Raw genomic sequence first — 69784 nt, forward strand, 5'->3', positions numbered from 1 at the left:
GCGATGCGTAGGCGACAGGTCTCCATTCATCGCTCCACTTTTGCAGAAGCACTGCTCCCAACCCAAAGGAAGACGCGTCAGCTGACACCTTCGTCTCCTTGTTCGGGTCATATAGCGCCAGCACAGGCGTGGAAGAGAGCTCCTCTTTCAGTCTATTGAAAGCTTGGACTTGGTCAGCTCCCCAGACCCAACAGTTCTTCTTCGAGAGCAGGTCCCTGAGCGCTTTATCCTTCTCTGCCAGCTGCGGCAAAAACCTTCCCAGCTGGTTCACCATGCCTAGGAAGCTGCGCAACTCACTGACATTAGATGGCTCAGCCATCTCTCTGACAGCTGACGTTTTGGCTGGATCGGACTTCACTCCCTTGTCTGAGATGATGTGGCCCAGGAATTTCACTTCTTGAACTGAGATTTCACACTTCTCAAGGTTGAGTGTCATTCCAGCATCCACCATCTTTTTTAGAACGGCATGAAGTCGAGAATCATGCTCTTCCTGTGTGGTCCCCCATACAAGCATATCGTCCATGTGACACACTACTCCTTCCAGGCCTTCTGTGACTTGTGTGGCCATTCGGTTTTGGAAATGCTCCGGCGCAGAAGTAATTCCGAATGGCAGTCGGTTGAAGTAGAACCTCCCGAAGGGCGTGATGAAGGTAGTCAATTTTGCTGACTCCTCAGCCAACGGAATCTGCCAGAACCCCATGTTGGCGTCGAGCTTGCTGAAGATCTTAGCGCCTGCTAGTGAGCCCAGCGTCTGCTCAACTGACGGAAGGATGTACTTTTCTCGCCTCACCGACTCATTAAGCTTGGTTAGGTCGACACATATGCGTGGATCAGCATTCTTTTTAGGCACCACCACCATGCCCGAGCACCAATCTGTGGGCTCCTCCACTCTACTGATGACCCCGATCCTCTCCATGCGCTCCAGCTCCTTTTTGACTTTGGGCATTAAAGGAAGAAGGATCCTTCGTGGAGTCTTCAGCGAATATGGCACTGCATCGTCCTTCAGCTTGATGGTGTAAGGCTGCTCAACCACCCCCAGACCGTCGAATAGCTTCGGATAGCAGTCTTTCAGGGTCTGAATGCTAATGCTGTCCAGACGAGCTACTAGGCCCAACTTCACACTGGCTGACCTACCGAGCAGGGCTATGTGCAGGCTCCTGACCACAAACACTTCCTCGACAGTCTCTCTTCCTCGCCTCCGCAGCAGGATGTTCGTGGCCCCCAGCACATCAAGTGGAAAGCCGCCTGGACCCAGCAGGGGTTTAGGTGCTTTGTGTAGGGAGGGTTTGTTGCTGGTGTACACTGCATCGAACACATATTTCGGAATCACAGTCACATCCGCGCCAGTGTCAATTTTGAACCGGACTTTTTTATTTTTCAGTTTGAGATTAACAGTCCATGGGTCATTTCCTGCTGCCACAGAACCTAGAAACAGGCTTTCATCCTCTGAGTTCTCCTGAACCTCATTGACTGATTTGGCTGATAGGCACACTCGTTTAAAATGTCCTTTTTTTCCACAGCCGTGACATATGACATCATTAGCAGGACATTGGCTAGGATGGTGCGATTGACTTTTTCCACATTTGCGGCACCGCTTGATTTTCTCAGCTGTAGCGTTACTGCCCATCTCTTTCTGAGCCTTTGGCTTCTTGTGCAGTTGCTTGCCTCTGAATGTAACTCTGTCAACTTTAGCAGACGCATCACCTCGCAGACTTGTTTGCTGACGTTTTATTTCCTCACTCTGCCTTGCCATGCTGATTGCTTTGTCCAACGTTAGGTCTTTATCCATCTGCATACGTTCAGACAATTTGGAATCAACTAGTCCTACCACTAGTCTGTCCATGTCCATAATCAGTTCGTTATGCAGAGCACCATACTCACAGTGTTCTGACAATGTGTACAAAGCAGTCAAAAAGGAATCCACACTTTCGGTTTCCCCTTGCTTCCTCATATTAAAGCGTGCTCTTTCGTATATCACGTTCTTTGAAACAATGAAGAAGGCATGGAAAGCATTCCTTACTGCGTCATACTGCCTCTCACGAGCGTAAGACAGGTTCAGTCCTTTCAAAATGTCGTCCGCCTCGTCGCCCATACAGTATATTAGCGTGTTCACTTGATTTTCCTGGGAAGATGAGTGAAGGTTGCTGGCCTGCCGAAACCTCTCGAACCTCCTAATCCATCTCTCCCAGTCCTGGGGTTTGCTGAAGTCGAACTGCTCCGGCGGTTGAATGCTGAACGTCGCACCACCACAGCTGCCTCATGTATCCCCGACGAAGAAGCACGTTGGCCGCTTCGCGAACACGGCTCGTCTTGTTCTCCGTCCATCACGTCCACCGTTTCCAATAAACTCAGGACTTCAGGAACTTACTCTGGACACTCGCCTGTAGCCACTTCTGACACCATGTTGTGTTTTTAATCCTGCAAATAAGGATGCCACTACAGCGAGGTCCGATACTGTCGGCTTTATTGACATACGCTCAACCCCACTGAACTGCGTAGCGCCCGCCCATTGTCCCAGCTCAGGCCAATGGACCATACCACAACATAAAGGGGGTGTCTGGATTAAACCATCACCACCCGGTACATACACACAGATCACACCACAATGGGGACATGCTTTGAAGATTATGGAACTGACGAACCGGGAAGGGACCTGCTCTGCCGAAGTCGTCTTCATGCAGCGCCTTTTCTGATTTCCTTATATTTCAGCACTTCATTGAACTACTTGTTGGCCTGTTTGCTATTTCTGTTCTTTCTTTTCTGTTCCCAATTCCCCGAATTAAGTGATGGCGATTCACTTGGAAGTGGCTGTACTGAATTTACACCAACTGACTGGTACAAGATCGAAGGCTCATCTTCGGATATGCTGCCATGGATATTACGGCCCTGGATCCTGGATGAAGACCCACTCCACTGAAGTCATCTTCCTGCAGTGCTTCATTCAATTGACTCTTATATTATCTCATCTATTATTGCATAGCATCATTGTATGTGTCAAATGTTGCCCAGTTGGCATCCATTGCAGCCTGGTCATCCTGGAAGGGGGATTCCCCCATCTGTGGTCCCTTCTCAAGGTTTCTCACTTTTCCCCTAATGAGGTTTTGTGAGTTTTTCCCTTGCCCTCCTGGGGGTTAAGATCAGGGATGTCGATTGTGGCTATGTAAAGCCTTTTGAGACTGTCTGTGATTAAGGGCTATACAAATAAAATTGACTTGACTTGACTTGACCAGAGGAAATACAAAGGTTTCACTATAGGGTGTAAACCATTGGTCAGCCTCAAAAACCCAAAGGCCAGATTAGAGTTTGCCACGAAACATCTGAAAGAGACTGTACAGCTCACAACATCTTATGAACAGATGAGACAAAGATCAACTCATACCAGAATGATGAAAAGAGTAAAAGTATGGAGAAGGGAAGGAAGTGCTCAAGCTCCAAAGCATATCATTGCATCAGTAAAGCATGGTGGTGGAAATGTCACGACGTGGACATGTATGGCCAGTTGAAATGGATCTCTTGTACTTGTTGATGATGTGACTGTCGACAAAAGCAGCAGAATGAATTATGAAGTGTTTCGGGCAAAATTATCAGCTCATTTTCATGCAAATACTTCACAAGTCATTGGACGGCGCTTCACAATCTCAATGCTGATGAACAATGACCTGAAGCATACTGGCAACCAAAATGTTTTTAAAGGCAAAGAAATGGAATGTTCTGCAACGGCTAAGACAATCACCTGACCCGAATCTGATTGCACATGCATTTCACTTGAAGACAAAACAGAGGCTTGTCAGGAGAGGCCTGGCATGCCACACCAGAGATGAAAGCCAGCGTCTTGTGATGTCAATGGGTGTGCGACTGTCTTTGATTGCAAAGGATTTTCAAAGTATTGAAAAGTGATATCTAATTTATTTAGAGGTGGGCGGTCAAGGCCTTCTCAATGGCCTAAAGTAATCAAGAAATCCTGATCATATTCTTCACATTGATGTCATATTATATCCTAGTGTTGAATTTTTAGGTTAGAGTTTTTATACAATCAGAATTCAGCCAGCTCGAGTTGCCAGGCAGATTTCATAATACCAGTAGCGCGCACTATTCGTTCGATGCCTTCAGATACAATTGTGCGGGCGTCTGTTCTGTGTGAGTAAGGGGGCTTTTACAGGTGATAAGTTACGATAGCCAATCAGATCGCAAGTTGATGACCGTGAGGCCTTCTCGCTGGCCTTTTGTTGAAGGTGATTTACACGTTTTGTGATTGGATATTCACTTGCGAGGGAGCAGCGCTATGCGGAATCAATACACCAGAAAGTCGTAATTGGGGACCGTTCTAAAATCTAAAATATATTCTTGCTGTCTTAAACCACAATGGCCAAAGGAGGGAAAAGTGTGGATTTAATTGCAGATAGACATGCAAGGCCATTTTCAAGACGGACCTTTCAAGAGAAGCTAGGTCGTCCAACACTCACTCAGTAGTGCGTAAGTGTGACTGCGGTCAGGCCAGCCTCCATACGCAAAAACAAAGTCAAGTCAGCCATCACGGTTATTTTTAATACTGTGCATCACGGCACATTACGGTAATGCGCAGACTGTGAGCGCTGTTGGCCACCTTCAAAATAGAAGCGAACTAATTAATGCATGCACATCAGTAGTTTGGACCTAAAATAACTTCTCAGCTGACAGACAACGATGAGTTCACCCAAGGGGAATGCAAACTGTCTCAGATTTGCCCTAAGTAACGTTCTGAATTGAGATAATAGGAAGATAAATTAGTGATAACTGTGCATCAATGACTGACATTACACCCAATTTAAAAAAATAATCATTAAAAATTCTGTATTATTTATACCGCAACCAGACCAGTGCTGGGGCACACTCGGCCACCCCAGGTATCCAACCAGAGTACATTCATTAAAATCTCATGAGGCATTTCAAAATAAAAGGCCAAAGGAATCTCAACTTTTGACCCTACGACCGGATTTTTAAAAAATCATTAAAAATTTGTTTTTTGTTATCCCACAACCAGACTACTGCAGTGCTAGCAGTTAGTCTGGAGCACTGTATTATATTCTTATATGTGTTGTTTTATACATCCAACCAACATTCTCTGAACTGGTTATTCCCCTCACTAGTGTGGCAGGGGTGTTGGAGCCTATCCCAGCTGCTTTTGGGTAGGAGGCAGGTCGGGTAAACCATGAACTTGTCATGATCCGTGTTTTGTCATGCCACGTGTCTTTGTGTTTTGTTTGTTTATGTTCTCAGCTGGCCCGTGGGCGTGCCTCCCGGCATTCTCGCCATGCCATGTTTTCACGGCCGGAGAGACACGCCCACCGGCCACACAGCTGTGTCACGTTAGCCATGATTATTCAGTGTATTTAAGCCTCCGACGCTGACCCCTCAGCGTCGGATTATTCCTTCCTCATTGCTCTCGCTACGTGCCACGTCTGTGTTGATTCCTCGTTTCCTTGATTCTCGTGTTATGACCTTTGTTACGCCAATTGACTACGTCTCGTGCCCTGTACTTGTCGGATTCCTTTGCTCGTTCCCAATTGACTCCCCTTGCTCTTCTGCGGCAAGCGATTTCCGTTCTTGTTCTTTTCCCTTGCGTTGCAAGCGTTTTTTGTTATCGTTAATGTTTTCCTCCTGGAGTGGACTTTCCCTCCAGCGCTTTATGTTGGACTTTGTCGGCTCCGCGCCCGTTTGTATTGTAAGTACCATTGTGCTAATAAACATTCTGTTAAGCACTGCATCTCCTGTGTCCGCGGTTAAAGGGTCCCTTCCACACTGCTTTTCCAGCCACGGGTGGAAAAGCAGCCCCTTACAGAACTGGTTGCCAGCCAATCACAGGGCACAAATAGGCAACCAACATTTGACACCCACATTCACTCCCAGAAGTAGTTCATTTTACTTTATTTTGACAGTCCATCATTTGTCATCCCATAGCAGCCTGGGTACCTGTTCATTATTCGTCAAGTCCATCATTTTTTCAAGCCAAACCAATCTTAAAAAGTCAGTTGGTCAGTCATGCATCAGGTAGTTGGTCAAGTGGTTCATTAAAAGTCTGGTGGTCCGTCAGTCTGTCCGTTTCACATATACCATCCAGTCTGGATGGTCCATTTTTCAATAACAAGCTAAATTAATGTACTTTTATAACCAGGAAATTTATATTAGCTTGTGTTTTCAATTTCATCAATTTGTTTTGGAGAAATCAATACAAAACTACGGAGTTTAAAAACGTCACCTGTTTATGAGCAATATGTCCACGACCCCACCACAAGCCAGCCCCTCCCTTATTTACTTTTTTTCACCAAGACCACTCGGGTCTGCGCCTCCACGACTCATCCAACAATGACCCATCCAGTGCTGCCACTCTCGGCTGTGAAGTCAGTCTCCTCTCTAGAACTTTGGTGCTCTGAATTTTTCAGTCCATTTTCCTGAGATGGGCATTTCGTCCAGGACGGACGGACGCCCATTTTGGGGATGGAGGACGAGCAGTTCCTAAAAAAGGAAGGAGTAAGGGTGCAAGTGTTTTTTTTTTTGTCCATCACTTTAATAGTCCCAAACCGGGTCATGGATCAAGTACCGTGTGTAGTGGAATGGTGTTGCGTCTACTGGTCCTTACAGCTAAGAGTTCAACTGAGCTTGTGCGAGCGCGCACAAGAGGGAGAGCAATAGCAATTGTGCAAAAACACAAAAAAGCGATATGCCCCTGGCTGTGTGGAAAAAGCAATTAAGAGGCAAAATAAACACATTTTAAATTGTGTTTAATTTGAGCTAAGTGATCAAATGCACTTAAAACAGCTAATAATATAGATGATACCCCATTTAATAATATGGAGACCCGCAGCTATTAGCCTGATGCAGCTAATATAGGTATAAATCTGTTCTTTTGCTATATTTAGCTATTGTGGCTTTTAAACCGGACCGGCAAAATAGCTTTACGTGCCCATCTCGGATTATAACATACTTTGTGATGTTGGGCAATGTAATGTCTGTTTACAAGTAATTATCAACGCTTAAACATGGAATTTTATCATACAGGTAATACTGACGTTGTGTCATGATTACAGCATCATTACGGACAACTGCAGTATGCATTTACTGCCACAAAGTCAGTGTGCATTGCGATATGTACATCATGGCTGAGTTTAAATTTTGGGGGGGTTGGAGGGCACCTGTGGGTGAAATACAAAGATGGAAGCGCTTTAAAAGGACGATGACGGACGGGGACAGAAGATGATTATTTTATGAATAAGGAAGGAGGGACGATCAACCGAAGGCTGGGGCGGCATGGCTCAGTGGTAGAGTAGTTATGTGACCATGTTTAAGTGTCCTCGAGCAAGATGCTGAAGCCCCAGTTGCTCCTGATGCTGTGTCATCAGTAGGCACATGAGGTGACAGTTGAAGTACTTTGAGTACTGAAAGTACAAAAGCGCTATACAAGTGACAGCCCATTTACCATTTGGATGTGGTGAAACCGCTCCTCCGCAGGAGAGTGCGCGAGTGCACCCGGTTGTTGAGACTCGGTGAGGCGTCTGATGGGGAAGGTGGCAGACTGCTGAGGTGACGGTTAAATCAGGAAGATGCTGCCCAGTCCAACTGATTGATGCAGACTGTGACACGCCGCTTACCACTTTGCGACTTCATCAAGGGCACACATTCTACCTTCTACAAATGAACAAACTAGTCATGTGGTAAGGTTTGAAAACCGTTATGAAGCGACCAGATCTACTTTTCCTCACCAGATGAAGTTATCTATCTACCTGTCTGTCTTTCTGTGTCTCTGCAGCATGGTGCATACGTAGTTAGTACGTCTCCTGCATTTTTCTTGGCCTATGGATTTGAATTATGGATGCTCAGGCTTCCTCCTGCATTCCAAAACCATGCATAATAAATAGCCATAAGACGGAAAAAATTTGAAATATATAAAAATAAATGTATTATCATACTGATGTTTTGTATTAATTTCTTTCAACATATCTGGTATTGGAGCGATCCAAAATTAATTAAATGCATTCATGTTACATTACTTCAGTGCTTCTCAATTATTTTCTGTTACGCCCCCCCAGCAAGAACAAAACAATTTGCTGCCCCATCCCACTACCCACTCTCTGCCGCAACTATAAATAATAGCATTTTCATTGTAAAACAAACCTACACCGTAGAGTTAATACTCGATGCGCACAATGGGCAATGAGAGTGCCACTGCCAACTACTGGAGTGGATGTGCAATTACACTTTATTGTAGTACAGCGTTAAAAAAGCATGTTCCCCAGGGTTTCACGCACCCCCCCTGAGCATCGCACTGTGCCCCCCCAGGGGGGGACCGCTGCAGCACTTTTATTTCATTTATGACATTTTTAACAGGTAACTAGTAAGTGTATTATGTATCCAGTCAGATGCTCGCCCAACACATGCGCACAACAAATTTCGGGCCATGCAAAATTGTTACATCGATTTGAGGTGGTGGGTACTATCTGACTTTTCATTTTAGGGCACCCAAAGGAGAAGCACCGGCCAATTATGCTCATCACCAGCAGTCGTTTTTAAAACTCGTTAGTTTTGTACAGATTTCGCCAAAACAATTTGATAAAATAGAAAATGCATCATAGAACCATTATCTAAGCCCCTTTTCCTCACAAGGATCATGGGTGTGCTGGAGCCTATCCCAGCCATCTTCGGGCAGTAGGCGGGGTACACCCTGGACAGTTTGCCAGCCAATCGCAGGGCACACTAAGACCAACAAGCACTCGCTCTCGCAATCACACCTAGCGATACTTTAGAGCAGGCGTGGGCAAGGTATGGCCTGGGGGCCACATGCGGAACGTTAAATGTTTTAATCCGGCCCGCCGAACTTGAAAAAATAAAAATAAATCAATAAACCTTGTTAATGTTTCATTTTCTAAATACTGCGGTGTGTCAAAGACATATAATTTGTTGTAATGCTTTTGTTCACTTTCATTTAAAATTAAATGTATTTTTCTTCTCAGATGAGGTGAGGTTACCAAAACACTCCATCCATCTGCTCCATATCCGGCCCCTCTGTCAAATTGAACCCATTGTGGCCCGTCTGTCAAAAAGTTCGCCCGCCCCTGCTTTAGAGTGTTACATTAACCAATCGATGCATGTCTTTGGAATGTGTGAGGAAACCAGAGTACAGGGAAAAAAAACAGAATCAAACCCTGCACCTCTGAACTGTGAGGCGGACGTGCTAACTAGTCGCCCAGGTAATATAATTTTCTTGAAAAAGGCATACATAAATTGAGCTTGTTATTCAAAAATGGACCATCCCGGCAGGATGATCCCTTTAAGTAACGCTACGCTGAATTGAATAATGACGTCATTCGCATACACTGAGGCCTGTGTGTCATGTCAACGGTCACGTGATATTCTTGAAGCTGACCCAGGCTCAGAATTGGTGGCTTTACTTGGTACGCCCACTCTTGCTCGAGATATGCTCTGAAGCCTCAGCACATCTCTTCATCTCACTCGGAAAAAGACAACCAGCCCGTAGATATGGCGCAAGTGGCGTATACACACACTGAGCAGGATGAAACCTACTGGCTCTCAAAAATCCACGGCTAACTTTGGGAGCTAACGGCTACGCTAGCGAGTGAGCTAGTTGTTATTCTCAATGCAAATGGACTGTTTTGCGAATGAGGACGTTTCGACTTCAATCCAAACAGACGTCATTAATTCATGCACAAAATAGACCAGCTCTAGCTGTCAACAGTGTTGAGGACTAAACCTTCCGAGGCTTCCGTGGCCGCCGGCTGATGCAGCGATGCGGCACCACTGGTTGTTCCTCGGCGCTTGCGGCTGGGTACTGCTCATCCTCGTTTTTGTAACTAAATTCATTAACCACAAAGCTGTCGATGGTGGGTTCACCTCTCAGTGACGGGTAAGATGTTCTCTTTTGCTTAAAAGCACCCTCGTTGATTTTTTTTGTTTGTTTACAGAATATGAAGCGCGATTTGGTGGTCAGAGCTCGACTATGACGGAATACGCGGCAGGGAAACTTCCGCATTCCACTGCAGGAAAACCAGTGACACAGCAACCAAATCAGGTAATCGGCAAACCATGGCAACTATTATTACCGTGTAAACAACTCGACTGCAACCTTGCAAAGACACACTTCGAACCTATCTGCGGTGTGATGGGCTGTTGCGCAATAGATCCACATCACTCAAACTAAATCGCTATTGATTGATCAACACCAGCCTTTCTTCACCCAAAAATATAAACTATGATTGTGGGTGAGTTCTGCTACATTGATTCGGGTAAATGAGCTTTCTTCACACCAGTTTGTTGGCCAAACAAGACTTGAGGCCAACTCAAAATGATTGACGAATAAATATACACAGCAAGTGTTTTTACTTCCTTGCTCTTTGCGACTTTTTCTCATTCAATTCACTTATATCTTCATACTACATTGGTACACTATAGGCCAGACCTGGGCATTGCACGGCCCGCGGGCCACATCCGGCCCGCCGGGTGGCACTGACTGGCCCGTATGACAGACCTGGGCATTGTATGGCCCGGGCCACATACCTTTGGTTGACTCTGACCGCGAGTGTAAGGTTAATTGGAAATTTCAAAATAAACATACTTTTTAATTTCACCTCATTCATGGGCTAAAGCTGCACTGCTTTTATTCTGAAATTGTTTTTTTTTATTCCCGCACAATGTGCGTCGCACATAATGACGTAATGCGTATATCAAGACATGCGCGCGATTGAATCACAACAAGACGACGTTCGCCCTCAAAAATGTCCGCTCAGGCTAAAAAAAGAAAGGTAGATGCCAAATGTAGAATTTTCAACAAAAATTGGACAGCGAAGTATTTATTTACTGAAGTTAGAGGTAAAGCTGTGTGTTTAGTTTGCGGGGAGCAGATCGCTGTGTTGAAGGACTACAATTTGAGTCGGCATTACCAGACGAAACATGCAGAGAAATATAAAAACCTAACTGATGCTGAAAGAGCGCAGACATCGGAAGCTTTGCTAGCTAAGCTGCAAACGCAGCAAGGCTTCATGCATCCAGGGATGCAGCAACCAAGACCAGCTTTGTGATATCCCACAAAATAGCCAAAAACAGCAAGCCATTCTCAGAGGGGGAGTTCGTGAAAGAGTGCTTGGTAGACTCGGCAGCACTAATATGCCTTGAAAAAAAAGCGGCATTTGAGCAAGTCCCGCTGTCCAGGCGAACCGTGGCGAGAAGGGTCGAGGACATTGCGGGGAATCTGGAGCTACAGCTGCAACGTGAAGTGCCAAGTTTTGATTTTTTCTCCTTGGCTCTGGACGAGAGTTGTGATGTCCGCGACACAGCCCAGCTACTCGTATTTGTCCGCGGGATAACGCCGGACTTCAGGATTACGGAGGAGCTGGCAGCAATGCGGTCGTTAAAAGGGACGACGACAGGGAGCGATCTCTTCACAGAGGTAAATGCTTGTATGGACACGTTGGGACTGAAATGGGACACACTGGCAGGTGTCACCACGGACGGTTGTCCAAATCTTACCGGGAAAAATGTCGGACTTTTAAAACGCATGCAGGATAAAGTGACTGAAATGGACCCTGATCAGAAATGAGTATTTTTACATTGTATTTTACACCAACATGTGTTGTGCAAATCAGTGCTAAAAATTAACCATGTTATCGATGCTGTTACTAAAATAGTTAACTTCATCAGGGCGCGGGCACTGAATCACAGACAGTTTGTCCCACTTCTGGAAGAGCATGAGAGTGAGCACAGTGACATTGGCTACCACACTTCTGTGAGATGGCTCAGCCTGGGCAAAGTGTTAAAAAGAGTCTGGGATCTGAAAGCAGAAATCCAGGAGTTTTGTGAGACAAAAGGCAAGGCCATCCCAGAGTTTGCAGATGGGGTCTGGATGGCAGATTTTGCATTTGCTGTTGATGTGACTGCACTGATGAATGAACTGAACACCAAGCTGCAAGGCAAGGGCCTTTTCGTACATGAAATGCACAGCTTGGTGAAGGCTTTCATGAGAAAGATACAGTTTCTTTCAAGACAACTGGAGAGCGACACTCTCACTCACATGCAAACCCTGAAAGAAGTCACACCATCAGCTGATAACCTCTGCAGGTACTCATCCATGTTAGGAGCATTGCATGGTGAGTTTGCAAGGCGATTTGAGGATCTAAGAACAATGGAGGATGAAATCCACATGATTTCCTCTCCCTTTACCTTCAGTGTGGATGATGCACCCAGTGATGTTCAGCTGGAACTCATTGACCTGCAGTCTGATGGAGTACTGGCAGAGCACTATAGTATAGGCTGTGGGTATTTGGTATTGGTGTCTGGATGTGTTTATGTGGATTCCCTAAATAAAGAGGCCAATAAACATGAGCAAACTACAGAGGTTAAAGACCAAGTGTGAAGTAAATTTGACCAACCATATTTTGAGTAATAAATATATTTTAAGAATACTATTTTAAGAATACTCATGTTAGATTTTTTTTTTTCACGCAAATGTCCTCGATTCATAGTTAAGACCCATAGCAATGCACTAACAAAAATGCTTTTGTCTGGCAATCTCCGGTTTTCTTTGGGAAACACCTCATTTACAGAACGAGTTGCCAGTCGCCATTGTACTGCATTGTTGCTTCTCCAGTGAACTGCTCAACTACCATTGTTGTTGCGAAATGGCTCAGTGCTACGTGGCAATGCCTTGTTAGCATTCTGGAAAGCATCTGTTTGAGTGGCCAAAACAAAAAAATAGGGCACATAAATGGATTAATTTTGTTTTGCCAAAGAGAGGGAATTTTAAGACAGTGTCTACGAGTGTTATTTGCCACAAGCACTTTGAAGATGTGTTTTCTCAACCGTTTTGCTTGTTATAAAGTGTTTGCGAAAAGGTTGGCGTGAGTAAAAAAATGTGACATCATGGTTTAAATGGTCTATATGTCAAGCTAATTACCGGACAGCAAAACTAGAATAGAATAGAATAGAAATCCCTTTATTGTCATTGTACTCAAGTGTGCAACGAGATTAGAGGGCTCCCCTCTCCAGTGCAATACAACAATAATACAGACAAATATATAAATTAGATAAATAAATAAGACAGTGCAATGGAATTCAGTACTGAATAGGGCACATAGAAACACATCACAATGCTGTTTTGCAAGGTTAGGGTGGTCTCGTGTGTGTGTGAGAGTTCAGTATGGAGATGGCTCTCGGAAAGAAACTGTTTCTCAGTCTATTGGTCCTTGATTTGATGCATCTGTAGCGCCTGCCAGAGGGCAACAGGTCGAACAGGTGTGAGTTTGGGTGGGTATTGTCTTTGACGATGTTGAGAGCCCTTCTGAGGCACCGGGCGGTGTAGATGTCCGACAGCGAGGGGAGAGGGCAGCCAATAATCCTTTGCGCTGTTTTGACTGTCCTCTGGAGCCTCACTCTGTCCGCCTCAGTGCAGCCGCTGTACCAGGTGGAGACACAGTACGTCAACAGGCTCTCGATGGACGAGTGGTTGAAGGCTAGCAGCAGCTTCCTGTCCAGGTTGAATTTCCTGAGGACTCTCAGGAAGTGCAGACGTTGGCGGACCTTCTTTACCACTGCTGTGGTGTTGTGACTCCAAGAAAGGTCATCGGAGATCTGTACTCCCAGGAACTTGAACGTGTGGACCCTCTCCACACACACGCCTTCGATGCAGAGGGGGGGCGGCAGCGTCTTGTTCCTCCTGAAGTCGACGACAATCTCCTTTGTTTTAGCAGAGTTAAGGTGCAGTCTGTTGTCCTTGCACCAAGTTGTCAGTCTCTTTACCTCCTCTCTGTAGGCTGTCTCGTCACCTTCCGAGATCAGACCGACCACTGTCGTGTCGTCAGCAAACTTGACGATGGTTTTGTTGCCGTGGGCCGGGCTGCAGTCGTAGGTGTAGAGGGCGTACAGGAGAGGGCTCAGCACGCATCCTTGGAGGGAACCGGTGCTCAGCATGAGGGTGGAGGACGTGTAGGGGCCGAGCAACACAGTCTGGGGTCTGTTGGTCAGAAAGTCCTTAATCCAGATGCGTGTGAGGGCAGGGAGGCCGAGAGTGTCCAGTTTGGCGACGAGGATGTCTGGGATGATCGTGTTGAATGCCGAGCTGTAGTCCAGAAAGAGCATCCTTGCATAGCTCCGCTGTTGTTCCAGGTGGCCCAGTACAACATGCAGAGCAGTGTCGATGGCGTCCTCAGTGGATCTGTTAGCCCGGTATGCAAACTGGTAGGGGTCCAGAGTGGGAGGAAGGCAGTCCCTGATGTGCTGGAGAACTAGCCTCTCGAAGCACTTCATGATGACTGGTATGAGAGCAACAGGACGGTAGTCATTCAGGTGGACGGCTGGTGACTTTTTGGGGACAGGAATAATGGTGGAAGTTTTCAAGCAGGAGGGGATGACTGCCTGAGCCAGGGAGCGGTTGAAGATCCTGCAGAAAACATGTGACAGTTGGTGGGCACATGCTCTGAGGACCTTGCCTGGTATTCCGTCGGGTCCAGTAGCTTTCCTGGGGTTGACCGCCAGGAGCGCGCGCCTCACATCGTGTTCCTCTACGATGAGTGGGGGGGAGTTGGAGCTTGAAGTGCGGGGGTGTGACGGTTGGGGCGAGTCAAAGCGAGCGAAGAAGCAGTTAAGCTCCTCTGCCAGCGATGCACTCGGGTCTACAGAGGTCGTGCTGCTGCCACGGAAGTTGGTGATGCTCCGTAGACCCTGCCACACCTCCCGTGGTCTGTTACTGGCAAGGTGGGCCTCCAGCCCTTGTAGGTTGCCTTGGCTAGCTTGATGCCTTTGCTCAGGTCAGCACGAGCCACCCTGTACTGGGCTTTGTCGCCTGACCTGAAGGCAGCGTCACGGGCCTTGAGGAGAGCGCGAACCCTGCTGGACATCCAGGGCTTCGCATTTGGGAAGGTCCGTATAGTCTTTTGTTGGGACACAGTTTCCATGCAGAACTTGATGTAGTCCAGTACACAATGCGTGTAGACATCAAGGTCCTGATGATCAAAGAGGTCCCAGTTTGTGTCATGAAAGCAGTCCTGTAATTCACTCATGGCGTCGTCACGCCAGGTTTTCACAGTCTTTGTGGTAGGCCTGAATCTGCGCCTGAGAGGGGTGTACGCAGGTGCGAGCTGCAAGGACAGGTGGTCTGACTGGCCGAGGGGGGCGAGTGGGAGGGCTCTGTATGCGTGCTTGATGTTCGAGTACACATGGTCGAGAGTGTTGTCTCCCCTCGTCGGGCACTTGACATGCTGGTGAAACTCTGGGAGTACAGTCTTTAAATTGGCCTTATTAAAGTCTCCCGCTACAATGTGGACGCCATCAGGGTGCGCCCGCTGATGTTTATTGATGACGCACGCGAGTAGCGAGAGCGCCGTGCTAGTGCTAGCATCGGGAGGGATGTAAACAGCTGTGACAATCACTACCGTTAGCTCCCTCGGGAGAAAATAAGGCCGGCATTTAACGGACATGAACTCGATGTCGGGGGAAGAGTGCTTCTCGACGATCGTGCTATCGCCGCACCAGTTCTCATGCACGTAAACACAGAGCCCCCCGCCCCTCCTCTTACCGGTGTCCCTCGTCCGATCCGCGCGATGTAGCGAGCGCCCGGCCAGCTGGATGCTAGCGTCGGGGACGTCTGCGTGCAGCCAGGTTTCCGTGACGACGATCACACTGCTATCGCGCACATAGCGGTTTCCCAGGATTTGTAATCCCAGGTCGTCGATTTTGTGGACCACGGATCTGGCGTTGGTGAGGTGCAGACTCTGTAGTGGTTGCCTATGGGGCTGCCGTCGCAGCCGTTGCAAGACACCGGACCTGCAGCCTCGCTTCTGCTTCCTCTCTCTGCGTCGCCTGCGCCGCCTCCCGGTCCCGATGACCAGCCACGGTGAGCCGGGCAGCCTCGCCAGTTCGTTCGGAATTTTGCGATCATAGCAAAATTCCTCTGTGATGGTTATTTCGCATCGATATCCAATGTTCACGATGTCCTGGCGGGTATATCGATGTTGTGCCTCAGTTGATGCCAATAAGAGCAAGCAAACACTAATAAAAAGTAATAAGGAGCACTGTGAGGGGGAGCTGTTAGCCGCTGCGTCCATGCGCGCCGCCATCTTGGATAAAAAATAAAAAAAAATGATGCAACGTGATCAGCCCGACAGAAATATTTTCTTTTAAATCACTGTCACTATTTGAATCGAAAAAGAAATTCCACATTGTGTTAAATATTAAGCGGCATGTCTCATGGCAAAACAACACATTTATTCAGCCTCTCGTCTATTTTTGGCAGTGTTGATAGTAAACGCATTACAAAACTTGGGATTATACAATTAATGTACATGAAACTACGGCTGGTGCACTACCAAGACATTCTTGCTATCAGCATTAAAATTCCTATGAACAAGAGCAAAGCAAATGACCAAACGTGTCACCCTAATGTCCTGGAGTGGCACACATCGAGCAAAATGTCATTTCATTGAAAACTTGTCCCAGCAGAGATCGGTCAGTGTATCAAATGATAAACGTCAACACTCCAGCTGTTGAAATGGTCCAAATCATAGCTTTCTCCATTGACCACCATTCAAACTTGGTGGCGGAAGAAATGAATGTACCTGTAATGCTTTGTGCGACCAGGAGAGCTGCAAGTGGTCTGTTGCCTTACTGTGAGTGCGCATGCGTGTCTGTGTGTGGGTGTGTGCGCGTGTGTGTGCGCGTGTGTGAGAGAAGTTGAGGGCTCAGTCCTCAGCCACCCCTACGATGTCACAGTGGGACTCCATTGTTGAAATGCGACTTCAACTGCTCTTCGCTGTATGCAAGAACAGCAGCCTCAGGAATTTGACTCACATCCCCATCAGCAAGTTTGTCCTGGATCGCATCTTTGTCTGTGACAAGCACAACATCTTATTCTGCCAGACCCCCAAAGTGGGAAACACGCAGTGGAAGAAGGTTCTAATTACCCTCAATGGTATGTCAGGCATGCTTTGATTCACTGCGGCCGTCAACTCAACTGCTGATTTCTCTTGTTATTGCCGTCGTTGACAGGAGCCTTTTCAGGTGTGGAGGAGATCCCAGAGAACCTCGTCCATGACCATGAGAAGAACGGCCTACCTCGTCTCTCATCACTGACGCCACAGGAAATCACACACAGGTGAGTGATAGGGATGACCCTGCCCGCCCACAAGTATACGGAGAAGGGTGCATTTTCCCTTGTGGAGGCAGCGCTTCATTACCGAATGGACTAAACACAGCAACATGTGAAAAATAAGCATTTTAGTTAAAAATAAGCATTTTCAGTGCACAGGTAAAATGGCATAACAGTTTCCGCTGTCAGTAAGTCAAACTTCTGGGATGCCATTGGACTGAAAAGGAATCTGTGTATGTATATGTATATATATATATATATATGTGTATATATATATATATATAGATATATATATAGATATATATATATATATATACACACACACACAAACATGCTCAGTGTGATGATTGGTAAAGTAAAAATAATATGAAACATCTGTCATTCAGTTTGTGGGACTGCAAGGTACTCAACCTTTTATTTTTTATTTATTTGGTTGTGTGTGTAGTGTGCGGTACCTGCTTGTGACGTGGTCCCGTTTTGTCTGTTCTCAATGCTGTTTGGCTGACTCAAACCGACTAGGCGGGCCAGCGCAGACACGGGCATTCCTGATGATGTCCTCGGTCCAGTCTGTGCGTGTAATAGCCCACAGCCAGAGGCTCCTCTGATGTCATTAAAAAAGCAAATTTCCTTTTGGAATTAAACATTTTCACCCCTTTCCTCTTCGATTTGCACAGCCTTATAGACAACAGTTAAACATGTTGAAATTTTCTGACTCAAAAACTAGCGCTACGCAAAAAAAAAAAAAAAAAAACTGAACTTCTCAGACAAGCAACATGTCTAACCATTCTTTTACACCAAATATGCGAGCGCAGGTTTTGATGGACACGGGTCTATAGTGACCTATTTCTCAAAATTAGACACAAGGTGACTGATAACCAATAGCATTTACAACGGATAAGGATTGTCGTTGTGTTTTTCTTCCGCATGCATGTTCTTTAATATGGCGCCAGAACCCAAGCATTGTGGGTAAAATGACGTTCTTGTGGATGTTATGCTTAACTCAATTCTATTTTTTTTTCAATACACAAGCTATTGTGTTTTTCATCCTGAAGAATATTTACTTGATGACTTGTGTTCTTCTCAACAGGTTAAAGAGTTACTTTAAGTTTTTCATTGTGAGAGATCCATTCGAGCGTCTGATCTCTGCCTTCAATGACAAGTTCATCAAGAACCCCCGTTTTGAGCCTTGGTACCGGCACGACATCGCTCCCGTCATCATCCGCAAGTACCGTCGAAGCCATCGTGACAGTCAACTTGCGGCGTCCGGCCTGCACTTTGAGGATTTTGTCCGTTACCTCGGAGACGTCGAGGGCCGCCGCCGCCTGGATCGTCAGTTTGGCGAGCACATCATTCACTGGATGACATATGCAGAGTTGTGTGCACCGTGCGACATCCACTATGATGTCATAGGCCACCACGAGACGCTGGAGCGGGATGCTGCCCACATACTGAGGCGAGCAGGCATCGAGCGGTTGGTGTCCTACCCGGCCATCCCTCCTGGCATCACACACTACAACAAGACCAAGATTGAGCGCTACTTCTCAGGAATTAGTAAACGGGACATCAGGCGCCTGTACACGCGCTACCAAGGGGACTTCCACTTATTTGGATACCAAACGCCTGACTTTCTACTGAACTGACATGAATTCTGTTGACTGCATCACACAGCTGATGTGGATTGTATCTAACAAGTGCCGTGTCACTTATTGATCACAACAGTCAAGCTACTGCAATTGATTGTTGTTTAATAGCACTGACAAACTAGTTTCTGTACACTGTATGGATCGTAAGGTCTGAGCATACAGCATCTATCAAAATGAAGTTTTCTACATTTTTTGTACGCTTGAGAAGATTTGGTTGAATGGTAATAAAGAGAAGAGGCAAAAAGCCTAATAATTACTGACGTCCTGATGCATCCAGACGAGCAACTATGTCGCGCTACATGATGGAGTCACTGTTCTAGTGTTCTGGATGGCAAAAGCTCACTTACGCCATTCTTTTTAGACGCTAGTCATAAGGACCTGGCCAAGCATTTCAGAATAAATAGAAGTGTAACATAACATGCAGTGTAAAAATGAAGGTCGGAAACGTCCTTAAGCTCGAACAATAAAATGCAAACACAACCAATTTTTATAGTGCTTCTCCTCATTAGGATTGTAAATGAGCTGGGGTATATCCCAGCTAATTTGGCCAAGAAGTGAGGAACATCGTGGGACTGCTGTCAGCCAATTGCAGGAGGTCTGAGCCAAGATTCAAACCCAGAACCTCAACCTGTAAGGCAAGCGTGCTCACAACTACCACTGCTGCCTGCTACGAATACATTTGCTAACAATTTCTACTGCACAGCTACCTTAGCTGCAAGTTAATGCTAAAGGCATGAACCACAGATATTTTCAGGAAAATTGTCATGTGACTTTAGTCATCCTGTTGAACGGGTTTTCCCTGCTCTTTCTCATTGTCAACCTGTAGCGTTGCTTTAGATAGTATTTGAATTGAAGACAACAGAAGGTAAGTTGCTAGTATGCTCTAGCTTTGTTGTTTTATCTGTTCACTGGGCCATGTCCAGCTTGGCTGAAGTTCATCTTAAATCTCACACATACCAGTATGCAGATAAAAAAAAAAAGTTTTGATCATACTGTTTGTGGTGTCCTCCGACAGTTCAACACAACACACCACACACAAAGATTCGGTTGCATCACCAATCTGCAATGGGAATAGTCGACCACAACAGAAATCTCACGTGGTTTGTGATTTAACCAAAACGAAGCAAAGGCCTCAATTGAGAAACAGGATGCAACATGGGAGAGGATGTATTTTTTTTGTTGGAATGCAAGTAAATAAATCTTTGCATGTCAAGTAATTTGACATCTTAGGAAAGCGTTTTAAACCGTTTTCAATTGTTTTTGCAGCAGCAGCAGTAAATTTGGAACATAATGGATACTTTTTTATTTTTTGTTGTGATTTTGTTAAAAAGCTTAATCAAATCATAGTATCATAGTACTTTTTGTAGCTTTTAGTCATGTTAAAATGCAAATTTCTCACTAAAATCAGCCCAATTCACTCATCTAGAAGTATTCCTGCGCTTCAAGTACAAGACCCTCTCAATCCAGGAAAACTACTGAGTCCTTGCTTTTCTACGTCACAAAATGTGGAGCCACTCCCGTACCTACCCTACAGACGAAACAAACCCACGTATCTCAGAGCAGCCAGTGGGACGTCCAACAAGCCATTCTGGTGGGTGGCCAAGATGATGGCTTGAAGAGGCAGATTGTTGAGCTTAACTCAAAGCCTCGCAGTCTCATCAGGTTCCTCTCTTGTCCACACTAGGAGGCACTAAAGAAAGTGGCAAGGAACATTTGTTATGTTGTTATTATGGCCTGGTCTTCATGACAAGTATGCAAGTAATCTAGACATCCATCCATCCATTATCTGTGCTGCTTCTCCTCACTAGGGCCGCGGGGGGGCGCTGGAGCCTATCCCAGCGATCTTCGGGCAGTAGGCGGGGTACACCCTGAACTGGTTGCCAGCCAATTGCAGGGCACACAGAGACAAACAACCATCCGCGCTCACACTCATACCTACGGGCAATTTAGAGTGTTCAAATCGACCTGCCATCCATGTTTTTGGAATGTGGGAGGAAACCGGAGTACCCGGAGGAAACCCACACAGGCACGGGGAGAATATGCAAACTCCACACAGGCCGCTGTTTTACTGAATGTGATCCAGCTGGTTAGTTTGTCTGCCAAGCTATAGAATTGAACAATCAAGTGTACGTAATAACCCACGTGTATGGTTATCCATCCATCCATCCATCATCTGTACCGCTTCTCCTCACTAGGGTCGCGGGGGGCGCTGGAGCCTATCCCAGCTATCTTCGGGCAGTAGGCAGGGGACACCCTGAACTGGTTGCCAGTTGCCAATTGCAGGTGTATGGTTTTAACAAAAGAAAACTGAAAAAATGATCATCGTATTAGGTTAATCGAGGATTTACTGTTTTATCGGTTAACTACATTTTCAAATGCTGTTATTAATAGGAGGTGATTTTAATGTTATATTAGTTAACATGGATAAATGGCCTCCTGGTTCATTGTGGTATATTTTGTTGTTGAAGTGTGGGTCTGGCTCAGCTTCCCTTGGACAGGTCGCAGAGCATGGCAGAATCGGTGATGGAAAAACTTCTCTGACACAGCCATTTTGGTTAGAAAGAGATTTTATTCTCGTCACATGCTGATGTCAAAAGAAGTCTCCCCACAAAGAAAAAGGGGAAAGGTGTCCCCTCTCTCCGGCCTTCCCTTCTTATAGGGAATGGCCACACAAGACATGAATATCTAATTTTACCTTTTTGCATATGCATTTTCATTGTACTAGTCTTCGATTTTGCCCCCATTTGCCCGATTTTGGTGAGAGCAGATGTGGTTGCTCTTTGAAGTGGCCTTCTGGTGCCATCCTGACTGCTACTATCACCTCGAGTGCTCGACACCTAGATACTGGTTAAGCATTTTGTCCCCCTGGACAGTTTCTCATTTACATTGGAATTTCAACACAAAGACTGGTCGCTTCTTCAGTCTCCAACTCCCTCATAGTTATTTAAGAGAATTACTAAAATGTTCATAATAGTGGATATAAAAATACACTCGATCATCAAATAGGTCAAACACTGAATCAACATCATTTATGGATAAATTTGACCGTGACTTTATATAGAGAGTAAAATATCCCAAGAATAGAACAAATACGCGGAGTAATAAAACAGGGCCAAGCCAATCATTAATTCACTTTGGGCTGACTTGAAGATGATTTCAAAGTGTTAAAAAACTATAATTAGGTGGACATACACCCACATAACATAAGGTCATATACATTAAGATAAATTTGTCCACCTCTAAACTTGGTGCTGTTCATTCAATGTATAGGAAATTTACCGTAAATGCTCGTTACCATCAAATGAGGTTGTAAAAAAATGGGATTACAAATATAATTCATAAATACATAGAAATTAATTTTGTTCTAGCTGTGAACATTTGAAATCTGAACTTGGTATTTCAGCATATTTATAAAGTGTTGCAGAATTGCGTTGTTTTCAAGAATTACCTGCTTGTCTTCAAAAACCATCAATACTACAATAAAAAAACTTTCTACTTTGTCAACTAAAATTAAATGAATTACACAATCAAAAAGCTAAAGGCTAACTTTTCAAAGTAGTTAAAAGACGGTCTGTAAGTTGTGATGTGTCAGTGTAGTAAGAGCTATATATGGCTCAATGAAACTTTCAACAAAAGTTTTAAATGAAAGTGTGACCTTCCCCCCAAAAAATTTTATTTATAGGCTACATATAAAAAATGAAATCTTTATTATTATTTATTTATTATTTTTTGGGGGGGTGCATGTTATGTGTCTGGATAACCCCCAGAAAATAGGCAGTTGCACCCCTGTTCTTAACTATTGTTACCCTGGGGACCACAGCTTCCCATTGTTGCAAAGTCGCCACACATTTTAGATAAGGTGAGATGAAAAAAAAACCCATTTGTTTTCTTAAAAAATAGCCTTGGGAAGTACATATACAACATGTAACATTTTTTAATGTAGTTTTAAATGAGCAGCAAGTAGCATGCCCTCCAAACAAGGATGAGACTTTACTGATGCTGTTCCAAAAACTATGATTATGGTTAGTTCCACAGCATATTACATGAGGCTGAGCTACACAGTATTTACTGTACAGAGTAGCTGGATCACTTCTGATTAATATTTTCTGATGCTTAAACAGTATAATTTTATGTTCTATGTGCCTCAGTATTATTCTGAAAAAGAAATTCTAAATACAAGTACATGTTATTTTTTTATTAGCTGTCAACAACACGCCCGCTGAGAATCACAAATTTGTTTTTTTTCATTAAAATTCTTTGAGGCTTCATGGTAACAATTTGTTTAATGCACCTTTTTGCCTATACCAGAAAACAAAAGCATGCGGTTCCATTGGCGCATCTTCTTGACTTGTTGGTGGCTGCTGCTCATCTTCGCAGTGGGTGACAGGCTCCTTAGACTCAAGGATGAAGCAGGTGAGCTTTTATTTGAAATGTATTCCAATTGAAAAGTGCCAACTGTCTGCTCTCCTTGTTTGTTTCGTTTTCTCAGAAATTGAGTTTGTGATCCCAGAACATTCATTTAACCAGGTTGGTTTGAGCTATTCAGTCCAGTGGATTTAGAGAGTGAGCAAACCACTGTTAAAATGTTTTTTTTTCTGATGTAAAAAAAACAAACAAGTTAAGTCATTAAAATGTATTTCAAAATTTCAGTCTTTTTGGGTAAGGATTACGAGCACTGGACACATTTGACAGGTTCAGCATAGCTTTTTTTTCAAGCAAGAGGTGCTTGAACATTAAGTACAGTATACAAAAACGGATCCAACCAGCCTTTTGTACAGTCCTGATGTCTTATTTACAACCTACATACAGATTTATTTCTTTTTCAATTGAATTGTACAGGTTCACGTCTTAATGAACAGGCACAAAGATCACAATTAATCTGGAGAAAGTATATTTTGTCAGCGGTAGGTTCACCTTCTCAGGCCCACTGTAGTTACAATGAGAGTACTTTACAAAGGATGTGGCACATGAATCCTGAAATGAGAGGCAATTGCTGTTTTTGTTGATGTTTGAGTCCCCAGGGGCAAATTGGGGGATGGTGGTTGAGCAAAGGCATCAGTTGCTCTCCTCTGTATGCAAGAGCAAGAAACTTTGGGGTGACACACACGTCTCCAAGTTGGCTTTGGACAACATCTTTGTCTCGGACCGGCACAATATATTGTTCTGCCAAACAGCTGATTGGGGTGACAATGAGTGGAAGAAACTCCTCCTCGTTCTAAGTGGTAAGTAATATGCGTCACATTGTGGGCAGTCAGTGTAACAGTTAATTGTGTCATTATTGAGAGAAGGAAGATAGTATTACGCGTCAATATCAGTTATTGTGCCGATCTTTCACTGGAAAAGGTTGCAATGGCCAAGTCCCCAAAGGGCATGGTTTTTAAAATTCATTTTTATGAGACTCATTATAATCCTCATGGGGGAAATTCAACTCTCAGACTGCTGTATTATTTGTGTTGCACGCTACACAGAGAGCCACACCTGAGCTTGCAAAGAGAGAGAGAAACTTAAAGCAGTGCAAAGACAGTGCCAGATCTTCTCGGTAGAGGGCCTGATCGGTGGTGCGACGTCGAGAGGTTCCAACTTCGTTCCAACTTCCGTATTTACACGACCATAAGGCGCACTTTAAAACCCCCAATTCTTCCACAAAGCAGGCGAGGCGCCCTGTATCACGACGCGCCATTTGTGTTGACTGAGATCGCGTGACGACTAAGATCCATCGATCGATACGCAATGGGTCTGATGTATGGGCTGATATTTGTGCCACTAGAAACTGAATCTGAATAAACATCATCGATTTGAATGTGAATCGCTTAACTTGAATATTTGAATTGAAAACTGAATATTTGAATTGAAAAATGAATTATTGAAATTAAATCTGAAAAAAAATTGTTTAATCTGAATCTGAATTTTTCCATTTACGATTTATGTAATTCAATAATTCAGTTTTCGATTCAATAATTCAGCTTTCAATTCAAATATTCTAGTTAAGCAATTCAAATCGATATTCAGATTCAGTTTTGAGTGGCACAAATATCAGTCCACGAGGGTGCATCTAGGAAGAGGAATGGATTCCAGATACATAGATCTCGCCGGCCAATCAATCCCTTCGTTTTGAAGGCAGTAAACTACGTCATGAGTATTGCCAGCCGCCATCCACAACCATGTGTTACTTTGATTGTGCTTTTGCAGGACGGAAAGAGACCTCTGGAGGGCGCCAAGCGTCTGACACTTGCAAGGCTGGTTGCTGATTTGTTCACCCCAAATTTCTCTGGCATAAATATCAGCCCATAAAACAGCACCTTCGTTTTTAAGGCGTAAAGTTTTTCATTAGTATTGCCAGCCGCCATTGCACGGAATATAAACTATGCCAGAGAAATTGTGTATCTGTATCTATGTATCTGTATCTAGAGGCACCCCCGTGGCCTGATATTTGTGCCCCTAAAAACTGAATCTAAATTATCAATAGTAATGTGAATTCCTTAACTTGAATGTTTGAATTGAAAATGGAATTATTGAATTGAAAACTGAATTATTGAATTGCAACCAATTCAGGGTGTACCCCACCTACTGCCTGAAGACAGCTGGGATAGGCTCCAGCACGCTCCGCGACCCTAGTGAGGAGAAGCGTTACAAATAATGGATGGATGCATGGATGGATTATTGAATTACATAAATTGCAGATGGAAAAATTCAGATTCATATTATACAATTATGCAATTTATGTAATTCAATAATTCAGTTTTGAATTCAATAATCCGTTTGTTGATTATAATATTCAGCTTTAAATTCAAATTTTCAAGTTGAGCAATTCACATACAATTGAGTGATGTTCAGATTCAGTTTCCCGTGGCACGAATATCAACCCATGCTAATGTCTCAGTAAGCATTTCACAGTGCATCATAACACACCCTACTGGAAGTAAGTAGTGTGACATAATTTTGTGCAGACTGTGACAACTGAATTCTATGAATACCTCATTTGGTGATGGTTTCACACAATCAGAACAGACCAGGATGGGCGTGCGGGAGAAAGCTGGACAAAAGGGCAGCTGTCCACGATCCCGTAGTCTGTTTTATCATTAATGTTATTGCAAGCAAGAAACATCACACATTTAGACAACAGACTGGAGGAAAAAAACTGCCCAAAGCACACCACTCACATCGCTCCCTAACCAGCCATCTGATTGGCTGAGGCTGATAGGCTCCCAGAATGCCTCAGTACTCTTTGTGTTATTTTTATTTCTTTTTGGGATATGAATGGCATGAGATGCATGTTTTGTGTGAAATGTATTTCTTTGTTTCATTGTTCGCTTGTATGTTGTTCAGTGATAGTTTTTGTTTTGATTTAAAACCGTGACTCTAAGGAGTGTGGTGACTAGTGAAAACGACTCCCCTTACATTAATGACTTCAACATGAAAATAAATAAATAAAAACTCGTCAGGAGTATTGGTCAAGCACACTTCTACAAGGTCATAGTGGCCGGGATTGAACCCCTAATCTCTGAGTTGGTAAACAATCGCTCTACCACTGACCAATGCCACACTAGATGTTTCATTTGACTTATCATTTCTGTACTGTGGGGACATGGTTTCCAGTCTACTGCAATAATGCCTATGTTTATTAACCACCTATGTTTTAGATTTAGATTCATGACCAATATCAGTGCTCAGTTTTGTCAAGATGGCTCTGCACCTCTCAATCATATTTTTACTTCACGTGCTGTTGTTGGCAGGAGCCTTTTCCAGTGTAGAGGAGATCCCAGAAAATCTAGTTGATGACCACGAGAAGAACGGCCTGCCCCGCCTCTCATCACTGACATCACAGGAAATTACACACAGGTCAATCATAGTAAACTTTCCCATAAGGACCATAATATATTTGGTTTTGCGTTGTGCACACATGAATCAGAGTGCACACGTCCAAAGTCCACAAAGGTCAGATTACCTAATGTCTCAAAAATATTATCCTGCGAGAGAAACCTTGTGATGTGGAGTAAGTGAATCTGCTCGGAACAAAATCTTGTAAATAAAGTTTATATAATTCAAGATTTACGGCGGTAACATGAAACGAAACAAGAGCCGTTTAGGATGCTCTCTGAAGATTATACTGACTGTTGCCACACACAAATAATCGAGCAATTGGTTGTGTTGAATGTTTGTATAGAAAAATAAAGCAAGCATTTGTTGCAACCAGATCAGCTAACGGTTAGCCTAGTTTATTCTTTTTGTATTGCTACTACTACTTTTTGTAAGTTGTATTTTCCAGACTCACAGTACTACGTGTGTATTAATATATTTTGACCGTCATGCGTGGTGTCATTCACTTCAGAACTTTTAAGTTAAGATGTTATAGTGGTGATACATGTGGAGAACTGTTGAGTTGTTTTAAACACTGCAATCATAGATGTGTGTTGTGTTGAACAGATTAAAAAAATACTTCAAATTTTTCATCGTGAGGGATCCATTTGAGCGGCTCATTTCTACATTTGAAGACAAGTTCCTGTTTACCAAACCTTCTGAGCCTTGGTACAAGTTCACCATCGGACCTGCCATCATCCACAAATACCGCAACAGCTTTAACTACATGACTGATACTGGTTTACTCTTTGAGGAATTTGTTCGTTACCTGGTGGATGAGAACGGCCGGAAGGCCATGGACTGGCAGTTTGGCCAGCACATCATCCACTGGGCGACCTACGTGGAATTATGCGCGCCGTGCAATATCCACTACGATGTCATAGGCCACCTCGAGACACTGGAGCAAGATGCCGCCCACATTCTGAAGAGAGCAGGCATTGAGCAGCTTGAGTTCCACCCAGCCATCTCCCCTGACATTGCCCGCTACAACAAGACAAAGATGGAGCGTTACTTCTCTGGAATCAGCAAGACTGACATCAGACGCCTATATGCACGCTACCAGGGGGACTTTCGCTTATTTGGATACCCAACAACTGGCTTTCTACTCAACTGACATGCTAAGAAGAGGACAGATTACGCAAATTTTACTTTTTACTTGTTTGTCGACAAATATTTGTCTGAAGTCAAGCAATAAGCCAAGTATATCTTCAGTTCATTGCCTAAACTGTGGCGATAATTGACAGAAGTGCCTCTGCCCATAACATGACGTTGCCATAATGTGACTTTACCGATTACTTGATTTTAAAAGTAAATTAGTTACTGATTACTCACTTTTAAAAGTAATTAAGATAGTGCTCAAGTTACTTTTTATGTTATTATTATGTATTCAGCAATTGGCCTCAACATAAAAATTAGTGATGGGCAGATGAGGCCTCAGGGTGTTTGTCCATTACAGAAATGTAATACACGTGTATCGACACATTATACAAACTGTATTGACATTGCATTGCTGCTGTATATCTAAAATCATTGCAGGTACACAAAATGTAAAAAAGAAAAAACTTGCATGCTGTAAACTTAAAAATAGCCTGTGAAATAATATTTACATTTTATTCAATTGCAATTTTTTTACTTAAAATGTGATGTCATCTTTGTATCATTTCATTTGCTCCATTTGTTAACTGTGCCCCAACTGCTGCCCAAAGACAGCTGAGATAGACTCCAGGACGCCCACGTGGATGGATAGATAAATAGGCTACTTGTTTTGTTTTTTAGAGAGAAATAAGTCAAAGTGACAGTGTTTTGGTTTTTCAAAGTCCATTCATTAAAAAAAATAAAAAATCCAATTTCAATACTATGCAAAAAAATGTTCTATCACATCAATTTACACTTTTTATACAAGCCCAATTCCAATGAAGTTGGAATGTGGTAAACATAGAAACAGAAAACATCCATCCATTATCTGTACCGCTTCTCCTCACACGGGTCACGGGGGGTGCTGGAGCCCATCCCAGCTATCTTCAGGCAGTAAGCGGGGTACACCCTTAAATGGTTGCTAGCCAATTGCAGGGCACACATAGACAAACAACCATCCGCGCTCACACTCATACAGAGGGGCAATTTAGTGTGTCCAATCAACATGCCATGCATGTTTTGGGAATGTGGGAGGAAACCGGAGTACCTGGAGAAAATAATATTCCCTTTATTAGTCCCACAATGGGGAAATTCGAGATTCGAACCCAGGCCTCCTGGGGGGACTGGGTCCTGAACGCGGCGCCTTAGACCACTCGGCCATCCTGGCAACCAACGCAGGCACAAACTTCACATAGGAAGAACCCACGACCTTTACACTGTGAGGCCATCGTGCTAACCAGTCGGTCACCGTGCCGCTAAACAGAATAAAATCATTTGCAAATCATGTTAATTAAATACACCACAAACAAGATAGTTGATGTCCAAACTGATAAACTATATTGTTTTGAGTAAATAATCATTAACTTAGAATCATAAGGTTGCAAAGAGACAGGTGGCAAAAAAGACAGAGAAAGTTGAATACTCATCAATCACCTGTTTGAAAAATACCACAGGTGAACAGGCAGGTATAAAAGGAGCTTCCTGAATCCCTCAGTCATTCACAAGCAAAAATGGCGCAAGGCTCACCTCTTTGTGAATAACTGTGTGAGAGAATTGTTGAACACTTTGAGGACGATATTGCAAGGTGCAAATGCAAGCAATTTAGAGAATTCATCATCTGCAGTCCATGATCTCATCAAACGATTCACAGAATGTGGAGAAATCACAGCATGTAGGTGACGAGGCATTGAAATCCAACATTGTATGCCCATGACCTATGATCCCTCAGACAGCAGAAAAATTGACATCAATGTGTGAAGGATCTCACCAAATGGATCAGGAACACCATAGAACACCAGTGCCAGTAAATGCAGTTCAATGGTACATCCATAAGCGCAACTTAAAACTTTACTTTGCAAAGTAAAAGCCAAAGCCATTTATCAACAAAGCCTAGAAAGGCCGCCGGTTTCTCGGAGCCCGAGCTCTCTCTCTCTGGACACACACACACGTGTCTCAAATCGACCCTTTTACAAGCTATTGATGTTCCAGATAAATGGCTAACTGTATAGATCGATCCGATATATATATATATATAAAGGATTGTATTACAATTAGTGGCATTGTAATCGTTTACAGGACAGAATATCAATTATTAAATTTAGCAGGTTCAAGTTTACTGAATATGTTAAACATTGATTAAACAAGCATTTAGAATCAGAATGCCCTTTTTATTGTCATTGTACTCAGTGTCCAACGATATTAGAGAGCTCCCCGCTCCAGTGCAATACAATAATTTAATGACATATATATAAAACAGATTAAAGATTTAATAATTAAATAGAAAATTATTTATCAAATGAAACTATTAGTATCAGGCACAGTAATGACTGGGATTGCAGTGATGGTGTTTACTGATTATATTATTCTCATATGCTAAATTTATATTACTTGGTTTAAATGTGAGAACTATGTTGAAATTTTCAGTCATAGACCACAAACTTGCAACACTTGCATTCACATTCCCAGCAATCATATTCATAAATTACAAACCGATTACAAACCTAACAGCACTTCTTGCACACAAATCAACCTTTCAGGCGATAACCAACCAGGAGAGGACCTTCCCTTCGACGTAGCAATATTTAGTCTAGCCGACAGAGTACAGATTTAAGAGCAAATGAAAACCCAGGTCATGTAGTGTGAATGAAAACTCCTTTTATTAAGGTTTAATCCACTCGCACATTTAGTTTTCATCAACATTGACTGTCTGCAGACCTGTAGGAGAGATGAAACGTGCAGTGATTAAACGAACCGTTAAGCCGAACTGCGGGTGAATAAGTGAATTGCTTGCACACCTTTGCATGTTGTGACAGGAACATACGTAACCAAGGTGTACAGTTTGTTGGGGGAATCCTCATCTTCATTACGTTTCCTGGACAATCGAACACGTATTCTGTACGGAACATTCCTGTACAAACAAATGACAGTTGTCAATTATATTCTGCTAGAAGTACCTGCGGCCAGTAGGTTCTCTGATGTAAAGGATTCCCATAAAGCATTTTACATGATATAAAAATAATCACATTTTATAACAAGAAAGCAGACAACTACACTCACATATCAAGTAAGCAACTGCTCTGCCTCCCTTGTCAACAAGTTACTTTTTTACTCATTTAATTATACTTTATGGAAAGAATTGGCAGCTGGCTGAACACTGAAAAATATATTACCTGACACCCTTGCTCCACACTGCTTTGTTGAGGCGAGTGTCAATGCGGACATCAGGCGTACCCATCTCCTTCATTGCAAACTTGCGTATTTCTTTGATGGCACGGGGAGCCCTCTTTTTGAAACCCCTGGGAGGGAAAAAAAAAAACACCATTACTCGTCGGCCTGAAAAAAAGCCCCACAGAAAAGAGTCGAGCATTATTTTTCCCGTAAACATTCTTGTATTTATGCCAACATTAATTGATCCACTTACACCCCATGGATACGTTTGTGGACATTGATGGTGTACTCTCTGGTCACCACCTCGTTGATGGCCGATCGTCCTTTCTTCTTCTCACCTTTCTTGGTTGGGGCCATCTATGATTAATTACATCAATATTCAAAGTCAAGTTGACACGTTTGCTGAGCATTTGTATCCATATTTAGAGGCGTCAAGGAATGCTTGCTTAAAGATCCCAAAGACCACTGCGAGGTAAAAGTACGTGCAGTGATTACGTCAGAAACAAAAATAAACGTTTATGGTCAGTAAACATACAACGCCCGGCCAACTGCCCGCTACGCAAGAGGATTCGGTCAATCCACAGCTACTATAAATCGCTTTAAATACACTTTTAACATCATAATTTCGCTACCAAATCCATATCCGTAAAGTAGGACACTACTTGTGTACATATTTATAGTCAACGTATCTACATTCTTGTGTTTTGGACTCAGGATGGCAATAGATTATTGAAATGTAATTCACGGAAAAAAACACTCACATTAGCAGTTTGCTGAAGCGGAAGTTGGAAGGACGGAATAGAAGGCGAGCATTGTGGGTAAAGGAAACGGGTCCGTTTTCACAAGATGTTCGTAGGGAAACAAGCAGACGCGAAGTTCTGCAAGAATGAAAAAACGATCAGAACACTATGCGTCGTTTTATTTTTACGGTTGGCAACGTGCGTAGTAAGAGCAGTGTTGCATCAACGATGCACCTTTTTTTCGTGAAAAAAATAATCACTTTATTTGGTAATCTAATTATTTGCAACTATGGTAAAAATGAACAACAAAGATGCATAAAAAATAATAAAATAAAATCCAGTTCAGACCGGTATGTATGGAGGACTCAAAGTGCCACAATAAATAAATACACCATGAAATGATTAATAAAAATTGTCATTAAATGTTTCATTTATTTATTAAATGTGTAATTGAATACATAAATGGTATTACTTAAAATATCAATGATATGTAAAGAAAATCTATATAATTCTTTCTGTATTTAAATACTCATTTCTGTATTTAATTATTTCATGGTACATCGTTGCAGTGTTTCAATAATTAATTTTATCTGTCAAACTCGCAAACTGTACACAAAATAAAAAATAAAAGAAGCAATGAGTTACATTAAAACCAGCAGTATCAGACAGTTTTAAAGACGTTTCGAGCAATACAAGAGTCATTTTTCAGTGAGAAATGTTAAGGTTATGACTAGTTAGAAACAGTGAAAACACTCTCAACTGGTTGCCAACCAAACAACACAGAATAATAACCAGCCACGCTAACTAATCAAACCTAGGGGCACAATCAACCTACATTGCGTGTTTTTGTAATGTGGGAGGCAACCCGGAGTACCAAAGAAAACCAACGCAGGCACAGGGAGAACATGCAAACTCCACACAGGTAGGCCCGAGCCAGAACAGAACCCTGCACCTCTGCACTGTGAGGCGGAGGTGCTAATCAGTCTTGTTTAGTTATGTTGTGTTATTTTAATTGCAATTTAAGTTTAAAATATCTTTGAACTATACAGTCAGTAAATTATGTGAACGTGTCAATGTGAAAATCAGAGTGAAAGTGTCATGATCATGTACTGATGTTGCATGTGTACTTGTCTTTGAGGGTCGAAGTTCTTGGCCTGTTCAAGAAAATAAGAATAATAAGAAACGCTCACCAGTAAAATGTCAAATTTTATCTTGTTGCCATTCTGAAAATAAATTAAATAAATCCACCAGTAAGTCCCACGTGCATTGGTGTAAATTTGGAAATAACCATGTATATATAACAAAAAAAGTATAGTTCAAAGGTCAGGAACAGAGCACAAAACCAAACCACAGCGTTCAATGAGAATTTTTCACCAACAATTTTAGCGGATTAGTTTTTTTTTGTTTTTTTTTAGTGGTGTTTGCATTATTCAAATGGTAGCACTCACCTTTAATTAGATTGTTGACTGCTGGTCTAGAGCAAGTGTGCCCAGGTCTGGTCCTTTAGGCCTCCCTTAATGCCTCCCTACTGCAACAGACCTGATTCAACTCATCAGGATTCAGGAACGTTATCAGGATTTTGCAAACCCTGCTGAAGAACTGATCATTTGAATCAAGTGTTAGAATAGGGCTACACCCAAAACAGCCTGGATAGGGGCTCTGAGGACCAGACTTGGGTACCCTTGGTCTCAAGCCTTCAAACTCCGAGGTCTGTTGGTGTGTTCAAATGTGTTTCTTCTCTGGAAAATGGTCTTACATATCTCACCTGGATCATTTGCAAGTATTGCGCAATGTATAAAAATATGACACTGACAAAAAAAACTCAGAACAGCCTTTTTTTTTTTTTTTTTTACATTTCTTGTAACGTTTCCAAGTCAATGACATGTATTCAATGACACAGAACATGCACATAATGCAAAACATTTCAAATGTAAATAATTCAAAATTTTTTCATCATAGCTTTATTTCCTACTAAAAAGTTATGTCTGTGATGAAATGGAACAGGGACAAGTCAAGGCTTCCAAGCCATTATGTTCATATGTTTTCTGACTAATAGTCACCTTGTGCATCTCATGACACACAAACCACTGGCTGTCCCACAGTGACCTTGCTGATGCTGTCCGCCGGGGCATCTTCAGGAGCTGGATCTGACCCACCATCAGATCTTTCTGGGACAGAAGTCTGACCAGTCACAGTTCTCCTAAAAAGACGCATGCTCATTTGTAGCAGCTCACTGTCCACTACAGGATTCATGGGATACTGTTTGGTGAGACCCTAAAGGAGAGGAAGAAGATTACAAGACACGAGCCTCAAAAACCAAAATCTATTCCAATACAGCTGAGATAACAAATGTCTTAAATGAATGGTCCTTTTAATGATTGCAATAAGTTTACCTTGTCATTTTTCAAGAGCTGCCTCCGGATTCCGAAGTCCCTGCGGGCACACAAAGCCTTGCAGCAGGGCCCCAGGTTGCTGAGTAAACTTGCCCTCTCCACCCGTCTGTTCACGGCCGCCATGTTCAAGGCCCCGAGGTCATGTTCAAACAGTTTGTCGGCATCTGGAAAAGATGCATATATTTACTATTATTGTTTATCTTACAGACTCCACATGCTAAGATGAAAAAAAATATCTGGCATAAAACAGTTATCAGTGTACTTTGTATGGTGTGCTCCAACAATTTCAACAAGGGTGTACGACACAATTTCACTATAAACAATCAGTATTTTTCCATTTTTCTTTTCTCCCGGAAATGTTCAAAACTCAGCATCTTTTTCCTATAAACTCCCATAGATTTTTATTTTTAAAAAAGGGGGGGCAGGATTAAATGGTTGGATTTTTTCTTATTCCGCATATACTTCACCTCAAAAATAAATCTGTGTTATTGATCGATATATACTGTGCATATTGTACATGAATTTTTTGTTGAGACGAGACGGGACGAAATTGTTCATGTGCGTCGTCAGACGCTCAAAATATACGACATCCCTTCCTATTGTACCATGATTTATATTACACCATATGTAAAGCGCTTTGTTACAGCTCCAGCTGTTGTGAAATGCGCTATATAAATAAAGTTGTATTGTATTGTATCAAACGGGATATAACAGAAACAAAGAGAAAGGAACAGCAACAACTGCGGAGGGACTGACATTGGTCTAGAGACTTTTTTTTCCAGAAAAATCCAGAAAAAGAAAAAAAAGAAAAAAGCTGTATATATATGTGTCTGTCTGTCTGTCTTCATCCGTTTCAGGGGTTCATCAGACTTTGTGGGCTCATCTCATGTCTGTTATGACAATGTTCGAAGCTCCTCTATCCTCAAGACATTGATCGCGACCCAGAAGTTGTACCCGCGCCGCTATATTCAGGAGCGTCGCAATTGTCTTAAACACGTATCGAGGTGCGAGGACGGCACATCGAGGAGCTCCCACCGGCTATCCTAAAGATCTAGTGTTAAGGAATTTCAATAAATGCCAAATGAAATCAAAGTAATTAAACAGAACACAACAAAAACAGCATGGAAAAATCAGTTCTATTTCATATTTTGACAGAGAATATTTTTTCCACAGTGAGATCCTGGTAAGCGATTAATTTCAAGAAAAACAATGCAGGGCTCCACATTGTAAAGTGTACAAAGCCAGTCAGAAAGTAATATTTCAAATTTATCTGAGGGGATCGAGGTGTTTGAAGAGTTGGAGGAAGAGGACGTTGGTGGCATGATGTATGTTGGACCATACCAAGACCCGTCAAAATTGGAATAATGATAAGATATACGGTTATTACCCTCCAGTTATTGTTTGAAATTCAATGCTGTGCTACAGCACGGCAGTGCTGTAAATTCCGCACGATTTTGGTCCATTTATTCTGCTAGCATTGATCTATCGATCTATGTTCCTACCCTCACATATGGTCATGAGCTATGGGTCGTGACCGAAAGAACAAGATCGCAGATACAAGCAAAAATACTAATCCATCCTCAAAAATGAACACCACATTTCAAAAAGCAATGTTCAGATGCAAACTCTCACCTTTGGGGTTGTCCAGCTCTACCTTGCACACTTCTCTGACCTTCTCCAGGAGCGCAGTCCCAGCAAGTCGCTTCGAGACACCCGCCCTGAGGAGAACTGCACCTGGTGTGAAGCGCAGGAGAGCTGCACCAGCCGCTCGGGGCTCTGGCTTCTGTTTGGGCATCAGACTGGACCAGTCCACATCAATGACATCCAGAGGGCCTGACGACACACCATGGAGAAGGGACAACACTCATGAGAACTCTGACATCCTGACAAATCATATAATAAAGTCAAAGTATTGCATGTCCGGTACCTGTAATTTTCTCCTCATCCTGCTGGTCCTCTTTTTTCTGACTGTCAGCGAGAATTTCATCAAGCTCATCATCACTGATTGGCTCATACTCCTCTCCAACAGATGCCACTGACTGGCTGTCATCTTCTTTCCCCTCATCCTCTCCTGAAGCAAAGCATGCACGCACCAACACACACACACTTCAATAACACAGCAATTAAGCTTTTGATACAAACACTGGATGCAAACGTCAGCAGTCTATAGAAAAGATTTAAATAGGAAAATCGGTATTGACTAAACCAATCAGAATCGGATCATTAGATTCTAAAATATTCTGTCCTTGAATCATATCACACCCATTTGTATTGAAATATGTAATGAATTGTCTTATGAGGCGCACATCAGATATGAATTGGATACCTCCGTTTGATGTTGCTGCTCATCTGTTCTTTCTTTGAATCTTGAATAGTTTGGGTTTTGGGAAGCTTTAACATGTTACATATTAGTAAACATAGCAAAAGCTACAGGCATGTCTGTAGCTCTGGACTAGCTTGTTGCACTGTTGCTCCAAACTTTTTTCCTTGTTGCACCATCACTTAAGTTAGGCGCACCAAAATTCTTAACTGCATCACATTCAACACCGCTTTTTACACTATGACTGGGAAATGATTAACAATCTGGTCAAGTTGACTTCAATGACTTCATTTGAGGAGCAACTTTCTACTTTTGTGTTGCATTTTTGCAAATTTGATGGGCTATTCCTTAAAGAAGAAAAAGACAGAATATACGAAGCCTACTCCAATTTTGATCGCATTATGAAAGACGTGAATGTGTCCATGGCGGACTATATCATCGAGTTTGAACAGTGCTATTCACGAATGCGGAAATACAACATGGAACTACCCGATGCTGTTTTAGCGTTTAAGCTGCTGGACACAGCGTGCTTGGAGATGACAGACCGGCAGCTGGCTTTAACAGCATGCAGCGACTTAACATTTGCTAATATGAAGTCGGCGCTGAAGAGGATATTTGGCGCAAATGCGAGTGTTGCGGCGGATGCCATCAGCCAGGAAATTGTGTATGCTACGGAGCAGCAACGGAAAAAGGGCAAAGCCTGGCAAAAGAGCACTCGGCAGAAAACTCCACAGAATGGTACTAATCCCCTTGACAAGTTTGGACGGCGATCCAAATGTGCAGTGTGCCAAAGCACGTATCACTGGGCTAAAGACTGCCCACACAGAAGTGAGAGTGTCGCAATAACTGAGGATCGTCAAACGGAAGTTGAAGAGTGTAATGTTACACTGCTAACCAAGGAATCACCTACAGATGCAGAAATATTCATGACAATGTTTTGGCTCAGCTATAATAGATACTGCTTGTACCAGAACAGTATGTGGACAAAAGTGGCTTGAGCACTACAGCTCGGTATTGGGAAAGAAAAGTGCAAATACTATGAAAGAGACTGAAAAACAAAGTCACAGATCATTTAAGTTTGGAGACGGAAAAGTGGTCTACTCTGTGAAAAGTGTGAAGATACCTGCTAAAATTGGGCACACAAAGTGTAATATACAAACTGAAGTTGTACCTGTTGACATCCCCCTGCTTTTGAGTAAGTCATCACTAAAAAGAGCAAGAACAGTTTTGGACATGGAGCGTGACAACGTAGTGATGTTCGACCAACCTGTCAAACTGGATTTTTCTACCTCTGGACATTACTGTGTAAGCATTGTGGACACTGATGAAAAATGTAATGCCAACATGGAGCATGTGCCAGCTACTGAGGAAGAAATACTGACAATAACAGATGAAATGACAACCGATGAGAAGATGAAAGTTTTAGAGAAACTTCACAAACAATTTGGACATACCTCTGCTGACAAGCTACAAAGACTTTTGAGCAGCTCTGGGAACAAGGATTCTGGATGTGCCAACCTCCTACTGAATGTAGTAAGTCGATGTGAAGTATGTCAAAAATATAGTAGGGTTAAACCAAAACCAGCTGTTGGCTTACCGCTTGCGTCAACGTATAATGAAACAGTTGCTGTAGATTTGCACGAGCTGGAACCGGGAGTACGGTACCTACATATTATTGACCAGTTCACTCGTTTTAGTGCAGGGAGTGTTCTGACTACAAAGAAGTCTTCTGAGATCGTCAAACATTTTCTTCATGATTGGATAAGTGTTCATGGCCCCCCTAAAAAGCTGTTCAGTGACAATGGTGGGGAGTTTAATAATGAAGAAGTGAGAGCCATGGCTGAGAATTTTAACATGGAAGTAAAAACAACAGCCGCCTATAGTCCTTGGAGTAATGGGCTATTAGAAAGACACAATCAAACCCTTACTGAAATTATAATGAAAGTGAAGACAAGCACTGGATGCAACTGGAGCACTGCTATGGCTTGGGCTTTGATGGCAAAGAACTGCATGGCCAGTGTCCATGGCTACAGCCCACATCAGCTGGTGTTCGGACAGAATCCCAACCTACCTTCTGTGTTGATTGACAAAGCACGAGCTCTAGAAGGCACCACAAAAAGTGAATGGGTCGCGAAGCATATTTCAGCTCTGCATGCAGCAAGAAAGGCTTTTACTGAAGCAGAATCTTCTTCGTAGAGCACTAAAGAAACAGCTGCGTCACACAGATGAGAAGTATGAACTAGGTGACAAGGTTTACTACAAACGCGTCGACTGTCCAGAATGGAAAGGGCCAGGAGTGGTCATTGGACAGGATGGTGCAGTTGTTTTTGTTCGACATGGAGGCACCTGTGTTAGAGTTCATCAACTCAGACTGAAAAAGGTTGCTCAGGAATATGATGATGATGTTTCTCAGATTACTTGTGAGAAACAGACCAATAGTTGGAAGGCGAGCCACATGTCGAGTACATGGAGAATGACCCATTGCCTGCTCTTGTGAACACAAGGGCTGAAGGACAAGAGCATGAGAGAAATATCCAGTTAAAGACTGGTCAGATTGTAACATTCAAAAACCCGGAAACCAGCATTCAACAAACAGCAAAGGTTTTGGGACGTGCAGGAAAAGCGACTGGAAAATATAAAAATTGGTACAATTTTGAGCTGCTTGGGCCTGCGGGAGTGGCTGGAATCAACAAATCATCAGATGTTTCAAAATTAGAGGATTTTCAAATCCAGGTGGATCAAGATGTGACGGACTATAGAGGCGAGGACATATTTGTGACAAATGATATCTTATTTGACAAAGCCAAAACAAGCGAAATAGAGAATTGGCGAAAAAATGATGTGTTTGAGGAAGTTGAGGACAATGGACAAAAATATATATCCACACGATGGGTATGCACTCTGAAAGAGACAGTGACTGGATTAGTACCAAAAGCAAGGCTTGTTGCAAGAGGTTTTGAGGAGCTGCAAGTTGCTGAGTTACAAAAACACTCGCCAACCTGTGCCTCAGAGTCGCTGAGGCTTCTTGTAGCTGTGATTTGTCAAAGACAGTGGACACTTCATTCGATGGACATAAAGTCAGCCTTCCTACAAGGCATGGAACTGTCTCGCGTCATTTTTGTCAAACCTCCTCCTGAAGCCAACTGCGGAGGGGCGCTTTGCAAATTGAAAAACTGTGTGTATGGTTTAGCACAGACCTGGGCATTGCACGGCCCGCGGGCCAGATCCGGCCCGCCGGGTGGCACTGACTGGCCCGTATGACAGACCTGGGCATTGTATGGCCCGGGCCACATACCTTTGGTTGACTCTGACCGTGAGTGTAAGGTTAATTGGAAATTTCAAAATAAACATACTTTTTAATTTCACCTCATTCATGGGCTAAAGCTGCACTGCTTTTATTCTGAAATTGTTTTTTTTTTTTATTCCCGCACAATGTGCGTCGCACATAATGACGTAATGCGTATATCAAGACATGCGCGCGATTGAATCACAACAAGACGACGTTCGCCCTCAAAAATGTCCGCTCAGGCTAAAAAAAGAAAGGTAGATGCCGAATGTAGAATTTTCAACAAAAATTGGACAGCGAAGTACTTATTTACTGAAGTTAGAGGTAAAGCTGTGTGTTTAGTTTGCGGGGAGCAGATCGCCGTGTTGAAGGACTACAATTTGAGTCAGCATTACCAGACGAAACATGCAGAGAAATATAAAAACCTAACTGATGCTGAAAGAGCGCAGACATCGGAAGCTTTGCTAGCTAAGCTGCAAACGCAGCAAGGCTTCATGCATCCAGGGATGCAGCAACCAAGACCAGCTTTGTGATATCCCACAAAATAGCCAAAAACAGCAAGCCATTCTCAGAGGGGGAGTTCGTGAAAGAGTGCTTGGTAGACTCGGCAGCACTAATATGCCCTGAAAAAAAAGCGGCATTTGAGCAAGTCCCGCTGTCAAGGCGAACCGTGACGAGAAGGGTCGAGGACATTGCGGGGAATCTGGAGCTACAGCTGCAACGTGAAGTGCCAAGTTTTGATTTTTTCTCCTTGGCTCTGGACGAGAGTTGTGATGTCCGCGACACAGCCCAGTTACTCGTATTTGTCCGCGGGATAACTTCAGGATTACGGAGGAGCTGGCAGCAATGCGGTCGTTAAAAGGGACGACGACAGGGAGCGATCTCTTCACTGAGGTAAATGCTTGTATGGACACGTTGGGACTGAAATGGGACAGACTGGCAGGTGTCACCACGGACGGTTGTCCAAATCTTACCAGAAAAATGTCGGACTTTTAAAACGCATGCAGGATAAAGTGACAGTCAATATGTTGTATCTTGCTTAATGTTTGGTGCAAAAAGACAATATTGTGATGTCTTTAAAATGCTCAGAACCTTTACACAACTATCCAACAGTATATGGAACTCAAAATGTGTTTTGAAGTGAATGTGACAGAATATGTTTACTAATATGAGACACAAATAGTAACAAATGTTAATATTTTGTCTACCATTGTGTTGAGAAATTTGAATGAATAAATTTTTGTAAGGCAACCTCATTTTTTCAGTTTATTTGGTATTTAGTTTCATTGCTTAACTTTAATATATACTCTTGCCAGCTTGTCAAAACAGTGCTATTTACTGCTTTTTAAAAAAGAAATACAATTAATATTATGCAGAATTAAGTTCAGCCTTTTGGCCCGGCCCTCCACAATATTTTATGTTTCTTATGTGGCCCCATGGAAAAAATAATTGCCCACCCCTGGTTTAGCAGATGCCTCTCTGTATTGGTGTAACAGAGTGAAGGACATAATGATTGATGCAGGAGGTACAGTATCCAAAGTTGACCCTGCAGTTTTCTACTGGCTGGACAATGAGAAAAACGACACGGGTGTGCTTGCATGTCACGTTGATGATTTCATTTGGGGTGGTTCTCAATTGTTTGAAATGACTGTCATGGCACATCTCAAAGTCAAGTTTAGTGTTGGTCGTGAAGCTCATGATAATTTTTCATTTGTGGGTGTAGATTTTGTTACTTCTGACAAAGGGATAAAGATACACCAGGCTACATATATTGACCATTTACAGCCAATACATCTTACTCCATCGCGTGTAGATGAGCATACTTCACCTGTCACTGAAGAGGAAAGAGATCAGTTAAGATAAAAAATAGGGCAACTTTTGTGGGTTGCAAGACAGAGCAGACCTGATGCCATGTTTGATGCCAGTAATCTGGCTTCAAATCTCAAATGTGCTACCATACAGACAATTATTGAAGCAAACAAAGTTGTATCTAAACTCAAGACCAAGTCAGTTGAGTTGAAATTTCAACCCCTTGGGAAAGATGATAGTCTACAGTTTGTTGCATTCACTGATGCATCTTTTGCAAATCTATCTGATGGGGGTACTCAAGGTGGGCACTTTGTTGTTTTGATGGGTAAAAATGGACAGTTTTCTCCCATTTGCTGGCAGTCAAAGAAAATTAAGAGAATTGTCAGAAGTAACTAGCAGGTGAGACACTAGCTATGTCTGAGGGAATTGGCAGTGCCATTTTTCTGTCAACTTTATTTTCTGAACTGTATGCTGGTAGTCCTGATCGACCTGTGCCAATAATCTGTGTTACCGATAATCACTCACTTATGGATGCTTTGAAATCTACTAAGCTTGTTGCTGAAAAAAGATTGCGTTTGGAAATCAGTTCTATTAAGGAGCTGATCCAAGCCAAAAGGGTTAAACAGGTGCTATGGTTAGACACTAAAGATCAACTGGCAGACTGTCTAACTAAAAGGGGAGCATCTCCAGACTTGTTGCTCAAGGCTCTCCATGAAGGGTATTGGAGAATTAAATAATCTAGCCAACATACTGTTTAAACAGTTAGTTAAAAAAGGGAAAATACACATTCTCATTATTTTGTAATTGAATGTAATGTTTAATGTTTTGCTGTTAAATTGAGCAATTGTATGTTTTTTTTTTTAAGAGACTGAGATTGTTGTCTTATTTTTGTGTTATAACCTTCACATGCCACACAGCTAGGGGGCAGTGTTACTTGGGGAAGATGGCGAGGGCACGGTTGGGGAAAGAAAGAGGTGTCTTTGCTGTGGAGGTGGTGGTGGCGTTGCAAATAAAGTACTTCGACAAGTTGTCAACATTTGGAGTTGTCATTCAGGCTAACAGTGGCTTCGATTATCGTATTCGGGTTATCTCCACAGTCCAGTAATTTGCCTGCTATTTTGCCGCGCTGAATATGCAAAAATGAATATAACTTGAATATGCTTCTATTTAAAGGCTTCTGCTCAAAGCACTTGGATCCCCCAAGTACTTAATTACGGTGTTAAACGCGTTAGCTGTATCAACAGGTTCGCTTCGCATCTAGCATGGCTTGTAGCTGACAAGAAGGCAATATGATTCTGATCTTAGACAAGTACAATCAACAGATGCACACATTCCTCATCACTTCTTTCGGGCCACTATTAGAGGTTGGCTGTATTGCGTAGCGCTTGGTCCCAGAGCACCGCTATGATTTTGTTACATAATGTGTGACAAAACCAACTGTGCTTGTGCTGCATCACATGGTAAGGGGAGCAACTCTACTCGAGAGAGACTGTTGAATAAGTAGCCTCTCACCCACAACCTTTTTTTTTAGTTGCACACTATGAAATTTGGGCGCGCAGAGTGCACCAACTGATAACACACTGAATCAAATCGTAATTCATCGAATCAAACAGTGTTGAATCGTTTCATACGCAATGTAGCGTAACGAATTGAAAGATGCACACCCCTGAAATGTGTGTATATTTTTACCATCAACGCTGTCCATCTTCTCCATCTCGGACTGCTCACCCACAGTATGGTGGCTGTTGCTTGGTTTCTCAGCTTCTGGTGGGCTGAAGGCTTCTCTTGGCAGGAGGGGCTCATAGTCACCTCTGTCTTGTCGGATCTGATCTCCTCGCCCTGCAGCTCTGGAGTCACAGTGGGGGGGCAAGTCCAGCATCATCAATCTCTCCCTCTCTCTATCGTTGCCTCTTTCACCCCTGCTGTCTCTGTCTCGTTCTCTCTCTCGCTCCCTTTCCCGCTCATGCTGCTGGATGAGTCCCTCGGGCAGTAAGCGCTCTCTGTCCCGAACGTCCCGCTCCCTCAGAAGAGGTTCACGAGCGGGACGCATGGGTGGAGGTGGCTCGCGTCCCCTGCCAGGCCAGTCCCTGGACTCGGGGTCCCAGTCTCGCTGTTGTTGAAGAGGTTGTTGCAGAAGCAGGCCTGGTTGTGGTTGACGGAGATCCTTTCGGTCCCGCTCCCGATCAAATTGCTCCCTGTCACGCTCCCGTTCTCGACTGTCATAGGACCCAGCGCGGGATTGGGACCTGCCCTGCCTCTCAGAATCAGGGGAGCTACGCCTGGAGCTGTGGCTGCGGGAGTCCTGGCGGTCTACAAGGTAAGCACAATCAGTGTTTGGGTGGTACATGCAACCTGCAGTCTCATGTTCAAAGTTTATGTGATTACTGACCTGAAGAGGTACTGCGGCTTGGCTCGCCTCTCCTCAACTGGTCTATTCGTGATTTCCTCTCTGTTCCTGGCGGGTCACTGACGGCAAGCCTCTCTCTTTCTCTCTCCCTTTCCCGGTCAAGTGTGCCTGTGCCCTGGAGCCGGCCCCTGCGGGCACGTGTTCCCTGGAGGTCATCTCGGTGAGCTGAATCGTTGGAGGGCGACCGCGGACGCCTGGATGATGTGCGACTTTGGTTACTTCCCATGCTGTTGCTGCGCGTCTGCTCCGGGGGAGGCTTGCGGAGAAGGGGCTGGGACATCAGGGGCTGTGGAGTCAAAGTCTGCAACAGCATTGGAGGATCCTGCAGAAGCAGAGGGGCGATCGGAGGAGGGTTGCACCGGTCTCTGTCACGGCCCAACCTGGGGCCGCCACCTCTTCGAAGAGGCTCAGGTGGAGCACGCTCAGCAGAAGCGGAATCCACTTGTCCTCCTCGATCCGAGACCTCTTCATCTGACCAGTCGCTGAAGTTGTCCATTTTGGACAGTTGGGCAGGCTCAGCATTGCCAGCAGAGCCACGATGACCTGGCCTCATGGAGGGAGGCGGTGTCCGAGGACCTCTCTTCCTCTTGTTATGGGGCTGAAGCAGTGAAGAATCCTCCTCGGATGCCTCAGAATCTCCTGCGCGTTTCCGCTTTCGCTCTAGCACTTTCCTCTTTGCTCCCTTCCTTGGTGATAGCAGAGATGGCGGACCATCTGTCAAAACAGCAGCCGGCGGGTCAGGGTTGAAACGGTCTCCAGTTAGACCTTTTGCACCACATGCGTCTTCCTCTTTACGTCCTTTCTTCATGCCCTTCCTCAATGATTTGGCTTTCTTTTTGCTTTCCTCTTGGGGCTGTGACGCAGCAACATCTCGGTCTTCGTTGTCAGCAACCAGAACCAAAGGAACAGGAGGCGGTGTGGAGTCTCGCAGGTCTCTGCCTCGGCTTCGAGATTCAGAGTGCGTATCTGACAGCTGATCAGCACGTCGATCACCCCCCCTGCTTCGGGGCTCCTGGTCCTCGTGGCGGCTGCGTGCATCCCTCTTATCACCAGCTCCTCTGCGCTCCTCATCCTTCCAGTGGCTGGACTTGTCATCAGATATTACTGCCCTTGATGGTGAACGCAACAGGGGCTCCAGGGGGCGCACCACCTGGCTGTGCAAGCGATGCTTATCTGCACCTGCACATGAACATGTCACAAAAACTCAAGATTTACGAAATGGCAATATATTCCCTAGATGTTAAATCCTTATTCCCAAAAAGGATGTGTCCTCGCTAAAAGAATTTCCTACTGTCACTTGGAGGTGGACACACAGGGCTGGGGAGGAGGGGCTGTGGGTGGAGCTTGGCCAGCCCCCGGCCAATTGGACGCTCACTTTTCTCATCTGTACTGTTGTAGCCATCACTGTCTGCGGGACTGTGGTCACGTGTCCCTCGCTTGGGGGAAGGTCGTGGGCTGGGGCTGGTTTCCAACCTGGGTCGCTTGCGGCTGGAGGGCACCAAAAGGGAAGTTAGGGAAAAAAATACATTTCAGCAAAACAACCTAACCATCCACAACAAAAACGATTGAGCACAAATAAATGTAAAGCTACAAAATTTTAAATTAAAACATGGGATATCAACAAAGAAATATGTTACACAGAGTAAAAAAATAAAATAAATGAAATTACGGTAATTTCCCCCAATTAATCCCCACGGTTCAAAGCATGTAGTGTGGAAAATACAGTAACTTCAACCTCTTCATGCAGTACATGCCTTGTTTTGCGGTCGTCCCTTGTCTCGCGAATGGTACGGTCGTCCCGGGTATCCTCCCTCCTCTCCCGCCTTTCCTCCCGTCCCCGCTCTCGCTCCTCCCACTCTCGCTGCCTCTCTCGCTCCCGCTGCTCTCGTTCCCGTTCACGCTCCTTTCGCTCTCTTTCCCGCTCTCGTTCCTCCCGCTCTCTTTCTCGCTCCCGCTCCCGTTCTCGCTCTCTCTCTCGCTCCCTGGTGCGCTCCCTCTCAGCCTCCCGCTCCTTTTCTCGCTCCTTTTCCCTCTCCCGCTCCCTATCTTTCTCCCGTTCCCTCTCTCGCTCCCTCTCTCTCTCCCGCTCTCTGTTCCGGTCGTCTCGTCTTTCTTCTCCTCGGTCTGTCCTGCGCTCCTCCCTGCGTTCGTCCCTCTCGGACTCCTCTGATCTTCTCTGTCTGTTTGGGGAAGATGCCCTTTGATCTAGGAAAAGAAAAGTTATACTTTAGCCAGACAAAAATGGTTTCCCTCCTTTTTCAAAAGCAAAGGTTTCATGCAGATCTACACAAATAAAAATCTGACGCCAATCTGAAGCATGTGACCAAGGTGGTTCTGTTGTATTGCCAACGGCACTATGATGCCTTTATTTCCCTTCTTTTTTTTCGCTTTCTTTGAGTAATTTTAGTGAGTTATATAGTATATAGTTTTATTTCTGTACTTTTGTTTTTTAAATGTCTTGTGTTTTTTTAGAAATGCTTTTTAAGTGTGTATTTATCATATGTAGAATTGAGTGGTGGACTAATAGAAAGCAATGGCCTAAGTTCGAAGCGGTGCACTTTGAAGCGGGTGAACGATGGTGCCTCAGAGTCCACGCTGCAATCCTACCATCAATTTCTTCAGCCGAGGTGCAAGCAAAATGTAAACACAAACAACATCTTGTAGTCCCTCAAGTGACGAAGTAACTGCGCCGCATTTATTACACACAGTGTATTCCTGATGTTGAAGAATTTTTTTTTTTGCCAAGATGGCGGCGCGCATAGACGCAGCGGCTAATGGCTCTCCCTCCCAGTGCTCTTTATTGCTGAACTACGTTTGCAAAATTTGCCTTTGGGACTATGTAGCAGAAAGATGAGAGCGATGTCACTCATGTAATATAATTAGCAATTACTAGACCTATAATTACAGAAAAAGTATGTACATTGATGTCATAAAACACATATGTTTTGCATATTATTAAGACTAATATTAGGTGTTTTAAATTAGTGATCAATGAAACACTGTCTTGTTTAAACTTCTTAAAGCGTTTGCATTAAAAAGAAACTCTCTGTCACAGAGCAGCATCCCATTCCTGCTATAAATCAACTATAAGATCATATATTTTCCTTTGAATCCCACTCCTATGTAATTGAGAACATCTCATTATACTGGGCTGTGACTTGCAAAGCGCTTCTACCTTCGGTACTCAAAGCGCTTCAAACTATTATACATGCAATCAGTTGCCACTCGGGGTTCAGTATCTTGCTAAAGGATAGTTCGACATGGTCACAAAGGCCGGGTATCAAACTCACAACCTCTATTTATGATAATATATTCGTATTGATTAAAAAACAGTTTAGAAAGTTACTATGTTTTTCCCCAAACAATACCCCAAATATGGAGCTCCACACAATTCCTAACTCCCACCTCTCTCGCGATTATCCCTGCGGTCTCTTTCACTGTGGCCGCCTCTCCTGTCATAAGAAGAGTCTCGGGCCTGGTCGCCTCTTCTGTCTCGATCGGAAATTCTTTCTGTGGCATTGCGTTCTGCGCTCCGTTCGCGTGCACCACTGCTTCGAGACTCCCAGTTGTCATGACTGCTATCCAGCTGGCTCCCTCTGGAGTTCCTGTTCGAGCCTGATGGAGGAAGACATTTGACACTGTCCATGACACACAAGTCTGTTTTATCGACTGACATAATCATGTCTTGCCTTTGTCAGAGAACTCACGTCCCCTCCCACGACTGTTCTGCTCTGTTCTGGTCTCTGTCCGTCCTTCTCTTCCTCCTTCATCACGCCCATGAGCTCTTCCATAACTCCTGTCCTCCTGGGCCATTTCCTCCTTTCTGAGGTTGTCCATCCTGTCCCTTTCTTTTTCTTTTTCACGCTCTCTCTCCCTCTCTCTCTCTTTATCCCGTTCACGATCTCGTCGTTCCAATGACTCTCGACTGGAGCGGGTTTCTGTCCTGCTTTCTCGAGTTTCCTTCACATCTCGGCGGTCACGAGGCTCTCTTGTCATTTCGCGTCCTCTATCTCGGCCATCCCGTCGCTCTCGAACATCCCTGGCCTCTCTGTCGTCGCGGTTGTCCCTGGACAAGGTCTGCTCTGAGTCGAAATCCCAGTCGTCGCGGTTACTGTCCTTATCTCCCTTCTTGCGGCTTTCTGTTGGAAAGACAAAAAAAAAAAAAGATTACTTGAACATTTTCTTTGCCATAGGAACGAATTCCATCTTCCATTGAAACACCACAATAGTAGGATTCAGTAATTATGTAAAACACAGTAAGGTTCCACAACTGTCAAAAGCTGCAAAGGGTCACTTATTAAAAGCACACTATGGTAGACCAGACATACAAAAAAAGAAGTTCCATGACTGTTAAGCGGAGATGCCAGAGCTTGGTGACGGGAACGTTAGGTGGACACCTACTACTCAAGGTAATAACTCCACTTTTGTGTTTTTTTTAGGTAAACTGGCACTGAACAAGCTGAAGCCTCGTCACAGTATATTCCATCACTGTTTTACGCAACCCCAGCGTCTAATTTGTCGTGACCGGTCAACCTTGCATGTTAAAGCTTCTGCTTGTGCAATAAACGTATCACTTTGATGTGATCAAATGTGATTGTGAAGTTAATTGTTGAGTAATCTATCCTAAAAAGATTTGTTAGTAACAGACATCTCTTATCATTTTTGTCAGACTGTTCAAGAAACACAAAATGTGAACGTGATCTAAATTAAAAAGTTAGGCTGTGTCCTACGCACGCGGTAGGGAGAACACAATCAATGCAATGTATCCCAAATTGGATACAAAAAAAATTGTCTCCTTCTGCTGGGGTAGTATCTGCAATGAAACTGCTACACACACACACTTGCATACACACGCACTGAAGCGTACCCACACAAGCCTCCACACTGTAGCCTGATGATTGTAATCTCTATTTCTGTGAAACAGAATGGGGACAACAAAACACAATATATGTGTACCATCTCTGCGCTCATGTCTGCGATCTTGAGTATGTGGACTCCTCTCTCTATCACCACGGCTTCTCTCACGGCCTCTCGAGTGGTGCAGAGCAGGGCTCGATTTATCCGATCGACGATGGGGGGATGAGGCATTTTGAGATGTGGCAGGAGAACGGGAGCGCTGGGACCTTGGCGGAGAAGAGGCCGCAATGGTGGAGCTGCGGTGGTAGGTAGGTGAAGATGAGCGGCGGCGGCGAGGAGAGGGAGAATGCCGCTGGGGAGATGAGTCCGAGCGGGAAGAAGGCGAGTGACGGTGGGGTGGTGTGGGAGTACGCTGATGGCGTGGAGGTGTTGGAGACCTACAAACACAGTAACAAGTTACTTCATCAAAGACAGTGTGTTTTCGTCAACGATGACAAAAATATTTCGTTAATGCCTCTTTTTTTCATGACGACAAGACGATGAGCTAAACAATGTTATTTGATGACGAAAACATGACGTGACGTACGTGAAATTTACGTTGATTGTTAGCGTGTGGTCCGTCAGACGCTCAAAATTTATAACATCCCTTCCTATTGTACATGTAATCTGTCTTTCAAAACATTGCTATGAAGTGCAACCTATCTTTCGTTTGGGCCCGCTCACCACCGGGACAGCACGCAGGGCACATGCGCCGTGCACGCACAGTCACACATACTAGTGTCGCACAAACGCGTCTGCGGCCGTTTGTTTAGGCTCGCGCACACTGACACCCGTTCCTTTGACGGACCATGGCGACAGTGACACTCGCAAGGCTACTTCGCTCTGATAACCACAAGATGGTGCAAGTAAACAAGACACATGTTTGATACAGTTTGTACTTGTGCTACTGTACTATACAACAAGTCTACTATGAATCTATGTTGGTAATACATTTTTATTTTATGTTGCTCTAAGTGAAATAAAGACAACAGTTGCCAAATAAAACGTTTTGGTTCTCTGCTTATTTTGGAGCAATGAGCACTGTACGTTATCTGTTCGTAATGCATAATCCTTAATAGTCCATCAGAAAGTCTTTGCTATTGGGTGGAAACCTTGTATGCCTAAAGGGCATTAGTTAAAATACTAAAACCTTTTTGAGTTTTGGTATCTATACATTTACAAAAACTAGACCAAAACTTTTTTTCTGCGTTTCCGTCGACTAAAAGCGACTAAAACCTTTTTGAGTTTTCGTCGACTAAAACTAGACTAAAACTATCACAAATAGGAATGACTAAATCTGCTGAAAACTAATAAGCATTTTCGTTCAAATGACTAAAACTAAGACTAAATCTAAAATGCCTGCCAAAAACAACACTGATCAAAGATCTGCTCTTGAGCGATCCAACTGCCGTCAACACGTGCTGACCTGTGAGGAGGAGACGGTGGTAGAGCAGCCTTTTGTGAAGCAACTTTAGGAGAGGTGGACTTCTTCCTCACTGAGAGTGAAGGTGACACACTACCAGAACGCTCCTCTGAAGTCACTGAGCGTTTGGCCTTGTGAGAACTGTCAGATCGGTCCCTATGAAAGACCAAAACATTTTAAAAGTATGAATATTGAAAAATGGGTTTTACTGTGGTGAGGTGACAAGTGCAATCTTTACCGGCGTTTCTCCTTCTTCTCTTTGTGCTTTTCTGCATCACGTCCCCGGTCTTTCCCTTCTTTCTGCTTCTCTTCGCACTTCTCTTTGTTTTTGTGCTTGCCTTTGTGCTTCTTTACAACCACAGGGATGTCCAGGGGCACTGGGGGTGGAGGACTGGGGGTACGAGGCCCTTTCTTCTTACTATGGGAACCTTTTGACGTCCTGGGGAAAGTAATTTTTAGCCACAGTAATGACATGATGTCTTCATGAAATGAGACCGAAAAGCCTCACCTCATTATTAGCCCCAAAGACTGTATTTCTACCCCCTATCGGATCGCTCCACAGTAGAAATCCCGCGACACGCTGGATTACATTTACTTCCGTAAATATTACCTCGTCTCTTCTATGCATGGGGGTCATTTTGAGGAAATACTGTATATGTTCACACACCAGACACTGCTTCTCGCAGTGTTAGTAAGTACAGTATCTCATTTTTTAAATTTATTAATATGAAGCATAAAGCATGTATTTGGATATATAGCACTATCTCTCTATCTACAGCAGAGGGGTGCTCACACTTTTTCAGCATGCGAGCTACTTATAAAATGACCAAGGCAAAATTATCTACTTACTATAAAAATGCAAATTATATATATATATATATATATATATATATATATATATATATATATATACACATACATATAAATATACATACATATACATATATATATATATAAATAATATATTATTTTATTATTTATTGCATTTCCCTTCTTTGGTATTGCGATGGTAGACTGGCAGATGAGGCAAACGCACTTTGAAAATGTCATCGTGAAAAACAACTCCTCCACCCATTTCGTATTAAAGCGATACGTTTTTGTCTTCTTACTTGGTCCAGCACCCTCACTCATGTTTATACCCCCTTGAGTTCAAGAGAATAAAACGAGGGTTTAAAATTGGAGGTAACCAACTCGCTAGCTTGTTAGTTGTGCTGCACTTATCACCGTTGTTTGCGCATGCGTGGTGACCTATGTGTCACAAAAAAAAAAATCAGGTGTCAACTGACTGGGTGCCCTGTATCAATCACATGACGGATAATGATAGGCTGACGTCTATTTTTTAATGTCATGCGATCCACCCATACTACCTTTGCGATGACTGATCTACAGCTATCCATCTGTCTATCTATATACTTTACAATTTACAAACAGTATTCAGTGAAAACGTCACAGTACTACTTGGTGGAAACAGGTCTATAGAAACATACTTGGCAGTTTCTGCGACAGGTGAGGTTCCAGATGCCTTCTTCTCTTTCTTTCCTGACCCTTTAACTACACTTTTTTGTTTTGGAGAGCCACTGGACTTCCTAGGTGGAGGGGAGTCTCGTGAGCGTAACGGCTCAGGCGAGGCCTAAGTATCAGAAACATAATTAAAACCCACAAAGAATTTGTATACACACACACATGCACACGCACTTATACATATATATACACTAAACACCTTGCTTCTTACTTTTTGCATGGCCGTCGATCTTGTTTTGGTAGGTGTCTCGTCTTTCTTGATGACAACATCTTCTCTCTTCTCTAAATTCTCCTGCTCCAGTTTCATCAGTTCACGTTGAATCTTCTGCCGTTTCATCTCGAGAGACAACTCGTAGTCGTAATCACCAATATCAGAGTCTGCAAATCCAACAAGAATAGACTTAAAAGAGAGAGTCTTCAAGAAATTAATATTTCCCTCCCACCCAAAATAAAAAAACCAATACTGTCAAACCTTCGCGATTTGTTTCCCACTCTATGGGTTCTTCTTCGCTGGCAGGGGTACGCTCCTTAGTAATTTTGATATCTTCTTTCTCTCTGTGTCGGCCCCTGGAGGAGTCTCTCTGCTGTGATTTAGGACAGGCACACAGAGGCACAACTTCATATAATAATTATTCCAATTTTGAAAAAAACCCTTATTGTGGTGGAAGATTTATGTGTCTGGGACTTTATACCCCCGGTAGGGTTGCCTAAGGCAACCAGGTCTGAGGTGAGGGACGAGATAAAGCACATATCTCAGAACCATTAACAACAATTTTGGTACTCGTTTTCCTTTGGTCAGATGGAGTCACCAGGTCTCCCTCTCCGGAGCCAGGCCCGGCAGTGGGGCTCGTTGGTGAGTGCATGGTAGCCGGGCTTACACTGATGGGGGCACAGCCCGAAGAGGCAACATGGGTCGGGTACATAGGTACTTAGAGAGCTGGGTGGCGGTTGAATGCAGGGACATTGGCCGTCTAATCCCTGTCCAGAGAAGCTGGATCAAGGGATGTGGATGGCATCTCTCTGACAGAGAAAGTGCTTGAGCCAGTGTGTGAGGTTCGAGAAATTCTGACTTGACAGTGGAGATTATTGATCAATTGCAGATCTCCGGGTCGCACGGTGCATTATGGGTAAGGGAATTTGGACTGAAAACTAGTGGCGATCAACGGAGAAAACTATCATTTGGACCATTTCAACCACTGGAATTAATTTTTTTAAACTTACTTTATTTTCTGCAGCATGACAGTTAAGATTAATTAGGTTTTTATGACCGCGACTGAGGATGATAAGTGGTGTGGATAATGGATGGATGGCTGAATGGATGACATTTTGCTAGATGCGTATGTGCAACCAAATGATGCAGGTCGAACATTTTTCATCATTTACTTTGCAACAGTACATGGGGATTTTAATGCTGACAGCAAGTACAGTTATGAAAGGTGTTAATAGCGCAAACACTTAGCAAATCAGTGGCCAATGTTGGCCGGAATAATATTGAAATGTAATTGCTTCATGAATTAAATCAGGCTGATAGCATGTCATGTCTCTCATTAGTTTCGCTGTCCGGCAACTTGCTTAACGTACTTGCAAGACATTGACAAAGTGAATAGCAGGCAGGCAGCCATTTGCGAAATGCATTTAGCCACATAAAGTAAAACCGTTTAGATAGTTCTCAGCATTTTTTCGCATTCAATTTAATGCAAAAGCAAAATACAGAATCTCCATGCTTTACATATTTACAAATAATTCTAAATACACTGCACATTGGGGGTGGGAAACAACCTTTGGACAGACCAATCACAATTCGTCTTTGCATCTTCAATGTTGTAACCGTGTTGATATTTGACATTTAATCCCACTTGAAAAATAAAGCATAAAGTAGAGGTGATGCATTTGTGATAAGTGTCAATGAGGTGACCTCATTATTATTAGACGTCTCCATCAAATAACATCAAAGGAGCAGTCTCATTTCCCCAAAACATGTCTTCCTCCTCCAGCCTCGCACCGCTGTAAATCTCCTGCCTCCTTGAGTTTCTAGTGAGAGGTGCTATCAAGTAAAAAGAGGAGCGAGAACCTAAGAAGTAGACTTTACACCGAGCCGATCGACTAGCTGATCGATCCCAAAAATGTTGATCGCATAAAGTCAACTAGGAAGCTGGAGTAAGACAAATGAGATGAGCCCCATGTCGCCAGGCCGTTCTGGGTAGGCTACTGGATCCCCTGGAAGAGCTGGACAAAGTGGCTGCCGAGAGCGAAGTCAGGGCTTTACTGCTAAAGCTGCTGCTCCCGGCCGGATGAGAGAGGGGGAAAAAAATGGATGGATGGATGGCATTTTGAAATGATTGTGTTATTTATTAACTATATTTTCTTATCAAAAAGATGTTTAATACCATAAGGTTATACATTGCCACTGCTGCAATCAGATGTTAAACAACTGGTAGTGATTACTGGAAAATCCAAAGCAGAAAGTGACTGAGGACTCACTCTTCCTGTGGGAGATGCTGGCTCATCCAAATCACGCTTCACACTGTCTGGGTCATTATCCTGTCTTTTATTCTTCATCCTCTCCCGCAAGTCGCCAGTGGGTCTCTCTGCTGACCTGCTCCAGAGACAGAGACACACACACACACGCACATGCACGCACACACACAAGCAAAGAGCGTCAAGTCAAATTCAATCATTAAAATACACAATACTTTAATGAATACCACTATGAAAGGGAAATTTCACACCCTAAGACTGTCAGAGAAGGTTGACCCTCCCTAAACGCATAACTTGCACTGTGTGCAGGGCCTCATCCTCCACAGGAGACCACCTTTTTATGCGACGGGACACATTTGCTCATATGCGCAGTGGATGTGCGATTGGTGTGTGTATATGCGCTATCGTGAGTCAGGCCAGAGCACGGGGTTTGGGGGCAGCATACGTGGTTGTGTCTAAAACTAAATAAATAAATATAAATAAATCAACGTGTTATTTAAGATGCCATTCATTGGCATATTTACGCTGCAAAAACGAGGACTATCATTGAACGCCAAGATGCCCTCTGCGAAATAAAAAGACTCAGCTGGTCAAAATAAGGCACATGCCATTGATGACATTTTTATCTGTTGCTGTGATTGGTCAAAAGTTTGATCGGCGTGCACAGGTTGTCGCCTCACCCAATCAAAGCAAAGTATAGTACGGAATGGAACAGGACCTGCTTGATACTGTGAAGAACTCCTTTAAGTGATTCACGTTGTCATCTGGCACTTGCAAGGTTAGTTCCACGATGCAGACGCAACTAAGTTTATGAAAACATAAAAGACCTCCACGAATACAATAATAACAACAAGCACAACTAACTGCAGGATGAGGATAAATGTTCCCATAAAGCTTCATTATGGAGCGGCCGACGACACAAAATTATTCAGCCTACTTCGAAACAAGGCATCGTACCGGCTGAAATTAAATCCTTTGCCTCGTGGGTGAGTTCCATGTGTGTAGCGACAAGTGTTTCCGTAACTGCAGTTTCCCGTCTTCAGCCAATTTCTGCAGTGACTCTGAAAGACACAAACAAGCATACAAATGACTCAGCAATGTATGTTGACCGAAATATTATACTACAATCAGTGTTGTACATACATCAGCAGCATTACTCCCGGTGCTCGGGCCAAGTCTTTCAAAGACGCTGGGCCGTCGCGAGGGGGCGGCAGGGTTGCTGGTGCTGCTGGATGCGGTGGTGCTGCTGCTATCAGATATTGTTTTTGAATTCTCCACTGTAACCTTCCGCCTGATCTTGGACATTCTGCAGGACTGGTGGAAATTATGCAAAAAATAAATAAAAAAAAAAATAAATTCCAAATACTACAATTCAATCAGACATAATCTCAATACAGCCATTTGACTTCCTGAGAGAACACTGCAGTTCACCACAACAGCACTAAGTAGTGATGATGAATAGAGTGAATAATTACATTTTACTGTATGCAGTAAGGCCCAAACAATAAGTATTTTTTGAGGCTGATGCCGATATTTGGCAGAAATAAAAAATTAAACGCCCAATTAATTTAAAAAATATACGAAGCATAAAATCACATATTTCGCACCCAAAGAATTTCAATAGGAGTCAACTATATGCGGATTTTCACTTTTCGCGAGCTGGCCTGGTCTCTTATTACACCCGAATAGCAGGGGTCGAGTGTAAATATATTGTTTAAAAAAAAAAAAATTCCTTTTTGGTTCTCAGCATGCATTTAATTGTTGAAGTGGTAAAGACATTATGTAATCCTTGTCCTATCTGTGTTTAAATAGTTGAATGTGTATCATATTTAACACGTTAGTGTTTGGCTTTTTTTTTTTTTTAAACAAACCGTGACATTAGGTTGTGAGTAAAATAGTGACACGTCTGAATGATAGGGAAATTTAATTTTCTAAGTTTAAGAATACAACGTTAAGGTAAAGATTTATGTGTAGGGGTGTCACGTTACGGTATTTGTATCACACTGCGGTCCCCTATCAGCCAAACAAACAACATTGTATTTTATTGGACTACATCCAATATCTACTAGCACTCATAGACAAGCATTTCCTTTGAGAAGCCCCTCCTGGTCTTCTTTCCAGCAGCGTCGTGAGTGATTGTGCATAGCCTACGTGATCAAAACGTGACGGTCTGGGAGTTACCATATTCATTAAAAAAAAAAGTTAAAGTTCGCGGAAAAAAAACCCTAAATACATCGCGTGTGCATGTACTCCAGTCATTTACTTGAATGAGATTCCTAGCGCAAGCTCGCCTCGGTGGTCAACCAGCATGACAGTGGGCCCGCCTTCGGGGTGAAGGAGTGTGAGGAAAATGGCTGTGTCTTTTCCTTTTTAACTGTATTTACACCTTTACTACTGGATATTAAAATTGCATGGACTTAATCGACATTGGATTTCGGTACAAATTGAGGCGTTAACGAGCACTTCCAACATCCCTGAGGAGGGCTGGGCGATAAAACAAAACTTTACCGTTACCAAAATTTATTACAAAAACCGACATCATTTTGCCCACGTAGGTAAATGCGGTGTTTAAAAAAAAAACTAAGAAAAGAAATGTCTTTTCTGTCCGTGGCTATGTTCATGCGCCTTTAAGACGGCTAAAGCGCGTGTAGTCACGTGACTCCACCCATCTGAACAAGAAAGAAAACTGACGACACAGTCGTAGCTGGCGATTCAAATCAAGAAGCGGCTGACATGGCTGAAGACGAAGTAACGTGAGTTGAAGTTGTTCCTGGTGGGCTTGTCCCGAAAAGAAATCAAGACATCTGTCGTTTGGAAATGTTTTGGGTTCCGTAAAGACGATGTCTGAGTAAAAGAACACGAATAACAAAGAGCGTCGTAAGCACCAAAAACAGCTTGTACAACCTTTTCTTTTTCACCACGTACAACACAACCATGCTGTTGACTTGGAGCTTGTGCTAAAAGCTCAAATTGAGAAGCAAGGTTCGACAAGTGACTACAGCCCATAACGGAGGCGACACCATATGAGAGAACGTCTAAGAGGTGGACGCGATAGCCTAGCACAGGCATCACCAAATGGCGGACCGCGGTCCGGGTTCGGACTGGACCCATGACCAATCTATGATGAATTTTTTTCAGGGCGCATTCGCAAATGTTGACGCTGCAATTCTAGTTAATACGGAAAAGGCGTCACTGATTTAAGCCAATCAAATCTTTTGTTTACGATCCACTGCCAGTTGCGCAGCAGACCGGAAGAGAGTGCTGCTGACAGTTTGCCTTGCTAAAAAGTTAGCAAGGTCGATGCGTCTTGTTTTCAATGAATGGACGGAGAAATTTAGTTTCGATCTGGCTGCAGCCAATTTAAAACCAGTGTGCATCATATGCTCCGAAACCGTCGCAACATTGTGAAGCGCCACAACGAAACAAAGCACCGCCCTTTTTTGCAAAGTTATCCGCTGAAGCTTGAGGTGAGTGCACGCAAAAACATTGAACTTCGAGTGCAGTTTAACTGATTTTTACATTTTCGTTTACAGCACAGCGGCATGCAAAGAAAAATTTTCGGGAAACATAAAAAAACATTCAGTGATGGGGAAGTTGTGAAGGAGTGCTTAAATGCGGTTGCAAAAACATTATTTAAAGGAAAACACAAAGCCCAGATGTGTGAAATAATCCACCAAATCCCAATGGCCCTGACTCCGTTCCAACCCAGATTTAAGTTACTGGCAGGGGAGTCACAAACTCATTTTTCTCATTAAGAGAAGTTAAAAAAAATATTCAAAAGAAAAGGTGGTGTCAAAGCTCATTTTGAATTAGTTTTTCATGAGGACAGCCATTTTTATTGATTGTGTACTGAACATGTTGAACTGTTTTACTTGGATAATTAGGCTTTCCGTTTTATTTAGGCTGATAACTCTGATTTTTTTAAAAAAGGTAAAAGATGTTTACTCAATGCTTAGTTAGCACTTGATATATTTCCGCAGGAGATATTTTACTATTTTTTCCGGAAGTGGCACCCTTAAATTCCTGGAGTCACATTTTCTTGAATGTGAAATAAACGCCTTATATTTGTTTGACTGGCAAAGGTGTTTAATGGGAACATTGCTAAATATTTTGTATATAAGTGCGCTCTGTTGAAAATGACTAAATATTGAAACTATATAAAAATGTGAACATAGGCTAGATATTAAGGGAAGTCGGACTTTGGTTCGGACCTTTTAATTGGAAGAAATTTTTGTCGTGGACCTCTGTGACTTTTAATTGAATACCTCTGGCCTAGCAGATGGCTAAAGATATAGCTCCTCTAGTTACAGTGGAGCGCACTGGATTTAAACGCCTCATGAAAGTAGCCGACAAGAGGTACGCAAATATTGTTCACAAACCATACTTCCCGATATGGACAACATCGGGACGGGAGCTTAGACATGTCAAGCATTTTGCATCCATATCCGACTTGTGGTCGAGTCGCAACATGGATCCCTGTTGGAGCCTGACTGTGCATTAAATAGACGACAAGTGGCGACTGCGCACCAGAGTACTTGAGACGGCACATTTTCCAGATGATACACACTTGTTTATTTGGCTTGCATTGACATTTTTTCATTTTATTCAGCATTTTGTTTTCAGGCCACACTAGCTCCTTTGCACATGGAATTATGTATATTGTTTACGGGAGACCTTTACACAAATCTTGGCCTTTGCACATGGCATTACAGCATCTTGGCGCAATCTATTTGCAGAAAAAGATTTTGCGAGAGGTACCCTTTTTCTCCTGTTCTTTGTGACGTTCAAGTCATGCAAAGCAAGCTATTTGGAATGTTTATACAAATGATTTTTGTACTTTTATTTTTCATTGAAAGTAATGTGTACCAGTTGGTCAATATAAAAAAAAAAAGCAGTTAATATGCATTTCCTGCATTTATTTAGATTTTGGTACACAGGGGTAATTTATCGTGCATTCATCATTATAAAGGTAAAATTGCTCAATTTATCGTGATATTGATTTGAGGGTGTGCGACCAGCCGGATCTCCGTGGATTGCTGGCAAACTCTTCAAGCGGCGGAGGTCATGTGGAAACAAAAGTGGGAGTTAAGCAAGCCTCACAAGACGCTTTCGCCAAGCCTTTGTGAGTGATTTAGAACAAGAACAAGTGGGCAATTGCTAGGTTCAGGACGTTTTATTAATTACTTAAACTTGGCTACCTGCTCAGATTCACCATGCTTCAATGCAACTGTACTTGAGGCTAATGGCAGCAAAAAGTGAACTTTTGATCACCAGTTTACGATGCCCAAAATTGGGTCCTGCATTTATTTAAAAACGTGTGTGCGCAGGTATAAGCTAAAGTCACTGTTAAGTAAATAATTCTGAGTGACATGTTCTTTGAAGCGTTAATATTAAATATACAGTAAAACACTCCTGTGTGCAGTCCTGCTGTAATATTCTCACATAATTTAAAAAACGACTTTCTGAACGAGGCATTTGGATATCTCTGGAGTGGACTGCCTTAATATTATTTGACAAATGAGGTAGCATTTTTTTCTGTCAAATGGTGGTGCATTTGGTGATAGCATTTTAAACACTCTGGTGTTGGGCGAGCCTTGTGAAAACAAACATTCACCCTTACCTACAGCATGACTCAGACGCAAACAGACCCGAGGCTGCAGATGAACCTGAAAACTTGGCGCCTATGACGGTAAACTCCATTGAGCGAATCGCAAAACATATGCACCCCTACAAGCTATACGTTTGAGGAAAACAAACGAAAGAGGCTAATATAGCATGATGCTATCGTGTTTTCATTGAGCGCGAGGCCTTTGTGGTTTCGAGCGCGTGTGCTGCACAATGAACGGACAAGAAGACCACTCACCCAGGATTCGGAATCGGTGTCGCATCTACTGTTATCCCGATACAAGATTCATTAACTGAATAAATTGCATGTATTCTTCAAAGACAAATTCTAATACTTCCCGGGAGTCCGCATATTGACGGAATGCGTCATAGACTGTAGTCTTCTTTGGTGGGGGGCGAAAGAAAACGTGATACACAAGAGTTCAAGTAGCGCCATCTAACGGTTGAAGATTTAATTTCACCTTGTCCTCTGCTGGCAAAATCAGACTACAAATAAGATGTAGGGCGGCACGGTGGCCCGACTGGTTAGCACGATGGCCTCATAGTGAGAGACAATAGCGGTCGTGGGTTCAATCCCGGCTGCGGCCTTCCTGTGTGTAGTTTGCATGTTCTCCCCGTACCTGCGTGGGTTTCCTCGGGGCACTCCGGTTTCCTCCCACATTCCAGAAACATGCATGGCAGTTCGATTGGACACTCTAAATTGCCCCTAGGTATGAGTGTGAGCGCGCATGGTTGGTAGTCTCTGTTTGCCCTGCAATTGGCTGGTAACCAGTTCAGGGTGTCCCCCACCTACTGACCGAAGATAGCTGGGATAGGCTCCAGCGCCCCCCCCCGCGACCCTAGTGAGGAGAAGCGGTATAGAAAATGGATGGATGAAATAACATGTATAAAGTGTTGCTATGTACTGTACCCATAATCCATTTTGATTATATTCAAATAAATGAATATATAAATAAATAATTTGAATGCCATTCACTTGGACCAAATTTCTTTTCGTGGTCCAAGACAACACAAAAGGCGTTTAATTTTTACGAGCGAGACTGAAAACTGGTCCCAATATGTTTAATCTCTTGTGTATTAGGGCAGTGGTTCTCAAATGGGGGTACGCGTACCCCTGGGGGTACTTGAAGGAACACCAGGGGGTAATGCGAGATTTTAAATAAGACAAACATGCAAAAATCCTTTCAAAAATAATAATTTAATTAATTAAATGTTTCGGGAAAATAAACGACTTTTATTTCCAGTAGGTTATTCAATTTAATTATTTTAAAAATTGGTCTGTTGCATTTGATTGTAAAATTAATTGTATTTTTGTAAGATGTGCAAAATGTTAAATACATTTTTAAAAAACAACTTGAATACGCAAACAATGGAGTTGTGGTTAAAGCGTAAGGTTAAAACGGAGGCACAGGTGTAAAAGAAGGCCAAACCAGAGAGGGCAAAATTCCGGTTTTATGTTGAAGATTATATTTTATTTTGATTTAAACCGACAAGTTGCAAAAAAAACCCAGGCACTGTGTTTTTTTTCTGTGTGGAGAAACTTGCTCACATTGCATGAAGCCATGCAGCGCACCTGCAGCGCCATCTTAAGACAAAATATTGATGTCGCCTTGGTAACAAGAGGAAACTCTGAATTCACATCTCAAGATATGATGCCGAAGCCTCTTATGTTGCGTCTTTGCTTGTAGCTAAAGCCAAGAGTCCATTCACTAATGCTGAAGACTGTCACGATCCGTCTGTTGTTGTTGCAGCTGAGTGGGCGTTTCCTCCGGCGCTCGTTCCCGTTCGCTTGTAATCTGGCCGGGAGAGACGCGCCCACGATCCGCACAGCTGCATCGCATCATCGCCCTTGATTACGGACTACTTAAACCACCGTCGCGGACCAGTCCACGTCGGATTATTATCCTGCCTTGCTCATGATCTACATACTTATTCCTTGCCCTGATTACTCCGTGTATAGTTATTGCGTATTTGTGTTTTGTACTTTGCTCCAGCTATTCTTTGGCTCGCTTTTTGTTCTCATTCGTGGTTTGGGTTTATCCTTATCCTCTGGTGCTAAACTATTTTCCGCTCATCGGTTTCCTTGCGTTGCAAGCGTTTTTTGTTATTCGTTATTGTTTTCCTGGTGTGGGTTGTCCGCCAGCGTCTTCCGTTCTTGCCGACCTTCGACGGTTGTAATTATAGATATACTCTAAACTTTCAAATTCCTTACTAAATATATGATTCTAGTGATTGATTGATTGTGTCATAGACGGTCACAATAAACGCTCTTCAATTCCATCATCTTTTCGTGTCAGCGTTTTTAGAGTCCACCTTCCGCCTTCCAGCTTCGGCTGGAAGGCGACCGTGACAAAGACCTGATAACAGATCTCTTCTATGATCCAAAAGAGGACACTTGGTTGATAATTTTTTTGTGGACCCAATACAAATTAAGTTTGTAAGGTTCTAATGTTTAATAAAACAGACACTGATGGCATGCTTTGAGTCAGTTTTTTTTTTTAAAACCCCAAAATGCTTTGTTCAGGGGTACTTGACTGAAAAAATATTTTACAGGGTGTACATCACTGAAAAAGGTTGAGGACCACAGTATTAGGGTAATAAAAATACTAGACAAAGCTCACTGCACTCGCTACTGCAAACTTCAAGCACAAAAAAAACAATTAATACCGTGCTGACACTGTTGACAAAATCAGATCATTATTATTGTAAAAATAATGCATGTGTTGTATTGTATTTATATTGTGGAAGTAGTCAGTCATAATGTTGTGCCTGGTTGTATTAACAGGCAATGTAGCAAATGGTACATTCTTAAAATAATGGCATAAATCATGTTTTCACACCGCCCTAAAAAACTTATTTAAAACTTTTTCCTGCCTTAGACAGCTTCACATGATTCGGGCCACATTTGCTAAAATCAACTACACCCTTAAAAAGATCATTGAATTCTACCCCTTAATACGTATAATCAGCATTTGGTTCAGTTTAAGGGATTTCTAAAAGAAAAACTTTGGAAATTAATTTAGGTAGGATACGAAATGTATCAATAAAGGGGGACACACTGGTGAGTCCCAAAACATTAGGAATATTTGGTTTCGGGTGAAACATCAGTGTTGACCTACAATGCACTATAACCTTTACAGTTGACGTTCTCAGAACTTTTTAAGGCACATACGTCTGTTTAATATTTCAGTAGGCTACTGTTTACTTAGCTGCTCTCTAACCAGGAGCTGAATGGTAATATATAATAGATAACAAGAGTTTTATTCAAGACACGAACAATGCATTTTGAAAGATTCCCAGTTGCATTTTCAAGGACTCTTACAGTTTCTCTGTATTGCCGTAGCAATTAGCTGATGGCACTGTGACGCTCCTAGCTCGGTGGCCATTTCCCTAGAACAGAGGTATTCAATTAGAAGTCACAGAGGTCCACAACGAAAATTTCTTCCAATTAAAAGGTCCGAACCAAAGTCCAACTTCCCGAAATGTCTAGCCTATGTTCACATTTTTATATAGTTTCAATATTTAGTCATTTTCAACAGAGCGCACTTATATGCTAAATATTTAGCAATGTTCCCATTAAACACCTTTGCCAGTCAAACAAATATAAGGCGTTTATTTCACATTCAAGAAAATGTGGCTCCAGGAATTTAAGGATGCCAGTAAAAAAACAGTAAAATATCTCCTGCAGAAATATATCAAGTGCTAAGCATTGAGTTAACATCTTTTACCTTTTTTTTTTTTAAATCAAAGAGTTATCAGCCTAAAAAAAACGGAAAGCCTAATTATCCGAGTAAACCAGGTCAACATGTTCAGTACACAATCAATAAAAATGGCTGTCCTCATGAAAAACTAATTCAAAATGAGCTTTGACACCACTTTTTCTTTTGAATATTTTTTAAACTTTTCTTAATGAGAAAAATGAGTTTGTGACTGCCCTGCCAGTGACTTAATTCTGGGTTGGAACGGAGTCAGGGCCATTGGGATTTGGTCGAATATTTCACACATCTGGGCTTAGTGTTTTCCTTTAAATAATGTTTGTGCAACCACATTTAAGCACTCCTTCACAACTTCCCCATCACTGAATGTTTTTTTATGTTTCCCCAAAATCCATGATACTTTTATTGAACATTCGTTTGCATGCCGCTGGGATGTAAACAAAAATGTAAAAATCTGTTGTACTGCACTCGAAGTTCGATGTTTTTGCGTGCGCTCACCTCACACTTCAGCGGATAACTGTGCACAAAAGGGCGGTGCTTTGTTTCGTAGTGGCGCTTCGCAATGTTGCGACGGTTTCGGAGCATATGATGCACACTGGTTTTAAATTGGCTGCAGCCAGATCAAAACTAAATTTCTCCGTCCATTCATTTAAAACAAGACGCATCGACCTCGCTAACTTTTTAGCAAGGCATACTGTCAGCAGCACTCATTTCCGGTCTGCTGCGCAATTGGCAGTGGATAGTAAACAAAAGATTTGATTGGCTCAAATCAGTGACGCCTTTTCCGTATTTACAAGAATTGCAGCGCCAACGTTTCCGAATGCGCCCTGAAAAAAATTCATCAGAGATTGGCCATGGGTCCGGTCCGAACCATCCCGCGGTCCGGATGCGGACCGCCATTTGGTGATGCCTGCCCTAGAACATCTTTTGAAGCCTTGCAAGGCAAGATACTGTTGATCCATTTTTAGGCATGGTCATGTCTCATGATGTCAAAATGTGAACAGCATGATGAGGAGGACTGTTTAAATACAAATTCAAGTGTTTCGTTTTGTTCCTATGCAGAAAGCAATGCATTGAGTCAAATATCTGGATTTCTTGTGAAAATAAATGGTTCAAAGCACTTTACTGTCAGATCTGAGCAATTACCAACCCTTGAAAAAAACTGGTTATTACAACTTAAAGAGTTGAAGGACTTGTTGAAGCTTGTGTTTTGTCGATGACCCTTTGAGCAATGGTCTTGACGGCAAGCAGTGCTTCATTGCATGCCTGGGAAATGTGAGACGGTGGCAGAAGAAAGCCATAGCGTCCACGGTCCTGGAGTTCAAACGTGAATGAATACTTGATGCCAAGATTGTATGCCCAGTCATCAGAGCCCCCGGGAGCCAGGTCTGCAGAGGAGTTAGAGCTACGCATCAGTACTTTGAATCAGTCCCATGAGCTTGAAAGTAAAATAACTCACTCACATATTGTCTGTGCTCCTGCACCATATTTATAAGTGTTTCTGTAATATCGTCTGATATTTTGTGAAGCTTCTTGGGCCATCTCAAGCTAAAATAAAAGATTACCATTTGAAATCCACATTTAAAAAAATGTTGCTCGCGTGTGTTTTGATTGGAAAAACAGCTTTGAATAAAACTGCGCCTCAGTCTTGGACTGTGGAGAAGTTCTCACCAGCTCATTGTGGTTCTGTGCGTTATCCAAGGTGCATGAGTATGGAAAGAGCAGCATCTGAGAGTAAGAGTGAATGCTGAGGTAAAGCTTGATGGTGTCCTTCTTACTGCGCAAGAAGTTTGCTACGGCCTCCGATTCGGGTTCTGATTCAGGGAAGGCACCGCAGTAGATCTCACTGCAGGGATCACTGGAGGCTCCCTCCGCTGGTGGTCAACACAAACTTCAAATAGCAGCAAATCCAAGGCATTTGAAAATACTGAACAGCATGTATATACACACAAGGTACCCTTCCATTCAAGAAATACAAAATCCCAATAGCAGTTTAAAAAACAAACAAAACCAATTTGGACACAATGATGATATACCCTTAAGTTCATATTTTGTTGTTTGATGCAATCAAATGTTCTTGGTAGTTTTCGATGAGAGTCGTCTATCTGTCGACAGTCGCTATATTTTGCCCCGCTGATTTTGAACAAACTACTCCAGCTGTTTCAGGTTTTGATGGGTGCCTTGCTCATATTGCATGTTTTGGCTCCTTCGTTAAATGTTCAATCGGATTTAGGCAGAGTCAGAATAGGTCAATGTTTTGTCCTTCTGTCAAAAAGTGCTGGCCATCAGTGACAACCTTAATCATTCTTTTGTCATTTTTCAAAACACTGTACCCGATAGAGTAAAGATGCCCCATGACTGACCACAGGAGCAGCTTCCATGTTTTGCAGTAGTGGTCTTTACTTTATATGCTTTAATTTTTTGATTGACATCGAGCCAATGTCCATCCATCCATCCATGCATCCATTTTCTTCCGCTTAGTCGCGGGGGAAGCCCAGACCTCCCTCTCCGCAGCACTTTGTCCAACTCGTAAAGCTCCAGTTTTGTCTCTGTTGTCCAAAGGATTTTCCTTCAGCAGCTTGGTAGCTTAGTTGTCAATCATGAGCTCAATCCTATTGAACATCTGTAGAAGGAGCTGAAATGTGATGTCTGGAGAATGCACACTTCAAACCTGACACAGTAGAAGTAGTTTGCTAACCGACAACAGGTGCACAAGTCTCAGCGAGAGGAACAAAAATGGGGAGGGAGACTTACTGCACCAGTTTGCGTCAAAGTTCCTGTTTAGGTCGACTCCAACACAGTAGCTACCTGGGCTGATTGACCGGCTCTTCCTCCACATTCGGTTCTGACACACATAACAAATAGATATGAGTTAAATCCAATATCCTCTAAAATGAGTGGCAACTTCTGCCGTATGCGCTTTTACCGTAGTCCATGTGTAAAGGTAGCCGTCAGGATTCATCACAGGCAGGACGTAAACATCCATGTTGTCTAAAATGTCAGTAATGTCTTTATTTTGCTTGTAAGAAGCTAAGGACTGTGGAGAGGAGAATGTCTTACTCAAGTGATTTATGTACCAACACGTATAATATACAAACCAGATCTACTCACATATTGTACAAACCACATGCAGAAAGCAGGAGAGATCCACTCTCTGGCATGGATCCCACAGTCAATCCACAAGGCTTTCTTATTCTCACTGTTAAGCGACACCTGAGTGAGGAATAAACATGATCCCAATCATACCTGGTGAATTAATAGAGCCGTTCTAATGCAGGCAATATTTGTCAGCATGTAGTGTTTGATGTATAAATGCAGGATTTATTGCTGTATATGTATGTAAATGTTGGGCAAACTTCACACTTTAATCACGTCGAAAACTGGCTACGCAGGGATAAAAGCTATACCAGGTTTCAGTTGGATGCGATCCGGCAACAAGTTCAGATGTTTATCACCATGCTTATCATATCAGAGTTGTGCTATTTGATCAATGGACGAACATGTGCACCTTCAGAGCATAGAGTGGTCGTTTCTCAAATGAGGAACCCAGAAGAATGGTTTTGATGGTGTTTGGGTTGTCGTGAGCAGTCCTGTTGATCCAATGATAGATCTTAAAAGGAGACAACAAAATTAGAGCAGGTCATCTCTGCATAATGAAGTAACCCAGCGTGTGATGCAAGGCATATACTGTACATCCTCGAGGCTGTGATACCGCTCATAGAAACTCGTGCTGCTTCTCGGGTCGGTGGAATCGTTCCGTGTCTGCATTTCAATCAGGTGATTGGTGTTGTCCAGTAACACCCTAAACAAACACAGTCAACACATATAGCGGTACACGCACACACACATGCACGCACACACCCACACACACACACACACACACCCCCCCACCCACACACACACACACACCCCCGCCCACGCACAAATCAATAATTATAGCTCTTATATTAAACTATATTTGATCAGGAAAAAATGTTTTGTTCAGGCAACATACTCATGTGGTAAATCATATTGCTGCAGCAAGTCTTTGACCGTGGATGAGCTGTTTGCAGGAACAAAAAGGTGAACTTGACTTTCTTCTCGGATGTACTGGAAGTGGACCGGCTGCCACAAGGCGGTCTGTGGACATTTCGCATGGACACATTGCAGGAGCAGAAGAAAAACTCAGCAAAATTCAGTCCCCTTTACAAGTATTAAAACAGCAAGACAAAAACATATTTATTTTTGTTTTATGTTGTATACTGAATATACAATTTTAAATATGACAATTGACAATATATATACACACACACGCACGCACGCACGCACACCCACACACTATATATATCCATCCATCATCTGTACCGCTTCTCCCCACTAGGGTCGCGGGGGTTGCTGGAGCCTATCCCAGCTATCTTTGGGCAGTAGGCGGGGGACACCCTGAATTGGTTGCCAGCCAATTGCAGGGCACACAGAGACGAACAACCATCCGCACCCACATTCATACCTAGGGGCAATTTACAGTGTTCAATCGGCCTGCCATGCATGTTTTTGGAATGTGGGAGGAAACCCACGCAGGCACAGGGAGAACATGCAAACTCCACACAGGATGGCCGGAGCTGGGATTGAACCCATGCCCGATGCTGTCTCTCACTGTGAGGCCATCGTGCTAACCAGTCTGCCACCGTATATATATATGAATATATATATATGAATATATTCATATATATATATATATATGTCTGAGCGAATGCCCCCACCACCCCTACGTCGTCACAAGACAACGTACACGACGTAAATTGCTCTTCTCAATTTAAACGCAAGGCCCTAACATCATCCGTACTTACCTTGAGATTGTTCTTCATCTTTTCTTTTTTTCTTTTGTTTTTCCGTACCCGATGAGTCTTTTTGACATTTTGCTTGGTGCCCTTGTTTACACAGAATTGCACATTGTCTCGCGGATTAATGATCGCAAAGTGAGATGCTGCGTTTGCCAAAAATGGAGCGCACATTGTGCGTGCGCATTAGCGATCGGATGTGTCGGCAATGGGTTGCCAGATCTGGCCCCTTTGGTGAAGTCGGGGCCCTTTGCGGCTGCGTAAATGGCGTATTGGCAGGACAGGCCCTGGTGGAGGTTGTAATGTCATGGTTTGGACTTGCATCCCTGCTTCTGGAACGGGCTTGCAATACAATACAATACAATACATTTTGATTCATATAGCCCTTTCACAACAGCTGCAGATGTAACATTTCTGAACATGATGTAGCTCATGATGGCAGGGGCAGAATAAATTCTGAAGTCAATTTCCTGAAAAATTCATTCAATCTTCCGGTAACCGCGAGAAGCTTCATCATACAACAAGACAATGACCCAAAACACACTGCGAACACTACAAAGGACTTCATTTAGAGGAAAAACTGGACCTTAACCCAACAGAGCATGTTTTTTTTACCGGTGGCTGGCATGTTAGTCCCTCAGTTAATTCAGGCCGGCCCAGTCCATCCGTCGCCATCAGAGGCAACCAATCAGCGTTGAAAATGTACAAAGTACTTACTCCATCACACTCAGAAGAGCCCAGAGTTTAAAAAAGCAAAAAAAAAAAAAAACAGTGCCTTACAGTCCCACAGGTTGCAATGACATTGTCCCATATTGCTTTAATTTCGCCAATCACCACGCTGTGTGTGTGTGTTGTAATATATATTTTTTTTATATATTTTTTGTGCTCGTGACATACGCAGGGTCCAAATTCACAGGCTAGTTTCTGCAAAGTCTTCATGTTCAGCCGCATGACCTCAGTTCCGGCCGCAGGTGGAATCAAAATTCACATAAAGTCTGTCGTAATTTGTCTCGGTTTATGCGGTCCATGGAGGATACGTGAGGAGGAGCCTTTGTAGCCGTTAAGGTCTTTCTAATATTTGGGAACCACATGCAGTTGAGTCGTGCCGTGAGTGGTGTCATGCAGTTGAAAAATGCGGCCAATAATCTAACCTTTGGAGGACGCAGCCTGTGAATTTGGACACCGATGTAATGAGTATGTTCTTGACACTGACTGGCTGTTGCCGGTGGCGACGGACAGGGCCTCAAATAATGACAGAATGATGACTGACGGACTCACGTGCCCACCACCTTCTGAAGAGCAGACTGAAAGGAGAAACCCCCAAAAACAAGAACCGTATGAGGCTGCAGTAAAGGCCAGGAAAAACATTTCAAATGAAAACTGCAACTCAGTGGTTCAGTCAATGAGTTGCAAGCTTGATACAGTTATT

General features: G+C 43.2%; 5 protein-coding genes and 1 pseudogene across 12 annotated transcripts in view; 3 read left to right on the forward strand and 3 right to left on the reverse strand.

Moving 5' to 3' along the window:
* Nucleotides 1-9361: 9361 nt before the first annotated feature.
* On the forward strand, nt 9362-19249 carry LOC148340921 (carbohydrate sulfotransferase 10-like). Of its 2 annotated transcripts, none has more exons than XM_088291226.1 (5): nt 9362-9817; nt 9954-10060; nt 16708-16945; nt 17023-17128; nt 18210-19249. In XM_088291226.1, exons 2-5 carry the CDS (start codon nt 9989-9991, stop codon nt 18760-18762), a joined length of 969 nt encoding a protein of 322 aa, XP_088147352.1. In that variant the 5' UTR covers nt 9362-9817; nt 9954-9988; the 3' UTR covers nt 18763-19249. The 2 variants fall into 2 exon arrangements, with proteins under 2 accessions (XP_088147352.1, XP_088147351.1); XM_088291225.1 differs by having other exon boundaries at nt 9364-9872.
* LOC148340922 (general transcription factor II-I repeat domain-containing protein 2B-like) lies at nt 10072-14571 on the forward strand (annotated as a pseudogene).
* A 374-nt stretch (nt 19250-19623) lies between the features above and the next one.
* LOC148340923 (carbohydrate sulfotransferase 10-like) lies at nt 19624-28298 on the forward strand. 2 transcript variants are annotated; one of them, XM_088290773.1, is made up of 6 exons: nt 19624-19630; nt 23074-23178; nt 23255-23292; nt 23780-23987; nt 26499-26604; nt 27190-28298. In XM_088290773.1, the coding sequence occupies exons 2-6, from the start codon at nt 23085-23087 to the stop codon at nt 27734-27736; spliced, it is 993 nt and encodes a 330-aa protein (XP_088146899.1). In that variant the 5' UTR covers nt 19624-19630; nt 23074-23084; the 3' UTR covers nt 27737-28298. The 2 variants fall into 2 exon arrangements, with proteins under 2 accessions (XP_088146899.1, XP_088146898.1); XM_088290772.1 differs by lacking the exon at nt 19624-19630 and having other exon boundaries at nt 23157-23178; nt 23787-23987.
* A 2093-nt stretch (nt 28299-30391) lies between these two features.
* Nucleotides 30392-31826, reverse strand: rpl31 (ribosomal protein L31). The gene is made up of 5 exons (XM_088290777.1): nt 31686-31826; nt 31178-31281; nt 30927-31052; nt 30552-30664; nt 30392-30471 (listed from the first exon to the last, which is right to left on the reverse strand). The coding sequence occupies exons 2-5, from the start codon at nt 31279-31281 to the stop codon at nt 30440-30442; spliced, it is 375 nt and encodes a 124-aa protein (XP_088146903.1). The 5' UTR covers nt 31686-31826; the 3' UTR covers nt 30392-30439.
* A 498-nt stretch (nt 31827-32324) lies between these two features.
* zc3h13 (zinc finger CCCH-type containing 13) lies at nt 32325-60223 on the reverse strand. 5 transcript variants are annotated; one of them, XM_088289817.1, is made up of 20 exons: nt 60061-60223; nt 55341-55511; nt 55155-55258; nt 54201-54315; nt 52192-52303; nt 51931-52097; nt 51686-51828; nt 50437-50637; nt 50202-50354; nt 48836-49173; nt 47587-48018; nt 47285-47494; nt 45634-46084; nt 45255-45367; nt 43862-45058; nt 43162-43782; nt 35985-36128; nt 35690-35890; nt 34058-34221; nt 32325-33938 (listed from the first exon to the last, which is right to left on the reverse strand). In XM_088289817.1, exons 2-20 carry the CDS (start codon nt 55500-55502, stop codon nt 33735-33737), a joined length of 5232 nt encoding a protein of 1743 aa, XP_088145943.1. In that variant the 5' UTR covers nt 55503-55511; nt 60061-60223; the 3' UTR covers nt 32325-33734. The 5 variants fall into 5 exon arrangements, with proteins under 5 accessions (XP_088145943.1, XP_088145940.1, XP_088145941.1 ...); XM_088289814.1 differs by having other exon boundaries at nt 32326-33938; nt 45171-45367; nt 47569-48018; nt 52192-52300; XM_088289815.1 differs by having other exon boundaries at nt 32326-33938; nt 45171-45367.
* Nucleotides 60224-64644: 4421 nt separating this feature from the next.
* Nucleotides 64645-69784, reverse strand: part of cpb2 (carboxypeptidase B2 (plasma)) — a 5719-nt gene continuing 579 nt past the window's right edge. Inside the window, exons 1-10 of one of the 2 annotated variants that reach the window (XM_088289818.1) lie at nt 68365-68586; nt 67533-67657; nt 67232-67340; nt 67047-67148; nt 66650-66751; nt 66465-66575; nt 66293-66383; nt 65210-65412; nt 65002-65086; nt 64645-64926 (exon numbers count right to left, since the gene is read on the reverse strand). In XM_088289818.1, the coding sequence (XP_088145944.1) occupies nt 64715-64926; nt 65002-65086; nt 65210-65412; nt 66293-66383; nt 66465-66575; nt 66650-66751; nt 67047-67148; nt 67232-67340; nt 67533-67657; nt 68365-68529 (1305 nt within the window). In that variant the 5' untranslated portion in view covers nt 68530-68586 and the 3' untranslated portion in view covers nt 64645-64714. Of the gene's footprint in view, nt 64927-65001; nt 65087-65209; nt 65413-66292; nt 66384-66464; nt 66576-66649; nt 66752-67046; nt 67149-67231; nt 67341-67532; nt 67658-68364; nt 68587-69784 lie in introns of those variants that run through there. The other variant, XM_088289819.1, reaches the window with a different exon arrangement.

Source organism: Idiotropiscis lumnitzeri, chromosome 3, assembly GCF_059441095.1.
Source record: "Idiotropiscis lumnitzeri isolate Australia: NSW breed Sydney's pygmy pipehorse chromosome 3, RoL_Ilum_1.0, whole genome shotgun sequence".
Classification (NCBI taxonomy): domain Eukaryota; kingdom Metazoa; phylum Chordata; class Actinopteri; order Syngnathiformes; family Syngnathidae; genus Idiotropiscis; species Idiotropiscis lumnitzeri.

Coding starts and splice junctions, on each gene's coding strand:
- LOC148340921 (XM_088291225.1), top strand. CDS start 9,779: ATGCGGCACCACTGGTTGTTCCTCGGCGCTTGCGGCTGGGTACTGCTC. Junction 9,873..9,953: donor TAACCACAAAGCTGTCGATG/GTGGGTTCACCT, acceptor GTTTGTTTACAG/AATATGAAGCGCGATTTGGT. Junction 10,061..16,707: donor TGACACAGCAACCAAATCAG/GTAATCGGCAAA, acceptor GTGTGAGAGAAG/TTGAGGGCTCAGTCCTCAGC.
- LOC148340923 (XM_088290773.1), top strand. CDS start 23,085: ATGCGGTTCCATTGGCGCATCTTCTTGACTTGTTGGTGGCTGCTGCTC. Junction 23,179..23,254: donor TAGACTCAAGGATGAAGCAG/GTGAGCTTTTAT, acceptor TCGTTTTCTCAG/AAATTGAGTTTGTGATCCCA. Junction 26,605..27,189: donor TCACAGGAAATTACACACAG/GTCAATCATAGT, acceptor TGTGTTGAACAG/ATTAAAAAAATACTTCAAAT.
- rpl31 (XM_088290777.1), bottom strand. CDS start 31,281: ATGGCCCCAACCAAGAAAGGTGAGAAGAAGAAAGGACGATCGGCCATC. Junction 31,053..31,177: donor CACAAACGTATCCATGGGGT/GTAAGTGGATCA, acceptor TTTCCCTCCCAG/GGGTTTCAAAAAGAGGGCTC. Junction 30,472..30,551: donor TCCTGTCACAACATGCAAAG/GTGTGCAAGCAA, acceptor TCTCTCCTACAG/GTCTGCAGACAGTCAATGTT.
- zc3h13 (XM_088289813.1), bottom strand. CDS start 55,502: ATGTCCAAGATCAGGCGGAAGGTTACAGTGGAGAATTCAAAAACAATA. Junction 50,638..51,685: donor CCTGTCGCAGAAACTGCCAA/GTATGTTTCTAT, acceptor TACTTTCCCCAG/GACGTCAAAAGGTTCCCATA. Junction 36,129..43,161: donor GAAGATGGACAGCGTTGATG/GTAAAAATATAC, acceptor GCTTTGCTTCAG/GAGAGGATGAGGGGAAAGAA.